Source organism: Chroicocephalus ridibundus, chromosome 6, assembly GCF_963924245.1.
Source record: "Chroicocephalus ridibundus chromosome 6, bChrRid1.1, whole genome shotgun sequence".
Lineage (NCBI taxonomy): Eukaryota > Metazoa > Chordata > Aves > Charadriiformes > Laridae > Chroicocephalus > Chroicocephalus ridibundus.
In genome coordinates, this window is record NC_086289.1 from 7,401,862 (window position 1) to 7,473,950 (window position 72,089).

Sequence of the window (72,089 nt, forward strand, 5' to 3'; positions counted from 1 at the left end):
ATGGCATAAGAAGGAAATTAATCTGAAGGTCTGCTTTATGTCCATGAGAAAGGTGTTTCTTTGTTCCTTCCATGCACAGCCAATCCCAGAAGCTGTGATCCATTGAGATATCCCTACTCAAAGCCATATTCTCTGTTATCCACCTTCATACCACTTAAACTCTTGCCCCTTTCTCATTCCCCCCATGGCTAAACTGTTTGTCCACAATTGGGTTGTGTCCTGATTTGGTGCCAGCAATTCCTTTCTCAGAAGTCTTGATACTGAGATTTAGTTCTCAACCTGTCAAATCATCACTCAAAATGCATCTTCTTACAAATTATTTCAATCACCAAAACTCCCATCTTTCAGACATGCTTCAGTGCTAGCGATGTCAGCCTTATCCCTTCCCCTTTTTCTTGCACTTTTTCTGTGTCTCTTTTCCTGATGCTTCTTATATGCAAGATGCTCTTGCTGAATCATATTCAGGCTGCTCCTAAATACTCGTTTCATCTGTCTCACCTATGAAAGCTGGAAGGACAAGAAGGTGTAAGAGAATCTTCCAAACAAACAAGAACTTTACTGAGTGCTCTGAATTGACTCACTGTTCACCTTTGAAGCACCTAGCACAGTGCTATCTGGCTCAGAATTCCCAATGAGTTTTCTAAGGGCTTTTCCACATTCCTGGAGCAGTTTAAGAAAAATGCAAGCTTTGATGCTGGAAGACAATCCACAACGAACAACCTCGCGACATCTGGGACTAGTGTTTTTGAAGTTTTCTCGTTACCACATGAATCCAAGACACTAGTGGGAACTTTAAGAGGATTTTTCCATCCTTGAAGAGTAAGGTTGCTGACCCCAGTCGTTCTGTCCCAGCATAAACACTTAGGCGTTGTATAAATTACAATGTTTACTTTTTGAATAGACGCCATACTCCTTTATGGCAACTAGGACTGCTGTAAAAACTTGTCACCTGCCTTTCTGTCAGAGCACTGCTGTTAATTCCGACAAAACCACCTCACTTGCACATGTTGGGCCGGCAGACCCTCCTGGAGCCCTCCCGGCTGCGAGGTGGTTGCTCTGGTCCCCCAGAGCGGCCCCACTGCGAGGAGGAGACCTTTGGCCCCACGCGAGAACCCCCTGCCCGGGAAGGCAACACCTCTACCCCCAGGGCCGGGCCCCGGCCCCGGCCCCGGCCCCGGCCCCGGCCCCGGCCCCGGCCCCGGCCCCGGCCCCGTCCGGCAGGGCCGCCAGCCCCGCCCGGTTGTCATGGAGACCAGAGAGGCCGGGCCTAAGGCAGCAAAGCGTCCGTTGATTGGCTGCGTGGCAGAGTCCAATCGGCGGGCGGGGTGTTCCGGCGGTGCCAAGATGGCGGCCAGGTAAACAGGGCCGGGGGGGACATTGGTGCCGGGGTTGTGGTGAGGGGAGGTGGGGGGTGTTTGGGCTGTTCGTGGGGATGCAGGGATGGAGGGCTGGGGGGTGCCGGCTGCCGGCTGCCTGCCCCGGCCCTGGTCCAGAGCTCTGTTCCGCTGCGCCCGGAGCGGGCTGCCCTCGCCTCGCCGGCCTGCCGCCTCCCCCGGGCGGGCGCTTCGTCCGTCCTGTCCCCGGGGGCCGGCGGAGCTCGGCCGTGCTCGGCGGCCGGCCGTTGCGCTGCCCCGGGAAGCCGTCGCCTGGCAGGGCTGGACGTGCTCCCCCGCTGCCCCTGGGAGAGCGGCCATATCGCCCTTAAACTGAAAGCAGTGGTAAACAAATGGGAAGTGGCAAAACTTTACGGAACAAGGAATAATAAAAAAAGAATTAATAGCTTCAGCCTGTGTACTTAAATCTTCTACTTCTCTCTGAAATAGTAAGTATTAGAAGCTTTGTAATGTGCTTGTCTAAAACATCTAATGACAGTTACTTTTCTCAAGAGAAACTAAAACATTTCTGATGATGTGTGTTGCTATTTTTGCTTCTCTCTTATGCAGGCTAATTATGTTTTTATCTCGGAATGGGTCAGCTCGCATAACTCTGGTGACTTTGCAGTGACTTGAAGTGGCTTGGGCCTGTTTAAACTGGAAGATGTGGAGTGGGCTTTTGCCTCCAGGACTGAGTGAAAGTGATGTTGACTTAAGTTCTGATGATGGAGATGAATCGCATGGTTCCTTATCAAAGGAAGATGCAAAAGAAGATATTGAAAGGGTGCAACTTTCTGAATTCCAGGAGAAGAGACCCGAAAGCGATGCCATCAGTGAATCCACTGCGATACCAGTGAGAGGTGGAGAAAACGAATCTCAAACATGCCCTTCTGGAATTTCTGTAAATATGTGGAATGTGGGTATTGTTACAGGTCTTCAAATGTCCAGAGCATAAACACAGCATACTCAAGGTCGAATGGCTAATTTTTGAATTAGAATAACTCAATGTTGAATATTAAGTATACAAATATGAAATGAAATTAAATATGATCAAAGTGCAGTCACTGTAATATACCTTAGATTCTTCCAAGCAGGAATTCAGATAGGAAGTGAATGTAAGTTCCCCCTCCCTGTGCAGTGGTGATCGAAAGCCAGCAGGGAGATGTTTGGATAACTGTACAGTTGTATAAGAACTTGTGTTTCGGTAGTGTATGGGCTCTGAGTTTCTTTGTAACTGCTTTCTGCATTAGTAAGGATTTACAGCTAAATATATCAGCCACTGTACTGGTGATGCCTATCTGCAAAGTACGGGTGTAGCCTTCTGCTTTCTGTAGGGCTTAATTGCAGGCTCATAGTTGCTTATAACCTCTTGAGTTTCCTCTTGCATGTAAAGAGTGGAAAAAAAAAATATAAACAAAGCAATCTGTGTTGTAGGCTTTTTAGCCAAAATAAGAATTGGCAAAATGTAGTTACTCTTGTCCATCTATTGATCCTGCTGTGCAAGGACTACGCTGTCAGAAATACTTGGATTACAGACTACCAGCTAGGCAGTAACAATCACGGAATCAGGAGTGCACAACCAGCATAACTATATCTATTGTCACATCCCATGAGAAATCTGTCGGGTTTGAATAGTCCTGGGATTTAAGGAGGGCAAAAGTCAGACAGAGGTGATGGAAAGATTAGAGCCAGTTCCAGTTTAACACCACCATCAGAGTTAGATGTTCTCAATTCATAAATTTTAATGTCATAGCTATAACAAGGTATTGTGGATAAATATTGTGACAACATTTCTCAGCATATTAGGCAATTTTTTAAAAAATGGTGGGGCAAAAAAAGTTAAAAATACTGATTTGCCTTTTCTTAATCTTGTAGAAATTTTTGGAGCTTCAGAAGAAAAACCGTGAAATGAAAACCCAAGCAAATCAGGGAAACAAAAGCCGAAAAAGAAAGCGCCACAGAAAAGGTGTTTTATGTAATTACAGAATTTATTTTCTCAAAATGGAATTAGTGTCAATTACATTGGAAATGGGATTTGCTGGGCTTGGTATGGGTTTTTTGTTGCTTGTCTTTTGGTTTTTTTTTGTGAGTAGGTTGTTTCGTTTTGATTGCTTTGTTTGTTTTGGTTTTGTTTTTTAAATTCAAAGAATTGAATGCCTGAGTACATGTAGATAGTAGTAGATGGTTGTAAATTGCTACGTAAAGTTCAAGTAGTACATTTGTCCCCTTTTTAAAAAGGAGGTGGAACTTACTCAGTTAATACTGATTTATAATTGCTAAGTTTATTTCAGTAATTCTATAAAACATACTTTTGTGTATTCTGGCTAAAGCTTTTTTACAGATATTGTAGGAGTTTCTTTGTATGAAAAGTCTTACAGCTGAATGGTTTAAATTCACATGATCATTGGGTAAAAATCCTACTGTGTTATTTTTTCAAAGGAAATGTGACCAATTAGAGTTCTGTTAAGTTCATTGGATGCTGTAAGGTATTACTGTGTAATGTGGATTTTTATTTTTTTTTTTTCCCCCTAGAAAAACAGAAAAACAAAGATGAAGTGACTAAGAGGTATAACCAGGTCAATGTAATTATTTAAGCTCTGTTTAAAATGTAAAAAGCTTGACCGCACGCATGGCCAAAGCCTGGCCTTGAACATCATGTCAAATATCTGCTGAAGTTGTTCAGTGTCTCTGTTGGGCAGGCTGAATTTGATACCAGTGATTGCTTGATGGGATTTATTGCTTGATTTTAAAAATCCACACAAATGTATTATTTAATGTAACTTAAAGTGGAATTAATGTTATTCCCAATGATGTTTTGCATATGATTGCATACAAGCTGCTGTTCAGCCTGCTCCTCCTCTTCTTTTTCCTCTTTGGAAGTGTTATGATTACGTCTGGACTCAATGACCTTAAAGGTCTTGTCCAACCTAAATGTTTCTATGATTCTATAAGTTTGATTTCAAGATTGTGGAATTTCACTTACAGAGGGGAAAGAACAATTAATTTCACTTCCATTAAAAACTGTGAATGGGTGAAAAGAGCATGTCTGCCAAATGGAAGAATTTCTTTTAGCTTTGAAAAGAATATTACAATTTGTGGAAAGGGAACTGGTTGTATTAATGACTTTTGTTTGTTTGTCTTTAGTTGTCAACAGTTGGAAAATGAAGATAAATGGAAAGAACTTACACAGTACTTTGGAATCAATGATAGATTTGAATCACCTGTAGCTAGCAGGGCTCCACAAAAGGTGACTGTTGCTACAAAAGCAATGTCAGCTTGTACTTGGCAGTAAAAGAACCCAGCCTTAACTGAGATAGGAATAAAACTCAAACTATTTGAAAGTGAGTAAATGATCAAGTCACTCTGAGGAAGGATTTTTAATTAATTTCCTTTTAGATATCACATGAATTGTACTGGGATTGAAAGGTTGCCGTGCTTTCTTTTGAGACAGTATCCATGCCTGTTTCCTGTCTGGTTTTGTTTTCTATTATTATGAGAGACAGAACATTTCATATGCATTGTTTGACTTTTTCTTTTCATTTTTTTTTAGTTATGTTTTAACTTTAAAATGTGTCACATGAATCCTGTAGTTGACACCAGTGGCTATAGGAATTAGAGGGCCAAACCTGTCCTGCAGTTTTAGTGGATTTATAATGCATTCTGTTCATAAATACTATTGTGTAACTAGTCGTATTTGAAATAACTGGTACAACATGATGGGAAATTTGAGAAACTCGTAATATAATGAGTTCCTCGTAGCATGGTTTGTTTTGTTGTTTTTCTAGTAAAGGCCCGTATATGACATCATGTTCTATGACATCAAATGTTCAGTTAGCCTTCTTCATGATAAATTTCGTAGTTTTCATTTGCCTAAAGTGAGCTTCTGCATGCAAGTCATGAGACATTGTTCGTGTTCTTACTTTAGGTGGGTATTTAGTTGTCATTAAATTGCTCAGGATAGGTCTGGAATGAGGCCCAAAGTGTTAAAATGCAGATGCTTTCCATGTAAGTTCAGAGACTTTATCACTAGTGGAACATCTCATTAATTTCAGAAAAGACATCCAACAGAATTGGCTATCACTGCAACTTCCAGTTGTGCACTTTTTTCTCTTTTCGATTTCCACCTGAATAATTCAAGCTTTTCTCAAGAATTCTATTTGCTATTTTGCTTTTATTTTTTAAAAAAGTACATATTATGAAACTGTCAAATGTGTTTTCTGTAGCATTACTAATATTTAAAACTAGTGAGGCTGTAAATTGTCCCTTGTTATGAAAGAGTGAGTTTTTTGTGAAATTCTGAAGTCGGTGCCTACTGCTGTGCTACCCTTCTGTAGTCCTTCAGAAGCTTCCAACTATAATTTCCAGTAAATATTTACTTCTCGTTGTTACATTATTGGTAAATGTTGTTGTTAAACGAGTTATGTTATATTGATCGTAAAAGTCATTTTGGTATTTTTAGAGGTTAAATTCTGAAGCTTTTTCATTGTTCCCCATAGGACTGCTAGAATTTTTAATTTATTAGCACAGTGGAGTGGCACCGTGCCAGAACTCAGTTTTTGGATAAAGATAAGATCTTAGAACTGTAACGATACAGTGGTAATTGCCATTCTTCATGTTACCTGACACATATATTTCACATTTTGTTTAGAAAGCTCCAGGGATGGAGGAGATAAGCCAGATCTTCAGATGAAATTTTGTTGTGACAGGCATAAACTAGTCCGTGTAATTTTTTTAACCTACAGTATTATCCTGCACATAAGGTGGAACTAATGCAATGATTTGTGCTCAGGCAGCCTTTCAGTGAATTCTTAATTATACTGTCCATTACAATACATAGACAAAGTGATTTGTGTTACATAGAAATTACAGGTTTATGCAGTGTCTTAAAATAAAGAGTTTTATGAAAGAAGTATTTTTAGAAAGGAGATGCTTCCTTTAAACATGTTATTTCTTTTTGTCCTCAAGATATTTGCTTTTCTTTTTCTAGTCTGGCCTTGAACTTAGCATAGAGAAGTCTGTGGCTGAAGGTGACATTGATAAGGCTGAGGAGCTGAGTGATAGATTAGCCATTCGCGAGGTAAGTGGGATATTAATAAAAGCTCTTAGGAAATATTTATTCCTTGTACATCTGTACAAAAAGTGTCTTAAATAACATTCAAGACTGTTTGGGGCATCTTTCCTGTTTTCTAAGCAGATTTCTTTCAGTGATTGAAAGATTTTGCTTCTGATCTAGTAATGCTTGGACAGCTGTATAAGAATTGAAAATATGACCATGAACGATCCCAAGTAACCTGGCTTTAAAGCCTTCATGCTGACTCCACGAGTCAGATGAGTCAGTAACTAGTCCTCTATGTTGAGCTGTTGATTTTTCTGCATGTTCCGAGCCAAGAAAACAGGAGTAGGATGCTCCCTGTGCCTCAGATTTTTCTTTGCATTCCCTTACAGGCCTGAAGAAAGGTTTAGAGCAAAACATGCCCAAATACAGACAGATATACTCACACTTGTGCATTAGTGCTTCTTTCCTATGTATTCCTGTGATAATGAGTTGATAGCTGGAAGAATTCTGAAGAAGAATGGGAGTAGATGGATGTCAAACATGTTACTGTGGCCTTAGAATGATGTTTATAGAATTAATGGATTTTGTTTCTTCTCCTTGTCGTCATTTTCAGTATATAAATGCATATCTAAAAAAAAAAAAATTCAGGTGAGAAACGCCATTTTTCAAGATGTCATCATGTTAGTTGGTGTATCTGAGTAATTTTACGAAGGCTATGCTGCTTTTTGCTACAAAAAGTGGACCTTTTAAATATGTGTGTAGTGCTGAGTGAATATTTAAACTGATGAGGAATCTACCAGATACCTCTGGTAATTACAGTTTCATATAAGTAGTAGTTGGTAGGTATGTATAGTAGGTGGTAGGAGCTGAAGTGTGTAGCTGAAATCCATGAAGGCTGTTGTGCCCACTGCTGTTTGTGTGCAGGGGAGAAAACGCAAGGAAGAAAATTAGGATAAAAGGATAGTTAGAATAGTTTTGAAGCCAGGTAAAAAAAAAAAAAAACAAAACAAAAAAAAAACTAAATAAGTACTATTTGAGGTGAGTGGAGAAGCTCTCAATTTTAAGTCATCTGATTTATACAGTTGAAACTCTAAATATTCCAAACTTGTTTTAGAAATTAATTATACATTTTTGCTTTCATTCTTCTGTGTTGTATACTCTATCTTCACAGAGTTAATGGGAATTTTCTGTCCACTGTATATACCAGCAAAATTCAAAGGTATTAGAAAAGCATCAAGACAGACAAATTCTGAATACTTCTCATTCTCATACAAATATTTGAAATGTTTCCGAAGTATAGCATTTCAAGCTAAGCCAAAATCGCAGATTTAAATCTCTTTAATGCAGTATAATACAATATTGTGATGGCTTTAAAAACAGATGGCTTTTGAAATAGGAAATACAGTTCTTGAGGTTCTGTAAATAAGGTTAGGTAGAACTTAACTGTTCCTCAGCATGTGTTCTTATACAATCATTAAACTGCTACATTTAGTCACTCAGAGCAGGTTCTCATGACTGGACTTTTATCTACCTTTTCACCAGTGATCTCAAAACTTCAATCTACAAAGGTAACAGCTATGGACAGGGATTGGAATGTGTTCTGACTTCCCCTTTAAGCCTGACCAGCTTCTCACAGCGATGCTGTTGTATTACTTTCCATGGGTACAACATGTTGTACTTGCTGTTCTCCTTCACAAATGTCATTATCCCATCTACTCTAAAGTGGTTAGAGTATCATAATCAATAAAACATACTGAGGTTCTAGTGCAAATTGTTTGACTATAAAAACAAATTAATGTAAGAAGTTTTAAGGTTTTGTAATATTTATGATAAGCTGTTATCTGATTTCAGTAGCCATGGGATTGTACAACATCTAGCATATCCCAGGTGCTACAGCAATGTATTATTATTTGTGGAACATTAGCTCCAAATTGTTGACTTTCAAATATTAGCATGTTGTAATTCTGAAAACAAAATGCTTGAAACATTATTAGTATTCACAGCCTTGACTTGGTTTTGGTTAAGTGGGTTTATCTGAATAAATAGTATGTTGAAAGAAGGAAAACTCAAATGACTCTGGCTTGATCTCATGAGGAGCTCTGTCGAGGCAGAAGCCATGTGAATTCACTGGGGTTCTCTGCTGTTGTTAAGATGTGCTACTGCAAGATTCATTTTTCACATCCTTGTGATTTTAAGAAGCTGTATTTTTTTTTAAATGGGTCTTTTAAAACACTCTTTATTCTAAGGAAATCATTCTAACAGTGACTAATTCTGATTCAGTGAAGAACTATGGCAAAGGATTTGATTATGGAAGAGGTGGAGTCAAAAATCATTGTTTTGTATACAAGTACAATTAGTGTTCCTTTCTTATTGTACAGTTTTGTTCAATTGCTACTTTCTTTATCTTTGCAATTTAAAGAAATGTCCATTTTAAAACTCATTTTACATAATACATCTTAGAAGTGAGTTAGTTTTTAAAGTATGTGGCTATTTATATCCCTCTAACTTTCAAATGCAACACAAACCTGTGAGGAAGTCAGGCATGGCGCTATGCTATGACCGTATTGAAGTACGCCCCTTCTGAAGTCTAGTGAAATAAGTGGATGAATTATTGTTCTTTTATCTCGACTCCATCTTTTTATGTATAGTTTTCATTTTTCTTGAGCAGCGTTGCAGGGCTGGGGGCAGGGAGTGGGTGAGAAACAGCTGCCTTCTGTTTGGGGTACAGCCCCCCTTGCAGCCATGTGGAGAGTGTTCAGTGGGTAGGTGTTCTTTTTGAAATCAGGTGTATGGGGTTTTAATCGGCACCATTTTCTTTTGCAAGAAGCAGTGACTGGAACCTGCTGATAAAGCTTTTGCTTTGAGGCACAGATCCCAGAGTTCTTAAAGCCGTTTCCTGCCTTAATAAGTGAAACTAATTTTTGATGTATAACATTTATAAGCCTGTGAAACTGATAGGGCAGCTTCAGTATTTAGAAAAATGAAGCCAAAAATAAACAGATGATGAGAATAAGCGGTAAAAACATGTCCTAAAAAGCAAAGGAATGCCAAAATGATGCTGTCAATATGCTATCATGACACAGTGAGAAAAGGTTTTTAAAAACCAGATTCCTTAAAAATCAATGATGATTTAGGCAATATGCATAATCTAGCAGCTGTGAGTGGATCACTGAAATTTACATCCTAAAAGCCTAAATGATACTACTTCAAGGTTTTGGGTCTTTTGGCTTCCATGTGGTACTTGTTGCGGGTTCTTAAAGGAAAATGTTGTTGTACTGCTGGAAATGAGGCTTTGGGCAACATATTTGTTGCTTTCTTCTGCTCTGACAAATAAGCACAAATGCTGATTTTAAAACTTCTCAATCCAGAATTATTCCAGATTTTAGACTGAGAGAAGTTAGAACTTGGATACCTTGTGCGTGAGGCTCTGTATTTACTAGGGACTGCGTGTGTGCATTCCTGTGTAGCTTTTGAGACTAGCTAAAAGTGCTTTAATCTGTTTTTATTGTCAGTTGCATTTCTAGTAAAAAAAATTCATTGTATTTATGTGATGATGATGATATTCAGTCTAATCTCTTGGCCAACCTCACTATGAAGTATTACCCCTTGTATCCTGTTGTCATCCTAGTTTGTGGGCTAGAAAAGTGATTGCAGCTAGTTTGGGAATTACCAGGATGGCAGATCTCTAACTATGGCATCCTTGGCCATCCCCACAGCATGTTCTCTTCTGGGGTGTTCTGTTTCACTAAGAGTTCTCGTCATCCTGAAATTCTTGATTGCATTATTTTATACATTAGTGAAATTACTCCTGAAAGAATACGGGCATGCCTGCATTATGTTGTACAGAATAATTTAGGCCATCAGTAACGCTGCTTCTTCAGCTAGACTGCTCTAGAACCTTGTCTAGCTCGAGCATCTCCTTGCTGTGTTGCAGTTACAATATGTAAGATCAGCAGTCCTGTGGTGAATTTTTATTGAGCATCAACATAATGCAGGTGCCTCATACTGTTTAGTCTTAATTCACTGTGGATTTTTAAACACTCTATTAGACTGAATTACTACTGTAATATCAAGAACATAGTACTATTAGTATTAAATAACTAGCAATTCCTTGTGCTGGTATAATATGTGCAATTAAGGTTTATTGTTGTGATCCAGTTGCTGTCTTTGTTATAATATTCCAGGGCTTTCAGCATTGGCAGGGAGTCTGTCATGTTTTTAAGTTCTTCTTTTCAAATGTAGAATGGCTTGCTTACACCTATTGTTCGAATACTGCATTTAATGATGACTCGTTTAACTTGAGAGATGCCAACAGAAGTGTTACTATTAATGTGGGAGTTACCCCCAAAATTCCGATACTTTTAAGAGTGAAAGTTGTTTACACGGATGCTTAGCTGGGCTGAGATAAAACGGTTTTCTTGGTGATGCTCAAGATTAGGGTAGATGAGATTTAATGGTAGCAGGTACTTGGCGGTGTAGCTGGGAACAGACACTTGGAATTATGTCAACTTTTCTAATGACTTCGAAAAACCTTTCTGGAATAATATCTTGAAATGTGCTTTAATCGTTCCTACTGTGTTTGTGGGAATCTGCCTAGGTTTTTTATAATAATAAATGTTAATAAATTAGAGCACTGTGACTGTGCATAGTTGGAGGTGTTTATCCTTTTGAATAAGGATGGTATGTGGAGGTACCTGGTAACTTCACTTTGCTGTAGAATAGTTAGGGTTTGGAGTGGTACTTGTAAAAGTTCTTTTCCTAATTAAACCAAATAATTTTAAAAGATCCCTAATATATATAAACCTAAAAATACTTTCCAAGCTTTTTTCCCTTAGAGAAAGAATTTTTCGTAGTGCTTTTGTACGGAAATTGTGTGGTATCTCAGGAAGCAGAATGCAGATTTCTTATGGCTCTAATATTCAGAGACCTAATCTGGCTAAACCTCAAACTTCACATTATGCTTGTGGCTTTTGCCTTAACTGCCTGGTAGGTGGGTGCCACATTGTCTAAGAGTGTGTTAGCCTGAGGACTGTAACTTGAACACCATAAAACAATCTTGACCATATTAGACTTACCTGTCAAGAGGAACTTTTAAAATAGTTTGTAATTTAGTTTGCTAAATTACTTGAGTCGTTGTCAGTCTCTAAATAGCGCAGGCTTTTTGACAGCGCTGTTCCTAAGTGCTTAGCTTAGTGGCTTCTGGCATTTTGTGAAACATTTTTAAAAAGCTGCAATTTATAAGGAAACTATGGTATTATAATCAAGCTTAAATGAAAGATCTACATTGTAATCAATGAAATTAATTGGCTATTCATTGGGATATCATTCTCATGTTAGAGCAAGATCAGTCCTGCTGTTGTCTTCAAAATTTGTTGCATCACTCTTGATCATTTTCTAATGATCAAATTAGTATCTGTTGTCTTTAAGTAACTTCTAGTCACATAATTTAGAATGGGAAGTACACGAGCAAGGTTGTATGTCATACCATTGAGAACCATTCTGGAAGCTGTTTTCCATTAGAAAATCTGGGTAGGATATGATTGATCGCGAGGTCACACACACAGGACTGTTTCAGGTGGACGGGTTATAGTGCTTGATGGGTGCTATATGGTAAGAACTCCTTTTTTTTTTCTTTTTTTTATTGGCAAAATAGAGTTTCATTTCTAAATTCTGTGCAGCATTCACAATTGATCATAGTGCTTTGAGGTACCTGAAGAGATTGATGCAATTGTATGTGGAATCTAACTGAGCGCCAATTAACTGGGAAATCATGGCCATTGAAGGACCCGGGGCAGGGGGTTGGGGGAAAGAGTTTATTTTTTATCTCTGAAGGATTTTCTTTCTAACACTTAGCAGAGGTGCTTCCAAATATCTCTCTTCATTGAGGTTGTTTTCTTTTAACCTTTGGAACATGGCAGGGTTATCACCTAGAATTACATTCTTATGCTCCCTTAATTATGTATATCTTTTCCTTAACAAACCTTAAAAAAAGATTTCAGATGTTACAAGTCTAATTAAAGAGACAGACAAAGCACAGTTTATACTGTAGATTTTTTCTGCAGTTCAATTAATCAGCATGTTTTCTCTTTTAATTAAAACCATTTTAGTAAATTAAAGCCCACAGCAAAACACATATATAATTTGTTTGTAATTAGCTCTTAATTGGTGGTAGTTGAAGCTTAGCACCCTTGGTTTCTTTCTTCATGATTGCCATTTTATTAGCAGCCAGTCATTAATTAATCTTTTTTTCTAATTAGCTTATAAAACTGTTGATGGCACATTATTGTAAATGTGATTTTAAGTTCAAAGCTTGTTAATAAGCTTTCTTACTTAGAAGAACAGAGATAAAGAAATTGCTGAAAACAGTACTACAGTTCTTTTTTTAAAACTGCCTTTCTTATAAGGGGGCTGTGTAAAGCATCTAACAGCTTATAGTTAATTTTTTAATGCTGTGTTTTCTCATGAATGGAAGAAGTTACTTGCATTTAAATGTTTGAATCTGGCAAAGAGCTTAATATTAGAACAGTTTTCTGTCCTTGCTCCATTACTGTGTCATCCCAATATAATTTGATGTTGTAATACACAGCATAAAAATACAACAAAGATATTACAAAGTATTTTACAGTGGAAGTTGAGCACATCATTGAAAGGGGACAATTTTCACTGCAAAATCCGCTCGGTATTCTTGTTTGCTTTATATATTTTATATACGTCAGCAATGGATAACATTCCATAACATAAAAGGAGAAAATCATTGCTAAAGGCAAGCCTGAAATAACTAGATTCATATTTGATGAGAAACTGTAACACTGTATTAGAAGGCTGTTTGGCTTCTCTGGTATGATCATAGGATATTTCAGGACCTGTTTGAATATAGATGTTTCGTTAGAGCTTCTGTAGGTTTAGCATTTTTATGTATCGCACCTAATATTTCTGGAGCAGTTCTTGAATCTGTTGTCTCCTTACGTGTATTGTTCAGCACTGACATTGCACAGTGCGATCTTAATGAAGAGTCTTTGCTTTATGATATTTCATGTTAAACGTCTCGATTTTTCAAGGAAGTTTTCTGGAAGTTACAGTAAATTCTGTTGCAACTTAATAAAAATGTTTACTCTTCTGCCTGAACTTTACATACTATTTCAACTTCATCCATTTCTTTGCTTGTTTTAAAAGTGTTTTATGATGCTGTGCAAGAAACACTAGAAAGGGATAGCTGACAAGGAAAAAATTAAAAATTGGATAAAAAGTAAATGAATAATGTCATATTACTAAAAAGATGAGAGGCTAATTTGTGCCGACTTTTTGCTAATTTTGTTCAAGCCTCAAAATGAGGAGCTGTCACCCGTTCTGTGTAGCACTGATGACAGTGCCAATGATCCATGAAATAAGCTGCCGCTGGCTTTGTTCTGATAAGAATGAACAAATCTGCACAATGTACGGCTCCCAGAATCTCATTTTCATACTTGCATGCAGGCTAAAAGAAATAAGCTGTTTGCAGGCTTGATTAATCAGACATTTGAGGGTTTTTTGTCTCTTTGATCTCTTTCGTCTCCTAGGTAACTTGCTTGACATTAATGTTGAGCTTGAGTAAAGACAATCAGGAATTGTAGACCAAACTGATATAAAAATTAAAGACCTTAACACTTTAAGTACTCCAGTAATGGTTCCGCTTTACTTCAGAAAACATCTGTTTTCATTTAATTAAAGAACAAAAGAGAATGGCATAAATATTTTTCATAGAGACCTGTTATTCCATAAAAAGTTAAAGTATGATAATTGGTATTTTTAAATAAATGCCTTGAAACTGTTCAAAAAGAAGCAAAGCTTCAGAAATCTGTTACAAGGTAACAATTTCAGATGAGCAGAAAATTTATGAAAAATAACGGCTAAGGAGTTTTCATTTTTGCTACATTAAACATCCAGAGTAAGATATTTGACATGATTAGTGGTCAACTTCAAAATGGAAAGGTCTTTGCCCTGCAGAAACTAAGTTGTTTTTTTAAGTTTGTCTTAAAAATATATATATTGTGTTACAAGGATGAACCATTATATCAGCTGTACTACCCAATATGATTTACACACTTTAAACCTGTAAAATTGAAAGGAATTTAAAAAAAAAAAATGTCGCAGTGCGTTTGCTTGAGGTTATGCAGACGCTTTTACAAATCTTCCAAGTGGCTGTAAAGATGAATGCCTCAAGGGTCTAGCCAGGGCCCTGCTTTTCCAACCAGCTAAAGCCCTTATCTTAAATCCAAGCAAAGTACCATTAATCTTTTTGAAAGACCTTTTATGGCTTTTAATATATCCCAAATTAGAACATTTTACACCCTTGGTTCCTGAAATATGGTGATAAAAAGCCTTTAGAGCTTAATTTTCCTTACTGCGTGCTCTGACCAATTTGCAGTTCTTTGTGATAATGTTTAGACACCTTAATTAAAATGCAGCAAAATATTGGATGTTCTATATGGAAAATGCTGATACTTTGACTACACAAGAAATTGTTGTATATATTTTTATTCATGCTTTCTTACTTCTTTTAAGATTGTATTTTATTGAGTTATCTGATGACCTGAAATGGTTTTTTTAAAATGTAAAACCCATTGACCAAGCTTTTATGGATTTCTTTGGGGGTGGAGAGGGGGGGAGTGAAGATGGATGTCTGGGTGTGGGTGGGAGCAGACAATTCTTAATCTGACTAAAATGTCTGTGTGTTTGTTTATATGCGACATATTTGTTTTCAAGTCTTGAAAATTTGACTCTAGCCTAGAAATGGTAACATTAATGCTGCAATATGTTTCTCCTTTTAATTCTACATACATTGCAAAGGATCTTATTATCCCGTTTTTTCCGTACTTTTCAAAGATGGAAGAATTCATTCTGTCTTCCAAGAAATACAGATCAAAAGATTTTGTTCTGCAGCACTCGTGTAGACTTCACTTGTGTATATTTGTATGTGTGTTAAGTGTTCAATAGGCCACTAGAGTATATTTTAAGGAGATACTGTTATTCATCACATCATAGGAGTTTAATTTTGATGTATGTTAGGAGGTAAAATACAATTCAGAAATAAAGGCATGGTTCTGCAGATTGACTTCATCCATCAGATTGCTCTATTTTTTAAGCTAATTAGTCCTGTTTCGATTAACGAATAAGCATTTTTTTTAATAGGTGAGTTTTATCAAGTATTTTTGTATTGCAAGTATATTACAGTTAATAGCTGTCCTTAAATATTAAGTGACCATGCAAATAAGAGAATGTTATGTTCTAGTCTTTGACTTGAGATTTGGCAGTTCAGATGTTGGTATTGAATTTCTGATTACGTAAAATGTTAACGCTCATGGGAAAAATGATGTAGCTCATAATATAAAAGTTCTGAAATATATGGTCACATGGATTATTTTGTACCTCAGGCTGATTCCATAGGTACATATTAATGACCTTACAACATGTGTGAATAGCAGATGAAAAAGTTGTTCAGCACTTTTTTTTTGCGCGTTGTCTTTTTAAAATATTGTGCTTGCTTCTCAATTGTTTGTGTTGCCAGTGTTTAGAGCCTCAAATAAAGCACAAATTGAGGTTGTGCCTACTGCCTACTTGAATGGAGACTCCAGGCCTTCTGCAGAAAGGCTGCTTTCTTGATTCTTGTACCCTGAAAGGACCCTAAGGTAGAATAGCTGGTAGTGATGCTGTTTTGTTTCGCTTTGTTAAAACAATCAGGGTATCAGCCTTCCCACGGGGTAGGTGTCTGATGGGAGAGTTGTAGAAGATGTGTCAGTGCCTCTACGCCTGAACACACATCTTGAGTTCTGTCTCATCTTACCTGGATAAAATGTCTCTTAGGGTAAATAAGAATTGCCTGTATAGATGACGCAGATTATTGAAGCGTATTACCATTAATAATGGAACTTTAACCAAAGTGTTAAGGAGTGTTGTTTTACTTGGGTCTCCCATGCCTCTCTTGTGTGATGCTCCCATGACATTTTGGGAAAATTTAGAATATCCAGTCAGAAACATGTTATCTAACTTGAGTAGCTTTGGGCTGGGTAGGAGGAAAACCTTCTTGTCTGCATCACAGTTTGTAGCAGTTTAGGCTAAATGAATTGCTTGTTTGTCTTGGAGAAAAGTAGTAACCAAATTCTTCCATAATTCATAATTTAGTTGCAGATAATGCCAAATCACAACAGCAATCACAAAATGTAACTACAGTGAACAAGTTATGAATTCTGATTAAGGAAAATAATCTGGTTGTAGTTCACAGTACATTCTGCTATCTTTTATGCTTTATTCGCGCCCCCCCCCCCCCCCCCCGCCTCTGACATTCACTAAAGTGAACTTAATTCTCACAGTGTGAATAAGTTTGTGGAAGTAAAGAAGTATTCACCTATAGCCTATTACAACCCTATTTGAAAAGCATGCTTATTATCACACTAATAATCTAAAAGCTGGTAATGCGAAGACTGAATTCCAGATGGACTCGGAGGACGCTGCTTTATTTACTTCCTGGCAGTCTGATTAAAACATGACTACTGGTACGACTGGAGAATGTGTGGTAGTAGCAGCTCTTCCAGTACAAAACTGTCTTTTTGGGTGTTTTTTTGTATTAGCAAGACCTGATACTATTGTGTTAGCACAGCTGAGGTCACAGGCTGGGCTTAGTAATGGAAGCTGTGTGTGTATATCCGTGTCTATATATTAATTTAAAAAACAAACAAACAAAAGGATCTAGTGGGCTATTGCCCTTTGCTTTTATTCTTGAAAAATGAAGGATTTGGTGAAAAGGATTGCTTGCCTCAGGATCCTACTCCTCTGTATTTCTCTCAAGAGACATTCTTGCTTTTCTGATCTAATAGTACAGCATCAGCCTAATATTTGAAAGATGTTTTAATATCTGTTGACTTTTGAGAAACAATATCAGACCAAGTAATTTGTGAGGCTTAAATTTCATGTGAGCCATTTGCATCTATTCAGTTTTCCTTTGTTCCTTTTTATGTCTTAGCTTGGTGTGAAAATTGCCAAAGCTGCTGCTTGCCGCAACTTTGTTAAAGCCAAGCAAGAAGCAGAGGCTGCCCAAGAAGCTCGAAAGAAAAAGAAGCTTGCTTGGGGGTAAGTCATTTGAGTATGGAATTAAACATTTGTGGTTTCATTGGCACTAACTGTATACAATACAATCTCAGTTAAATTTTTTTTTTTTAGTTGAAATAGGCTTATGGTAATCTTATTTGTTTAGTTTAACCTTGTTGGGTTTGGAGTGGGTTTTTTGTAGTTTTTTTTTTTTAGCTGTGTATGAGACTTAAGTACAGAATTAAAGTATTGATTATATGGCTACATTTGCTTTCATGTCTTTATCACAGTATTAAAAATAAGTTTTTATTTTTGTTGTTGTTAAGAATAGTATGCTTGAATACCTGAAACACATATGCTTATGATTCTTAACATGGTTTTTGTGCTCTATTTCAGATTTGAAGCCAAGAAAAGATGGGAAACAAAGAGCAATATGGGATACATGTAATGCATCCTGTTTTCCTCAGGAGTCAAATACCTGATTTTGCCTGGAGGATCTTTGTTAGCGGCTTCTTAAATCTGAATACAAAATAAACCTCAAAACAAAACACAACAGACCAAATTCCTTCTGTTTCTCTTCATGCTGTTAGGTTACAATATTTTGTTTTGGCATGCATATAATGTAGCAAAAGTACTACGTAAACATCAATATTATGTTAAATATAGTATTTTTCTCCAAAATATTAAAATCTAAGATAATGCATTTGGAGTCTGGTAGAGAACTTTCTGAAGTTGGAATAAAGTACTTTGTCCAAATGTGTTCTATGCTGCACTGCAGTTATGTGTGGGTATAAGGAGAGGGAGAAGCTTTCTTCCTAAGGTTATACAGTGCCACTTCTTGGATTGCTTGAAAGTTTGGGAAGGCACTAAATTAAGAAAAGCAAAACCACTCTACCTGTTTAAAAACATTATTATTTATGTATTTAAGGGCTTAGTAAATATACACGGAAGAAAAATTGGCCAAAAAAAGTCCGTCCTCCCTTTCCTGGGAGGAGCTGGTACTATTCATCATGTCCTGGTGCCATGTGCTTCAGAATATTTCAAATTCCCATTTTCCTTTCCTTCCCAAGAACTCAAGTTTTTTAAGTGTCCTGGTTTCTTTGAGCAGATGCAGTATAGAAATATGTATCTCAAAAAATATCTGAAATGTGTGATGTTGTGCAGTTAGCTGCACCCAAGAAGCAAATGCAGATTTTACTCCCAAGTCAAGTGTTTTACAGATCAATTAGGATTTGAATGTTTATGTTATAAGATTATAACAAGAATTGATGATGATGTTTCTTCAAAATTGTTCTCAGTGAAAAGTAAGGACACATTCAGAACTAATAACTTTTCTCCCTGAAGCTCTTGCATGTATGTTTAGTCACCACAATGCCTGAATTGAATTGGTAATGTAAATGTCAGTTATTGTTAACCAAGATTAATATGTTTCAGGCCAAAGGTATGGTATTAGCGTAATGGTGATTTACTGTGTAAGTACTTGAGGCTAAAACAACTTGCCAACAAATAGCAATTTGAAGTTTTACGGCACCAATTCGAAGAGTTTAGGTTTGCAGTCCAACATGGAATAGTGCATTTTTGTTCATTAGCCCTCAGGATGTTTGATTCTTTTTCTTTTTTAGCAGAGCATCGTATTTCTTTCGCAAAGATGAGAGTTTGCAATATGGTAATCTGCAGTTAGCTGTAATTAGTTACGATGACAGAGTTGAATACAATTGCCAGGATTGTAAATCAGGGGCTAAACAGGTTTCTGCAGTATAACATCATAAATCTCACACTACGGTTTACAAACTATATTAGCTTTAGAAACTTTGGTGTGGAAGGAAACAAATGATCTCTCTTTGTGATTAGAAAGGTAAATTGCATGTTTACTTGGATAAACAAACAGATTACACCATGAACCTTCATCAAGATTTTTCTCAGTTCCAAATGTTCCTGTCCAAAACTTCCAGGTTCTCTGCCCATAATTTCTGGGGTTTTTTAAGCCGCTGGCAGATGAGGGTTAGACACAGTTGACCTTTCTGCCTGCTACGTACTGAAAAGCAGAATGATGCTGATAACTTTGTGCTGAAAACAGCAGCAGTATTCCATTAAATATTTAAAAGTAGTGTATGTTAAACAGATGTATACATTTTCTTGTAATAGTTGCTCTTAATAGTAACGGTATTTATTAGTCAAATAAAGATCTTTATCTAATTGTAAGGCTCTGTGCTGTTTGATATGAAAATGTGCTTTAAAAGAAATCCCAAACCCTTAAAAAGCAGCTATTGTCTGACAGCTTGCCACATCTTGTCACAGCAGTGCATACCCAGCCACCTGTAGTAATTCTCACTTAAAATAACCAATTAGTTTAATGTTAGGCCATTAATAATGTAACTATTTAGGAAGTATGCAGAATACTGGGCATTGGGTTACTTGTGCCATGAACTTAAAAATGATCACATTTCAGGTATTTTGATCAACCTAAAGTATTCACTTAGAATATTAGTTAATTCCCTGAATTAGACCATGTTCAAAAAAAACCCCACCTGCTTAACAGGGAAAATACAAAAGCCCAATACAGCTTCATAGAGATCATCTGAATACGTAATAAAATGAATGCCTAACTGTACCTTTAATAAACATCCTTCTAAGTTGCTGATCTGATTCTAAGAGGTCTTGCATTCCTGACACTTTTTTTTTTTTTTTTTGTAAAGTAGTTTTTCTTCTGTGCTGTGAATTTTGGCCAAACAAGTAAAACTGCATTCTGAGATTTAACTTTGCCTGTTTTTTAGCAGTTAGAACAATCCGAATGCCTGTTTCAGTTAACTGAAACCTTTTTAATCAGCTTAAATATATAATCTCTTATACTGAACTAAATTTGAGATGTAGTAATAATTCTTTTAGCAAATGAAGAGTTGGTACTATCTCCTCGTCTGACTGAAATTACGTATCTAGAGGAATGTACTTAAATTATTAATTTCAGTGCAAATCTGTTGTGAAGCCAAATATTTACTAGGAGCTTATTTGATGGTTGGGCAACAGTGAAAAGGCAGCCTTGTCTAATCGCCTCCCTGCCCCTCAGAAGCCTTGAAAAACCTAAATGCATGCACTAGTTTTGCCCCAATTTTTTCTCCACCACAATTTCATGTTTCTTCCTACTTATAGCCGTGGTACTCTCTTGGATATCCTCAGTAGTCTTAAGTCATTTGAGGAAAAAAAAGTCATACCTTCCCAAGTGCAGTTCTCTGGAGTAAATAGAAAAACTAAATTTGAAAAGGGGAATGTCCTCTCAGAATTATCCATCGTTCTTTGAACAAGGGTTGTATCTTGGGCTACCTGGCCCCATCACCGCTAGAGCTGTTACGGGCTGTTGTGTAAGGCCTCTTCACGAAGTTTATTACTCAGGCACTCCAACAGAGTGAGGTGGCTAGACTGGGCTAGATCGGGTTTGGTTTTACAATAGACTTGGTGGATGTCAAGTTGCTGGCTCTGTTTGACTAAGCAGTGTAGGCACTCCTCGTTGTAGGCTTCTCCCTCACGTCGGTGTCATACTTTTCCATTTTTGCTCCCCTCTGGGGATCGTCCAGACTTGTGTTTTTGCAATTCTATTGTGTTCTAAGGCCTACACAATCAATAAATAAATTGTTTATCAACTCCTGTGATAAAATACAGCCAGTTTGAAGTTTGACAACAGCGTACTAATACAATTACTAGTATTTCTTAATACCGCATTCCTGAGCTCCTAAACCAGAGAGTGGCTGCAGGGACCGTTTGACAGATAAAAACATATATATAGTTGTTAGAGTTTTAATAGTTTTTTGCCTGCAACCATAATCTGTATCATTATTTTTTTTAGTTTAATTCTGTTGGACAAGTTTCAAAGATAAGTATGGTGTGTAATAAGCCTTTGCAACCTCTAATTTGTGAAGGAGTGTCTGTCCAGTTAATACTTGCTCATTGAAGCAAGGGGTTTTGAAATAGCTGAAGTACGAACTGTAATTACTGATGTCTGTTTCCTATTCACCGATGGCTCCTGGCATTTGATCAAAAAATGTAATGTATTGCTTAATCTCAGAGCATTCCCCACTTTCAAAAATATTTACTTCATGAGAAGTGTACAGCACTAAATGACCTTAGCAAAACCCGAGTAGATTTTTATTTGGCATTGATCATGTGTAGTTAATCCACCAACAGGTATTTTTCCTGTCTTTTTTGAATGTTGGTAATTTAGGTATGCATGTATTTATAACGTACATCTGGTGTTAGCTCAAAGCATTTTAAAAAGTTTTAAATATATTAATAGAGTGGGGTTTTTACTTCTCAAATGGGGTGGCTAAAAAGAGGAATACAAAGGTGGAGCAAGTTATGCGAGGGCAAACTGCAACCTGGCAGCAAAGTGGCAAATGGAACCTCCTGGTTTGTGTGCAGTTTGTCATTGCTGGAAATGACATGGTGAAAGAAGTTGTGAACAAGTGCGAGGCAGGTGCCTAAATCTCTTTGAAAGCCATTGGGGATTGGGTACCTCATTACCATCTGTCCTGCTGAGAGGGTAAAAAACTGGGATATTGAATGCAGATGTTCCAAACATCACAAGAGTAAAGTGGAAGCCCTAATTTCATTTGAGAAAAGTTGTCATCTTTCTTGTTGAAAAATGTCTGCATTGCTTTGATCTGCCTCCAGCTGTGTTTATTATACCATCAAATCTTGTCTTCCCAGTTTCCTTGGGACTGTGTGTAACAGAGTTGAGAGTTTTTCTATTTCTTTGCTTAGAATCAGACCTGGAATTTAACATTTTCTCCTCAAAAAAGTATGAGTTAAATAGATACTAAGAAGCACAAACAGCCAACTTAGTATATAAAATGAGCTCTACAGATTTTGCACGTGATGGTTCTTATCGTGCTCATTCTTTTGGTTACGTTCATACATATGATGGGCATAATCTGAGGGAGGAGGAAGGTATTTGGAGTGAAAAGACAGGATCATGCCAAGATTCTGCTTGAGTTACAAATCAGAGAAGCATGTCAGTTCTTAAATCATCATCCTAACTTAAATAGTACATTCGTTTCTCTTGGACTTCCCCAGGTATGCCGACTGCTCGGCTCATACAGATGAAGTGACTTATGGTCAATATAAAATGACCACAGACTGAAATGAGCAGTTGTATTTCTTTGTTATCTACCTCAGAGTGAACTATCCTTGCGTAGCTTTTTTGCTGTAACTGAGTGCAAATTCATGTGATGTAAGAGGAGAAGATAGATATGGAAATAAGGATTATTACTCAAATGAGAACTAACTGCTTTCTATCTGATAGCAAAAGAGGGAGGAATTTCATTCATCCTTTTTGGCAACCTATCTGAAATGACCGGTATATCCATATACCCCAAACGGCAAATCTAGATACTGAATGAAGTGTAATGCTGCCTGTGGAATCTCTTATCTAGATAATATCCATGGTATTTTAAAGCTTTCTGTGTAGAGTCCTTGTGTGACTTTCCATAATACTGAAATGTTAGTTGGCCCCTACTGGTAGAGACCATTCGTTCTGAACTAGTAGCGCCCTGAATTTACCAGAATTGCTCAAGGAGACAAGGAAAAATCATCGCATCCTTTTGTTAACTGAAATGATTCCCAACATATTTGGGGTGGGGGGATTGAGGTGCTTTTCTTTCTTTAAACATTGATTCCTCATCCGTAGAATTTATTAAAATACCTTTCCCACAATTATATTCTAAGTATGTCACCAGCTCCCCCAACTACTCTCAGCAATAGCAGAGCTTTCTAAGAAAGCCCTAAATAAAACTAGGTATAATATTCTGGTACTATAAACACCCAAAGAACATTGGAGCACTGGCGCGTTGCATGATTCAGCTTCTCATTGCCATCAAAGAATGTAGCATGGAGCTTTTATTTTTCCCGGAGTTAATGAAGAGACCGTTGCGAGCAGCCTGCTAGCAAGAGCTGCCCCCTCCGTTATCTGCTGAAGGAGTACACAAGCTGCAAAGGCTGGGGAGGGGGGGGGTGCGTCAGCCAAACGGGCATTTCCAATTTGAATACTTTTCTCTTTATAGAAATATGTTTATAAAATGTCCTCCAGTCTCACCACAGCAATGCCAAGGGCCTTTCCTGTAGAAATACCAACATCGCAGAATACTCTTTGTTAAGAATTATTTCCTTTTCTTTCCTCGTTATGTTTTTGTTTGTTTGTTTGTTTATTCTAACAAATATAATTTTAAAATAAGCTTTGCTTTAGGTCACTAATATTTAAAGAACAGCCCAGAGAAGGGATTTAGGTGCACTTTGTCAAGCAACAGCACATTTTTCCGAGCTCCACGGGGCTCCTGTTTGACGTCGTACCTTTAGCAGGCTTTTTAAAGACCTGCGTCCCATCTCACAGCCTGGCCTGGACTGCCTGCCTTTGGGATCAGGACTTCAGGTTTCCCATCTCTGGTGTGTTTGAGCAGTTGCTCCTTCCTTTCCCATCTCTTCTTCCTAAAGGAAAAAGTGTTTTATTTTTGAAGCAGTTCCTTTCACTGACCCAGTTTAAAGTGCAACTCCACGGGTGGTTGTGTAGGGCTAGCTGGGGGAGTGGCAGAACGGGGTAGGGAGGTGGGAGCAAAAAGGAGGATGAGGTTCCTTCCTATACAAGAGGAAGGAGAGAGGGAATAAACCCCTTCTACTGACATTATCTCAGGTCATACTGTACTCAAGGGCCCCGCACTCAGTTTTAGTCTGACAGCGCTCCCATTGGAATCAGCCTTCATCGATTTTCATAGCTGGTGTTAATGCTGGACGTTGTTGTTGTTAAATATAATTACGGATTTGAAGCACAGAATTATTTGAAGTAATTAATTTTCTTTTTTCCTGATTAGTTCAAAAAGCACATGCTCTAGGAATATGTTCCCAGACTCTTTCATCGTGAAAGTAGCACAATTTAGCCACAGACTGATCTCTGGGGATCATATTCTGCTGCTCTCAATCAAGAAGAGCCTTTACTCCAAAACTGGTTGCACTGAAACCAATAAGGATGACAAAATGTGTACGAAAACAAACTAGACTGGAGACATGGACCTGCATTTACTGAGGGAATGGATATTAGCTTCCGTTTCAGTGCTGAATGGAGAAGGGTGTATAAATCCTTACACTCTGAAGGCAACTGTTAGGTGGAGAAGACGAAGCAGGTACTGCTGTGTTTGGTGCTGCTAAACATAATCTAGCACTTAAACGCTGGCACAGCCTGTACAGAAGGAGCTCTTCTACGTCTTAACTGTGTTGCAGGTGCCTGAGCTCTGTTCTTAGGCATTAATATTCATTGGTCCTAGCACCTGCATGTTGACAGAGTTCTATCAGATATTTACAGATCGTCCTCAAAACGTGATTCCTAGTGGATTTAATGGGCTCCATCAAAAGGTCTGCTCCTTAGCTCTGAGGTTTCTGGAATATTGTCTTTCTCGCAGTCTTGAGTAAAGTGAAGTGGAACAGATTGTGGAGGAGTTTTTAACTAATAGCCACAAGGGAGTCTTGTGAGATGTCCAGCCTTCAGACCCTACTTCTTTGATACAAGGAAAAGGGTATATTGAAGCTGGGGAAAAAAAGGAACCTTAGGAAAGGAACTGAGAGCAGAAGAGGCTGGAGAAACAGAGAAAAGGGAAGGCAAATGGATGGTGGAAACTCTTCCATCTCCACTGATGTCAATGGTGAGATAGCTTCTGTCTATTAAAAACCAGATGGCTGGTTTACGCAAGTTGAAGTGCGTGACTTGCTGTTATTTAGGTACAGGGAGGTGCTAAACAACTCGCTCAAGGCTGCCTGGATGTTTATATTTCGGCATGTGAGCTCTGTAAAATTCAACACAACTGCTGCTGTAACAACAGAAAAAACCTTCCCACAAATGTTTTTGTATTGTTCAGTGTGAGTTTATCACAACTGGCACATCCGTTTCATTACCCTGACATAGATAACCAGACAGCTGCTGCCAGAGGTGTATGAATCATCATGGCTAATGCTGTAGACAGACTGGTAAGAACTGGAAAAACTATCAAATAGACCTTATACAACACATTTTTGGTGCCAGTTGGGAGTGTGCACACCTTCATCAACCAAGTTGCTTAGTTTAGAAGGAGGAAGTTCATGGATTATACAAACTGATCGGGTCATCAGTCAGTATAATCTAGTGAGACTGTTTCTGTAACCCCGAATGTCTTCTGAAAATGTCTCCCTGTGGTCATGCGATGTGGAAAATAAAGCTGTAGCGTAACCTCTGCTTGTCGTGTCTGAGCTCCCTCTGGTGTAGACAGAACATGTTGTGCTTGAACAGATGTGAACAAAATACTGCTTGAGTTGTGTTGCCCCTTAGTCAAACGCTATTCATTTCTATCGCACAGACTGTGCACACAGCTCAGAGTTAGGACTGCAGATTCACAAGGGCCCAAGTGTAAGGGTAAATATACTCATTTTTTCCCCCAACAAGAGCACAGGCAGGTTAGGAAAGTTGGCCGAGGCTGTGGAGAATATGACTCACAGGATACAAAGACCTGATCTCACATTAATCTTAACCAAGCACAGGCAACCTGACATTTGACTTTTATACAGTGGGAACCTGGCAGCGACCTTTGTGATTCACAATCTGTTATAAGCACCTATTTTCCACTGCTCATAACCCTTAGGTCTTACATATTTTACCTTTGTCCCAGATTGAATATTTTCAATTAACTTAATTATTGTCAACATTAACTAGGTATTTATGAGCCATAATCAGATCTAGGATGCAAATTTTTGTTGAAATAGTTTTTGGGGAATAATGGTTAGAAATTCACAATTCTCCCTGTGTTATTTATTTATTGTGGAATTCATCCGTTTTCATGACAGCTGTGTAGTCCCTGTTGCACTAATTTGCTAGTGCAATATGCCACGGACAAAAGATTTTCTGTACCAAGACTGAACAGAAGCTTTGTTTCAAACCTTTTTTTATAGCCCAGTGTTTCAGGTTTAGCATAATGGTGTTGCAAACGTTAATGTACCTCAGTTGATATTTACAGCACTGCTCAGCAATGCAATTCACCATATAAGCACAGAATTTTGCTTCTAGAAAAAATAAGTGGAAGTGCTTAGATCACATAGACTCCATTAGAAATAGGATGTCCATCTAGTAATAGAAAAAATGTGTGAATTCATCCTGAGGATAAATGGGTACAGATCTATTGAAGCAAGCGGTCTTTTATATAAGTGGAGTTGCACATGTTTTCTCCAGGGATCGGTTCAGTCCACTTTGCCTTTGTAGTCTGTGCTGAAATTCTTCAAGATAGGAAAAACTTCCAGAGTATTTGCATGTACTAAGTGCCTGGCATAGATCAGAGTCTTTACTTTTCACTTTTGCTAGCAGTACAATCATTTAAAATTAAAGAAAAAATAAAACAAGTAATTAATCCTGTATGAATGTTCAAACATTCTGTTACTAAGAGTTATTTTCTCCCCCTAGACCTCGGACTTCCTCTGTGTGTGATCCAAGAAGGCAAGTAAAAGTCCTTTCTAGGAAAATACAATTTTCAAGTACCCTGATTGTGCTATGATACTTGCTCTACCTGAATCTTTTTAGATAACAGGCATCATGCTGTCTTTGGTTTATTTATCTCTGATCGAAGAGCAGGGGAACACAGAAGTGGCAGTCAAGGAACATATTAGGGGCGTATACACAGTTTGTGATAGTAAGATCAAGCGGAACTTGTGAGAGGGAGAATTTGCTTCATCTAGAAATTCAGCTGTGTTTATAATAAGATCCATCCTCACAAAGAAAAAAGAACAATCTGGAAAAATCTTTCTCCACCACCCCCTTGAAAGGACGGTCTGATCTTGTTTTTAAGGTATGGATTGGGACTCTGGATATTTTTCCATGGTCTTTTGCAGGCCAGTCTAAGATCATCCTGTCCTCAATCCAAGCTGGCTAGCAACCAGCCAGCTCCAGTCCCAAATCTATGCAGCTCTATTAGTGCGGTGCTGTGTCCACTCTGTTAAACCTTCTGAGAGTCCCTAAGCCTTGTTTGCAAAAATCTGGATAGACATTCCTCAGAAGATCATAGTTCAATATCCAGCACTGGCACCATTTCACTGTGAGACCCTGGAAAAAGTGCTCCGAGCCAGATTTTTAAACATGCAGAGCCATCCCAGAGCCCACTGTTAAAACGCTACTGATCTTTTAAAAGACACTGCTCAGTTGCAGTCTCTGGTTTTGCCAGAGGGTATATATATAAAGCCACTCAAAATTTGACACTGCCTCACAGGGAGGCTGTGAATGAACTTGTGCATTAACCCCTAAGTACAGGCACTCTCTTTTTGATCCAGTGGAAATTTAATTATTGATTCAAACCAACGTGACGCTTTTAGGGAGGGTCAGTCGGCCCTGGGATACACGATGCCTCGGTGGCTGGGATATTTCCTCAGCTGTGAGAAGGGTGTCCTCCAGACTCTACTCCAAATTTGATAGAAAAAATAACATTAAAATCTTTAACTACTCTGATGACTACTTGGGTGAAAAGCTAGTCCCTGATGAGAGGGTGGTTGATATCTGTCCATCTTACAGCAGACGGGATGTGCAAAGCTCAGCTGCTACCTACAGGGAGAACCCTGACAGCTAAGGACCTCCTGTCTGGTCTGAGGGAAGTGCCTGGTTTTAGGCTTATTTATATGATCTCAAGCTGCTGCCTCCCCAGTTCAGCTGTCAGGTCCTCCTTAAGCCATGGTGGGTGGGAAGCATGGGCACTATGGCAGGGAGAGGGTGTCCCTGCGCAGAGCAATCTCATCCTTCCAGGCTCAACCTTTGACATCACAATACCTGAATTCTTTAGGGGATACAGCCATGATGTTCTCACTCTTGTTTTCTAATCAGGAAAAAAAGAATATTTCTGTTCTGTAACCCCTTGATTGTGTTATCCGCTCATAGTTAAGTTCTTTGCTGTGTTTGCTACTCTTTTGAGATCAGATAATAAATAGAAATCTGATCTTGACGGTGCCCTGTACTGCAGAGGGGAACAGCTTTCCTTTGTCATTGCTGCAGGGGAGAGAAAAGGAACAGGACTTCACACGGGTATGCGGGTGGTGGCTGATCCTGTGAAGGACTCTATGGAGGAGCCTCCACGGGCTGCAGGTTATCTTTGAGAATACCACAGCTCTAACCAATGCCTAAGCTCTCAACTCTTTCTGACCAAAAGTACTCCTGCTCAGAGCTCTCTGTTGTTAGAAGAATAAAGGCTTTCACCATCTGCCCATAGTTGCTTCTACCTCCTCCCACTCTACGATTCTTTTAGAGATTTTGTTGTTTGCTTTTTTTCCAGAATGGCTCTTTGGTGCTTTAAATCCAAACCATACAGCGCAGTTCCTTTGGCAAACCATTTCTGTTTTATTGGTGCTTGTTACTGCTTTCTTTTCCCAGGACAGTAAGTGTTCTTCATCTTCTTTCTTTCAGGTTTTTCAAATAGTGGGTCAGCCTCACTTGTGTTTAGCATTCTGAAAACAACTACAAGGGGCTATAAGGCCAAAAGGGTAAAGAAACATGGCTAATTTTGCCATGATTTATATCAAGAAAGGAGGACATAATCTGTTTTACATGAGCAGGTAAGTAATGGTACATGAAAAACCCAACTTCCAAATCCTTTTTAAATGAGATCTAAGAAGACTACTTCTAAAAATCTGTCTTTTTATACCCTAACTTGCTAATTAGCATGAATTAAATTTTGGCTTTCCTCTTGTGGGAAGAATGAAGGTAAGGGTAAAGAGCAATTCAGTAACTTCTTGCATATCATCATGCAAGAAGTACCTCTGAAGAGGGCTGCAGCCAGTTCAAAAGAGGCATGCACTTGAGAGCTCGTGGGACATACTTCCAGTTTGTATTATGAGCTGGGTTTGAATTTTGTCCTAAGACAGGAAGACCAACAAGACAGAGACAATTGCAGGAGATATTTAGAAATATTTATCTGATCTCTTTATGCCTCTTTAGCAATAGATAGGCTTAAGGGATTGAAGAAGCCTGTGAAATGACCTGCTTTTGTGGAAGAAAGGAAATGCTACAATTTGGCTTTTCTTCCCCAGGGTGGCCATTGTCCTTTCTGAAGAACTCAACATTGCACAGTCAATAGCAGAGAGGTGTATGTATTACAGGCAGGGTGGGTGGGATGCAGAAGCAGCCAAATTTTTGCTTCAGCATAGCCTGGAAAGCTGCTATGAAATGAGAAACAAAGACTGTGGCTGGCCACACCTTTAGAGGATGGCAGCACCCACAGCAGCCATGGCAAGCTCCAGCTCTCCCTCCTCCCTGCTCCCGTACCAGCGCGGAGAATGGCTTGCCTGGCTTCCCCCAGCTCGCCGCAGCTCCGATATTGTAATTCTGCTGCAGTCGTGCATGCCATCTGAATTCATTTGTCATATTCTATGAACTAGAATCCATCAAAGCGTATTCACTGGCCTTTTAATTAGTGTTAGATTAGCATTTTAAGATATGGGTAAATTCCCAAGTCTAACTTTGTTTAAAGGTGCATATTCAATACAGTAGCCAGGAAATCATGTATTCTCATGTACTTATTACCTTAGTAATGTAATGCTGTGAGGGAAAAAGGCAGATAATACTTCCGACAAATATTAAATGTTATTTGTATAGCTACTGTCTGTGAATTTAAACAGAAAATCATTCCTCACGCCTTGCCATGAAACACACACAAATTTCTTTTGTGGCTTTCATGTTTCATTAAAGCTTTGTATGTGGAGGAGAGGAAAATCTAAATTGCTACTTAATTAAAGGGATACTGTCAGATTAAATATATTTTGAAGAAATGAACTTTGCTTTTTACCTGGGTTGTCAGTAACACCTAGGATTATTAAAAATGAAATATTTTTTAACATCTAATATACTTCTCACCATTTATCAAGCTGGGTCTTTTCTTCTTCTTGGCTGGTGAAACTGAAACAGTCTCCTGCTTTTCCCTGTAGTCAGCTTCATTGTCTGGATCCTATTAACTAACCCAATATTGGAGGGCTTTAGGTTGTAAATACCAGGAGGTGAAGCTTACATCTAAACCAAAAAAAAGAAAATGTATGGCTCTTTCTTTATTCCATTAAAATATTTCTCTAAAGCTGGACATAATGTAATATATGCTCCTTTAATCATGTTTTCATCGCCACACAGCATGTGCAGTGCGGGTTAAATCCTGGAAAGTGCTGAGTTGGTTGTGTGTGCACCTTCCCCTCTTACCGATGGCCGAAGATGCTAAGGTTGCTCAATAGCAGGGAAAGGGCTCAGAGAGCCGTGCTGCAGTGCGCAGAAAGCAGAGCCCAGTCCCACCCAGCGAGCTCATTGCTGGTGTCCTTACAGGGAGCAGTAAAGATTGAAGTTAGGACCAGGGCAGTGTTTCAAAGTATGTGGGCATATCTGACAAGTGAAAATGAGAATTGTTTTTGAGCCCCTCCAGCACCTTCGCTTTCCCACAACGGCTGCATGGTCCTGCCTAGAAGGGAAGACAAAATCTTACCGAGGCAGGTGCCAGATGCAGCTGTAGAGAAGACTGGATTCTGCATGAGTGTGGATTTTTTTGTTGTTGATTTTACAGGAGCTGCAGAAAGAGGATAGAGAGGGTGGTTATTATGGGTTAATATTATTATACTTGGAAATAAGAATATGGTCAGCAATCCCAGAACTCTGCAATATCAGAAAGGGCATTATTTACAAAATGGCCCTATCTACGTACACCAGTGAAAGCTGGTTTTGGAGTTTCATATTAATGCACATTAGCATCCTGAGGAATCTATCTGATAATACTTATACAAGGAGACTTAAGCTCCTTAAGCAATGTTCACACCTCCATGAAAAATAATACAGTTAAGTTCTTCCTTTAAATAAACTTTCTGAGCAAGTCTATTAACAGTTATCTGCTATCTGCCACAAGGGGAAACATGTAGACAGTTCTGTAGTGTCTTATAAATCTTGGGCTGCTGAGTATTAGGTAGTAAATTAAATGAGAAGTGAGAGCTCCTTTCACTGGATCCTTCTACTTCATTTTACCACATGGGAATGTTTAAGTTGAGTCCTAAGGAAACAATCTGCATCCCCAAGGGATGTGTTCCTGTGTTCTGAAAAATAAGCCTCCTATGTAAAAGGCGTTTTAGAATGCCCTTGTGGTAAAGATTTACCATGGCCTAGAAGTATAAAAGCCTGCCCTGGTGTCGTACAGTGTTGTATCATTTTAACACGGGTATGTGTATAGTGAGACCGCTCATAAAATCTGACTTCAAATATCTGGAGATGTCCACAGGCTCCCACAGCAAACAATAGCCTGTGGTTTGGCTCCTGCTAGAGAGAGTTGAGCAACTGGAACTCAATTCCCAGGTCGGCTGTTTCCTCTGACTGTGAGCAATTCACTTAATCATTCTCTGCTTCACAGTCCCCTCACGGAAGGGGTGGCGAGGGGAGTGAAGGAATACATTCCCACCCTTGCGATGGCAGGGGTGACCAGGGATCTCTGCGTTGGAAACCATATGAGTCACTTGGACAGACGTTCCGGACAGGGCCGTGGAAGCTGATGGGAAATTCTGTCTGCTATGAAATACTATCAGATCATTGTAAAAACAAACTCTAAAGAAGGGGTGTCATTGTAAATTAAATTCCATAGACTTTTTGTTTTGTGTTAGATATATTTGTGTGAAATCTTACTATTTTCATCCCATTTGTTCCTGCATGGATTTTCCACAATGGCAGTGGAATTTCATTTGAATAAAAAATACACCCTCCAAATATTGAGGATTTGGATTCTAACCATAAAAATTAAGCTAGCTGGATTTATAATATGCCATAATCAGGTAAAAATACATAAACAGGGAATCAGACATGTACAGGCAACACGGAACATAGATAATTCCTTTTAGGATTAAGCATATGGCCAGCAGCTGGCAGATCTCGGCAGATCTCTGTGAAACTAAATGATAACGTAGACATCCTTTGCTGCATGTTCCTGGGTGACAATAACTGGTAGGAAGAAAAAGACTGGCCATTCATAATCTTTATTTTATTTAGTGAGACTTTTATTTCTGTTTTGAAAAGGTGAAGGACGACATGTAAAGGCAGAAGCTTCCTGGAAAGTATAAGCCTGTATAAATGGCAGCAATGGGGAAAATAGGCTTTTATTTTCTTTCAAAGACATTAAATTAAACAGAATTTTCCAGCATATGTTAGTATTCATAGCTCTTGCAGATCATGCATCAGAACAGAATTGTGATGATTATTAGTCCTTTGTATTGCGGTAGGTCCTAGAGATCAGGGTGCTGTTATGCTAGTTGTTCATAATTAGAGATTGTGTACTCCCTGGAGTAGTGACTATCTCAATAAACAAGACAAAGGATGAGAAAAAGGAAGTAGTATTGTTCTTATTGTACAAACAGTGCACTGAGAAACTGGCAAATTATTTGCCCAAGTTCATGCAAGAAGTCTTTGTCAGAATTTGGTAGACAAAGCTTCTTGTTTTGTTTGCCTTCCAGGAAAATGACTACAATGTAGGTATTTAATAGATTGATCCCCCTCCAAAAATAGAAAGAAAATAGTGTTTTGAATGTCAAAATAATTTCAGATTTTAAAAATAAATTATATTTGTCACACAAAATGCACATGGATGTCAGGTTTTTATTTTTGAAAATTTTGGTTTTCTTTTCAGTTTCCCCAGTTTATTTCCATACAACTTCCCATTTAAAAGTAGGCCAGTAGGAAAATTAGGAAAGAGTTGAGAGACCTGGTAAAGAAAAACAATAAGCCAAAATTTTCATAAAAAACAACACAATCTCCCCACAGTTTCCAACTTCACTTAAAAAAAAAAAATCTGAAAATTTGTCAATATGAAAAAAAAGAGCTCCTTTTCAAGAGAGGCACAATTCATTTACTCTCTTATTTTCTCCTCTTTTACCACACACATTCAAGTCCCCAAACCCAGAGTGAGATGAAGCCAGCAGAGATACCTGGCCGTACACCCGTGAGGCTGCGTGGGGAAGTCAGCCCAGGACACCCTGCCTGTTTCCATTACCGACAGTTCCTACTCATTTGGGCTGAACTCCAGTGCTCCCCTGACCAAACTGTCAAGGTGGGACAAGTGCTGGAGCCAGGATGAAGCTGTAGCTCATCATTTGGAAATGGGAGAGGCTGTGCTATGGAACAGGTTTAGGGTCAGGGGTAAGGTTAAGGAACCAAGGGCCTTCAGAGCTGGAACTTGCAGCACTGGGGACATTTCAGGAGGGCTGTTGTGAATAGCTTGTGACAATCTGTGATCCTGAGCTCTTGTCCATTATGGGGTTTTAAGCCCATAATTCTGTCTCTTCCCAACCTGTAGCACAGGACCTCAAACAGGCTTCTTGGAACAATTTTCTGCCCTATCTGCACCAGTCTAAACCTGCCCTTTGGTTACAGAGCTTATTTCGCTCTTCCAGTTCTTCATGTGGTGTCAAGGGTCCATAATACCAGTAAAGATCCTGTTCTTGATGCTTTTCAAAATGAACACATGAACAAGAGATGTTGCATGCACAACAGAAAGGTCCCTCCTTCCATCCCTTGATCTATCCTGTCTCGCCTTTAGTACATTGGAGGTAAATATGTAGTTTGCTTCTTTTTGTCCTTGTTTCAGTGCTAGGAACACTGTGGAATGACTCCTGCACTCATACTGAGGCCAGGGTGTTCCCCCTAAAGGCAGGGATGGGGGTCCTTGGACATCATCCTGGAACGTCTTGCAACATAAACAAGTTTTAAATACATTCTAAGACCTCCAGTCATTTGAATGATAATGATGTAACATTTTTATGACACTAAACAACTTCAAAACTTGAAGGAAAAGCAACCAAATTAACAAAACAAAGCCCATTGCTAAAACTTAATACTTTTTAGAACACTAAGTTGCCATAACAACTTGATGCAAAAGTCTTTGGTGGCAACTTTGTACTCGGTCCTATTGAGGCTAAAATAACCTTACTCTTGTGTTAATACTTAGCCAGCATAGTAAATACTATTGGTTACAGAAAATTAAAACTTTTAAATAGTGAAACTACTTTTACTGAAGTAAAAGAAACCTCTTAAATCTAAGTGTTTTTCTTCTTTTAAAAAAAGCATAATTTGTCAGACATTAAAATAACAAAAGGTCTTTGAAAAAGGATTATGGTTTCTGATGTTTCACTACTAGAATGGATTTACTTTATATCCTACTGATGTTGTAATCTTGAATTCTGAGGTAATGTTTTAGCCCTTTCTTTTCACATAAATAAAGATTTCAATGATAGCACTTCATTTCTTCTGTAGAACTTTCCTTTATTTTTCAAACTACTCATTTTCTCTCGCTTAAACCATTTCATCAGAATAACATACAAATTGGATGCAGTGCTTATTAGGAGGAGGGGAACAGTTAGAAAGGCAAGGCATTTCAAATCAACACACTGCTGACTGCAAGGTAGATTTTAAATGTAGAATTTCCATATAGCTTATGTTTTCCTCCACGATGTACTTTAAAAAAAAAAAAAGTCTTACTTTTAAGATTTCCCTGTAAAACAAAAATGCATATTCTTTAGTATATCCTGGGTTTTTTTTTGTATTTTAAAGTCACTTGAACCCATTGCTATATGATGCACAAACAATTGTTTTCCACCAGTGCCAAGGATTATATTTTAAGAATCAAAAAGCATATTTTAATGTGGTAATAAATCACTTGCTAATCTGACTGACTTCATCCCTCTTTGAGAAAGAGTGCCATATATCTCTTTGGGTTGCATAGATTTTAATTAACACTAAGTGTCTTTAAAAAGTCACAAATTCCCACCTTCTCTGAAATTAAATCCACTCTTTACACTCATTTGGGCTGCTTTTGGGGTTGTTTTTTGTAACCTGTAGGAGTGTGAGTGGTGGGGAGAGAGGAGCATCTTTAAAGGTTTATTGTTTACAACCAAGGGAACAAAGAGTGCTCTGCGTCCTTCCAGCTCAGGGAGACTCCACAAGAGATTTCCCTCCAGCAACTTCGCCATTATTAGCCTGCTTGCCAAATAGGAACCATTCTCCTGACTCTCACCCTACACCCTGCCTTTGAAAGTATAGAAAAAGTGGTGTTTATCAACCAGATTTTTTTTTCGTTTTCTTTATTATGTATAGTGAAGTGCAGGCCAAAGCCTTTTCTGCTTCAGCAGAACCAGCAGGGAGGAAATACATGTAGTAATTACCTTAAACAAGGGGGCTATAAAGGCTGCCGCCTCTCAAGCCGTGCGGTTTAAGGACACGATGAAAGGTGGAGGTGTCAGCACTCATGGTACAGGACAACCGGCTGGGGACCTGGGGCGTCCCCATGCTCCTCGGCCTTCTCCTGTGGGCAGGGAGCGGAACCGGGGCCCGGGGCCCGGGGCCCGGGGAGGGCTGTGCTGAGGTGAACTCTCCCTCCGACAGAAAGGGCCTCCTCAAGTGAGGGAAATCGCTTATAAGAGGGACTTGGAGATATCCAAAGCATCGAGGAGGTTTCCCACTTGCAAACTAACAAGAGAGAAGACCAGGCCCAGAGCCCTTCTGGACAGGCGCCTTCTGGTGTCTCGTGAGGACCTGCATGGACGCCGCTGAGGCCGCTGCAGGTGAGATGGGGCTGTGCTGGAGGGGACAGGGACGGAGGCAGGCCGCTCCATGGGGCCTGGCCAGGCCTGGCCATCATGACGGGGCCATCGTGGCAACCATTGCGATTGCCGTCATGGACCAGAGGCGGTGCAGGCCTGCGGCCCCTGAGGAGGCTCCGGAGTGTCCCAGGCAGGTGCCCTGCTCCAGCCTGCCATGGCAGGGCTGTCCCGCTGACAGGATTTGCCTTCCAGGCTCCCACCCCGCACAGCCAGATCTTCATTGCCCTCTTGAGATGTGGTGGCAGATTTATTTCTACTAATTTTTAAGTACCGAGTGTATCTAGTGTACTTATTACTCCTAATTAATGTGAGAATAAAGAATCAAAGAGGGTATTCCTCCAATGAGTTGTTTTTGAAGAGTGACAAATTAATCCCCTTGGATATGGCTGAAGCCAGGGAAGATCTTTTTGTTCCTCTAACAAACTGCAGCAATTAGATGTTCAAAACTCTGCTCGTGATAAATAGATTTTAATAGCTATTTGTCTCTTTGTGTACGCCGGAATCCCAAGGCTTACGTCCTTCAGCCAAACATTCTCCCAGGTAACGGCAGACGAAGGAATGTGCTCTCGGCCGTCGGACCTGTGTGCACACACATGCGGGAGAAGCCGGCATCCATTTACCCACTCAATTTGTTAGACTTTTTCTTATGCTTTTGTGAGCTTCGGACCAAATCCTCAACGGCCCAATTTGCTTGCACGGTTACCTGCATTCACTTCCCATGAAAGTACATTTTGAGCAGGATAAGGAAAAATTTTATAGCTGAATTTTTTTGTATGGTTCTCCCTGTAAATGCATCATGACATTTCAAGGGGACACTTGTAATCTGCTTTAATAGGGATCAGGTGGCGTTTACCAGAACTCCCTCCGACTTCCCGGGTACAACTTTAAATCTTCACCTGCTCACGGAGTCTCAGGGCTTTGACAGCACTCGGGGGTGATAAACCAGAGATTAGATTTTGACCGCCCCCTTTCCCGATGGGTTCTGGAGATAAGTGACTGGGAGATTTCCAGTCTGAATTGTGTCTCCAGCTCCTGATGCTGGGCGAGGAACAAGGGCGACGGGGAAGGCGTGGAAGCCACCTTTGTGCTGAAGTGATCAAAGCGGGGGGGCTGAAGGCCACTTCAATGCTATCAGCCTCTAACAGGCCCCCCCGAGACTCCTGCACCTGCCGGCTGCCCCTCCTTTATCCTTGTGCTGCATCCTGCCTGATGGTCCCCTTACCCCGGGGTGACACAGAACCAACTGCGCCAGAGGGTCTTCTCTCACAAGAGGGTAATCCTCCCCTGTTTATTCAGGCGGCTCAGGGGGGGCAGCAGCTGCTGGTTTGCTGCGGAGGTGGGGAGGAGGCCAGGGGAAAGGATGGGCGGCTGTAGGCAGCCAGGCTCCAGCCGAGCGGGGCTGGAAGGTGGGTTTTCCCCCTCTGCACTGTTTCTGCTGCGGGCCTCACACAAAGCTCATGTCGCTGGATGAGGTATACGGAGCAAATGGAGCTTTCAATGTTTAAAAGTCTTTTCAGCAGTGCTGTAGAAGACCCCTGTGTTGCCCTAAAATTTGCAGTTAGCGAAATATAGTAAGCTTACAAAGTGTGGTATCCAAGGCAAAGTATGGCTCTTGCACACTCCAAGCAAGGAAGATGACGCTTCTATTTCACTGCAGCTATTCAAGATGAAATAAAATATAGTAAAATCCTTCTGCAGTGTTCTACTTCAGAAAAAGTAATGTTTTCACAGGCTTTTTTTTCTTTGATATCAGACCTTTTTCAAATGGAAGCAGGCTGTAAATAGCTGTGAAAATCATTTTTATGAAGCAGAGTTTATGCCACAGGATGCCACATGAATGCAGACAAAGACATATAAGTTTGATGATTTTTATCTCACTAATACACTTCAAATGTCTTTTTTGGTACCCTCAATTAACAAGAAGTTGTAAAACTGAATTCCATAATGAAATTGTAGAGCTAGAACAGTTGTGATAGTTTAAGTTGAAGGTGTATCATACTCAGTGCTGTTTGAAAGCTATCGGGCCAAACCTGAGCTATTCAGCCCAGGAAACCATGGTAAATTTTGAGGCCAGGCTGGTGTGGTCATGGTTCTTTGAGTGTGAGGCTCACAAGCAATGTACTGCGCAAATGGGAACTTGAAAGGCCAGAAGGGAAGGAAACTGGTTTTCAAACCAATGAATTGGTGAGGCACAGATGGAAGGTCTAGTGGTGTGTGTTACTGGGGGAGGAGTGAGAGAGACAGTGGGGACAGCCAGATGGTGAGACGCACACCAGAGACACACACATAAGCCCTTGTTCCATATTTAAAGAAAATAATTTGCAAGACTTTTGGAAGCAGATTTTTAAGTGAAACACCAAAATAACCAAACGTGCCATGCAGTCATGGAAGCAGAGAATGCTATGGTCCCTGGATCCAAGACCAAATGGAGCCAACTGTCATCTCCTCTTTGATTTCTCACTCTCGCTCGATTTTCACCCAGGTATTATATAGAGAGGGTCGCACAAATCAAGATATTTCTTTGCTTCTCTCTACTTCTTCCCACCTGTGGCTGCTGTAGTTCACACTGGCCTTGCCTTTCCCTCAGCACAAAATCTTGCTGCTGAAGAACATGGCTAGACTGCAGCGCAGACACTTATCACTTTATTTTCTCCTATGAGCAAGGAGTGGGAATGTCTCATCTGGTGTGTTGAACTCAGATCTAAGTGCTAAAATGTTTACTGCTTTCAATCCGCCCAGCAGGATACTCTGAGCAAAAGTGACGGTTGGCAGCCTACTGCTGATGGTACCATCCAACACCCAGGGCTTACAGCAAAACTCACGCAGAATCTCAAACATACGGCTTCTAATTATTTCAGGGGACTTGTTCCACAAGTACTTCAGATGGCTTTCTATTAACATTTGACAACATCTCAGCAATTGAAATATGTTTAGTGAGATTACAGCATTTAGATTGTGGTCTCAGAACTTCTGATCAAATTCTGCTTTCCCTAATTAATGCATTCTGGTACCTACTTAATAGCATTCATAGCAACAAATAATTTCTGTTGTTCTCTAATGATACGCACCATACTTTGGCACTAGAGTGCGGATAAATACATATATGTTTTTGTTATTTTAGAAGAAAAATCCATGTGCTGTGGTTAATGAACTGAAGGTTAAGTGACAATTTTTCTTTACAACCACTCATGTCTTACAGTCTGTGAACTGAAAACTGGATTAACCTTTAATTACCCCCCGTGATCTCTCAACCCTGAAACAACATTACCACTCCTCCTAGTGTTATTTGCATACAGCATTTAATGAGAGAAACATCTGTTTGCATATTTGATATCATTAATATTATGCAGATGAGCTGAGTTTTCATGTTGCAATGGGCAATTGTGCGGAAGTCTCCTTTTCTCTCATTTTTGGTCTATTTCCCTCCTCCTAACAGTTTGCTCTGACTTGTATTAATTAGAAAAAGAGCTCTCTGGTGCCACTAGCCTTGCATATGTAATGCACAGCTGCTATGTGATGTGAATGGCAGCACAGTAATATCCAGATGAATTTACAAAATACGGAATATCTGGCTTGATGCTATTAGGCAAACCTGTTGATATTTTCTGAGGCAAACATACTCTTTTAATGAAATACATTGCTTTGGATGAAAATTATAGGAATACAAGTAAGACTGCTAACAGATTTTTTTCACATGACTTTATTTATAAAAATTACTTCTGTCTAATAAGATAAAACATATTCATTAGGTACCTGAACCAGCAGCCATTTGAATGACTGGAGTTTAGGTTAGAGCTTGATAATCTGTATCTGTTCTCTGCAGCAACCTGAAATGTTTCATATGGTCCTACAATGAAATCTTTACTCTGTACGGTGCCACGGCCATTTAAAACTGATGGGCCTCTGCTTTTAGTGAGTGCATAAACCTGAGGTCTGGCAGAAGCTGCTTCTTTTTCTTGAGAAATAAGGAGAATTTTCCCTTTTGTTTAGCTTGAAACCTGTTTTCCTGAAGGTGTTCCTTAGAAGAGCCTAAGCCATTGCTGACATTAAAAAAAAAAAAAAAGAAAGAAAAAAAAAGAGGTGGGGGGATTGAACTGTGGAGAAGAATTGTAGGGGGAAACTGAATATTGATTTCTAGTTTGTTAGTTAAAATTCCTTAAGTTCCAGACGTCACCATTTGCTGAATGTTTAGTCAGCTTAAGATATGTATAATGTCCTAGATGTGTTCCCAGTAAACAAGGTCAAGTATCTTTAAAATCGGGATTTTAGAAGAGAAGCTGAGGATTTAGTTGGACATTGTTCCTGTGCTATTTTTGCCATTTTCTGAGGGAATTTCCGCTAATTCAAAGGTGGAAAATATTTTTCAAAGGTTGTAAAATATTTACAGAGAGATCTGCAGCATGCTTTCCATAGATTCTAAATTCATCTAACTCCTCACAAATTGCTTCAGTTTGCCCTTTTGTGCTTGAGTTGAACCGCTGAGCCAATGTCAGTGACCGCTGAAAGTTTGCAAAACTTCAAGTGATACTTTTTCTAGACTTCCATCTGGATGAAGATGAATCTGGAGCAGCAAAAAACCCTGAAACTGCCATGTGCTGCTGCTGCCCATCTGAGTCCCTGATTCTTAGCTGCCGCTTGTCAGCATCACCCCTCCTTCCTCCGAGCTGTCGGGGACCTGCCTGGTTTAGCAAAAGACAAATCAGGTTGACTTTTTCTATACGGAGACAACTGATGGTCCAAATTGGCAAAGGCTGGCTAACTTTCAGTGACGAATAAAACAGAAACTTGAAAAACCTATCGGTTTATCTGTATACCAAAAAGTCAGTCTGTTATGGATAGATGGGATTGTTCTGTAAGATGGGTGTTTATATCAGGATGGCTTCCAAAGAATTTGTGGTGATCCAGGCCTCAGTAGTCCAGGATTAGCTGTGCCCACCTATTCCTAAAATAGAAGAGATACCATAGATAATACATGGCCTGTGACTAAATGAAGGTTAAAAAAAAAAAAAAAAAAGGATCAGTGTAATTTTTTTTTTTTACTGATTCTGCTGCAAATTAATAATATGCCTCACTTCAAATTCATGACATAAATTTTATAAGAGAAATTTGTGGAGTGTTGTGTTTTGTGATGTGAATTATATTCATGATCAGTTACACATTTTGTGAGAACATGTGTTCCTCTAAAGCAGATTTTCGTAGTTTAAGAGCTGCTTTTTAGAAGTCAAGCTTGTTTATCTAAAGGTCTGACTTGCAGGTAGGATTACTGTGCTTTTGTACACAAGTCATTGCTTTGGCATCTACCAAACCTTTTATGCAAAAAAATTCCTTAATGTATGCAAACTGTCGTGCATGCAAATTATAGTCCTGTGTGTGGAATTTAGGCATGCGAGTGAGCACAATACTTCCCACATGTAATTGCCCGATTCCTCTGCAAATCGTCTGACTCCTGAGTACCTGCAGTGGATTGGCCAGTTTATGAAGCCAAGCATCACTTTGGAATTTGGATTTCTTTGGGTAAACAGATTGTGTTAATGGCGATCGAGATTTATGTTGGCATAACACTTTATTTCCTAAGTCCTTTCATTTCAGGAACTACTCTGTATAAGGAAGGGTATCTCCAGTGGTCAGACAGAGACCCGGAGAGGTGAAGGAAAACTGGGGCAAGGTCATATGAAATCTTGACAGAGTTTGAGAATGAGAGTATTGCTATTCCAAAGCTGTGTTTTGTATTTCAGCTACATAAACAAATTCTATTGCCAAAAATTTTGGGATAAAAAAGATTTGATCCTATCATGGCAAGCTTTGTTTATGTGATGTTTTTTAGATATTTTAGATATAAAGCAGATGGTCTTAATTCATGACAGTGTGGATTTTATGGGTGAGGACTGTCTTTGGGACCTTGGAGATGATTTAGGAAAGCAAAGCAGCCTTTTTTTCATTTGCCACAAACTCCTTATGCATCCCAAGATTCTGACACTTCCAAGGCAGGGTTTCCTCTTACCACTGAATGCAATCCAGTGGCTTCTCAAGTGAAGTTAAAGTTGTTGGTTGAGCTAGTTAAGAAATAATCTCCTTGATTATTCAAGGGCTTTTGTCAACACAAGATCAAATAAATTTTTGTTGGCATGGCTGTATTTTTACACATTGTGACCAAGAAAACCAAAACCCGTAAAAGGTGCGGTGCTCAGCACTGGCCAAACTATTGTTGCTAAAATCAGTGGCTTTTGTGCCAGAATTAACTGAATACTGGGTACTTTTAGTGGATTTTTCTTTGTTGGCATTTGATACATGGGTGCACTTTCCTGCCAGTTTATGAACGCAGTTTCCCTGTTTGTCCTTGGAGCAGTGATATCACATGCATATCAGTTCTTTAATGTGAATGAGATTATTTTAGAATCAGTGAAACACTTCACCAATGAAACACGTTTTTTACTTTACCATTCAACTGTTTGTCTGAAAAGCTTGCCTCCATGAAGTAGCTCTGCGTGCTCTGTTTGCTTGTGTTGAGAAAGTCACTAAACAAGAAAAACAAGAATAATATCAGTTTCGTAACTGAGTTTAAATGCACTGCAATTTGTGTTAATAGTGGTTTTTATAGGCACTATTATATAGTAAATTAAGTTATATCTTTATTCTTGTATCTAAGTTAAACAGTAAGTATGCAATATATCAGTAATAGAAAACACTTGCATTTAAGAAAGAATTGTGCTTTAATGTAAGGACGTTTTCATACCTCAGTAATAAATTAACATTTCAAAAGTACTTTAGCCTGCTGAGATGGATCATTCTATGAGTATGGGTAACACCATGGACTCCAATAATTAGTGTAAATTGCCTTTGAATAATACAGAGCTGGGAACAACTTTCAGTGCTTAATGCCCCTTGCAGTACATGATGAAGAGTCCTTAATGGAGCTTGGAAAAACAAGTAATACCTATAAATCAAAGAAGAAAGGCCGTTTTTGATGCATTTGTCTGAGAGTGTGAGTTTTAAACCAAATTGTTAACACTCCTCCCTGCTGAGGGTCATGGATTAGCTAGGGTGGGAGTTTCTTATAGGATCTTTCACACTAACCAGCAGAGGTAGGGGGTTTCAAATACAAGTGTTTTCTTAACCCTAATCCCTGCCTCCCTGACCAGTAGAGCTCTGAATTTCTCTCTAATTAGGTGGAGAATTAGTAGGTGGATAAATGTGTTAGTGGATGAGGATGAAGTGATTAACTTGCCCCAGACTATGATAGTGAGTTCAAGGCGCTACTGAATTCATTTTGTTTCTAATAACTTTCTCTCCATATTCTAGCGGCACCATGGCAGAGTACTTGAATTTATATCTCTGTAATCTTACAGTAGTATATTCTGTTGCCTCTTTCCCGTGGCTTTATCTGCTATATTTAAGCAGCAGTGCAGTGTATTTCCCAATGTGCCAGTTCACATTTATGTATACTATTTAATTATCTGAACAGCCTTGTAACCTAATCGAGATATATTGATGTTACGGTAAGACTGTATATATGAGGGAAACACAAATTTTATTACAAGATAACGAGACAGGAATACTTTCTCCAAGTATTTGGTAGCTGTGCTTTAAAAACAAACAAATATCTGCTGCTTTGCTGTTGCTGCCTGCTTGCTGCTCTTTGTTCGGTGTGGGGCTCTGCTGTCCTAGAGGAAATGCAGTTTCACAGCACTGTAGCCGCTCTGAGTAGTGGTGGCATTTTCTGTCTCCTTGCTGACGTGTCCCTGTTGGCCAGGTAGGGAAGGATTTGTCGTGGCAGACGGCAGGATCTGCTCCCTGCCATCTCACCCTTGGCAGCCTCTGGCACAGGACAGGCTCTGACTTCACCTTGGGAACTCGGTGGGAACCTCTGCCCTTTCACAGAGAAGCTGAACCATTCCCAGTCACTGCCAGAACATTTTTTATTCTTACTCATGCCCACAGCAGTGTCTCAGCTACCCCTGCACGTTGCTGTCCCTGTAGTCTCTCAGCCTGCTCAGACTTGTGAATTCATTTGGCCCCAAAGACTGAAGTGTGCTACTTGCAAAACAGGCAGACCCAGCAGCAAAGGGACAAGTTTCCCAAGCTGGCTCAGTGCTGTGACTCGGACAAGCTGGGGTACCGAGAAGACCTTGCCTGGAATAAAAGTCAATGAGTTTTTCAGGTGTATTCAGAACAAGGGAGGATGCAGATCATAAATGTACAATTGCTGAGAAAAAAGACTGACATCTACAACTCATGACACTGGATACCGATCTTAACTAATTACTAAAATTATTTTCTTTCAGAAAAAGATCTGGTGTTCGTCAGCTTTACATGTTGAAGGGAAGTAAAAATGCCTTGTGGAAATGCCAACCACTGTTGTTGGTTTACTAATCAGAAGAAGAGGCTGTAGGACACAAGAAGGCAATAAAGCCTCATCTGAAGTAGCATCTTCAGAGACATGTTGAAAACTTCAAAAAAGGTGGAGAGGGAGAAAAGGAGCCTAAATCATCAGGAATCCAGAAAAAATGACTGTAGAAATAATGTTGAAGAAAAGGGAAAGGTTCTGGTTAGCCTGTGTTAGAAGGCAAATATGGCTACTTATGTGAGCATGAATGTGAAATGCAGAGGTATGTGCGTGTAAGGAGATAGCTAGTAACTTATCCTCCAGGACCATAGCGCATATGACAAGGATATTTCAGATAAACCAGGGAAGATTTAGTTTAGAGAGTAACTGAAACTTGCTAATAATAGGAGGATAATTAAGTATTGGACTAATATGCCTATCTAGGATGGAAAGACGAAAAAAAAAAGAGACTTTCAAACTGACAGTGGTTTAAAGTCTCATGTGACATTTTAGATGATGGTTATTCTCTTTGAAAGCCTGGAGTGAGCTCTACCATTGCAAACCACACTCTGTCAGAAGGCAGGTCAGGCTGCTGCGCCAGGCTCTGCGGGTCAGCCTGGGTAGCTCGGCTTGCATGGTCGAGTCATTAGACCAGGTATTGTGTGCGTATCCAATAACTCAGGCAGGCAGGAAATTTAAAGGGAAGTATATTTTCTATGCAGCGCAATCAAAGTCGATTTTGTCCTTATCTCAGCTGTTTGCTTCAGTGAGCATCAAATGCCTGAGGAGAGCATGGTTGCTGGGAGATCTGTGGTCTAAAGGGGACATGGGGGTGGTGCCAGGGTTAGCAAAAACTAGCCCTGGTGGCTGCCAGGTACAGTCCTATCCCTGTGGCTGGTGAGTGCCGGTTCCTTGGTAAGTCAAAGAATCTGGGCACTGCACAGACACTGTAAGGTTGACCTTTAGAGTGAGAACTCAGTTATCTCAATCCCAGGTGCCTGCAGACTCCCTGGACTGCGTAACACCCGGGGTATGTCAAAAGCAGCATTAGCTTCAGAGAACATTAGCAACAAATCTTGTCTTGAATGGGCTGCTCTTCTTTCGTGCTTCTCTTTCCTCCTGTCCTTTTTGCCTTTAGAAGTCTCTGCCTATGTGTCTGACTAATAAAACTCAAACTGACACATTTAGGAAGTGAAACCTTTTGTTTTGATGTGTTCATGACAGTGCTTTGCAAATGGTGCTGTGAGAGTTTTGAGTAGTGGACAATGATGGGAGCTGTAAGATGCCAACACACAGCTCCCTGGGACAGGGTCTCCTTTCAGGCAATGACTGGAAGGCTCAACAGGCTCATTAGGCAAAACCTGCGTATCCCATTTAGGTGCAGGGTTAGCCCTCAAGAGGGTACTTCCCCTGGCCAAGCTTCCCCAGGTGGAAGGATTGTCTTTCGAATGTTCAGCTGCATCCCAGACAGTATAGAAAAAGTCACTCTTCATTAGCCAGGATTATGTTGTCTTTTGATCTCATCAGGTTTTGCTCTGCAAGCTACGAAAGAATGTAGCCTGATGTATGCAACAAGCCAGGTATCTCTGCTGGATGTAAGTGTTTCACTGGCTAAAATCTCTCTGAAGTGACTATCTAAGGAATTTATCTTCAGTTTTTAACAGAGGTGCAGCTTCATTAAAGCATTGGGAGTCAGAATTTTGCTGGAAAGATGAGTTTTTCCTCATTTAAAAATGGAAGTGGAAGTCAGAGAATGATCTTGTTTTCTTTTTCTAACTGGCTACCCTACCCCTTGAAATAGTTTTATATATTTAAATGGACAAGGATGTAAATTGTACTTCCAAACTATTAAAGCCAATAGCACACATTATAATATGCTGTGAAAAGAAGATAGCTTCGGCCAGTAACTCTTAAGCCTAAATGAGTTTCTCCTAAGAGGAGAACAGCTGCTTAAAGTACATATATTTAAAATTAAATTTCTTTATTACAAGTTACTTAGCGTATTTTGGACTTATATGTTCTCCAGCTTAAATCTTTTTTTTTTATTGCACAAAGCTGTGGAAAATAATCAGAAGCTCAGTTAGCATTACAAATTGAAAATCAGAAATTATACGAATGTTTTTTTCAGGTTCTCAAGCTACATAGGTGTATTAACCCTCATTAGTCATTTTGTGGCAGTGAGAGATTTGAAAACAGAATTCCATTACAGTATTTATGGTCAAAATCTGATATGATCAAATAATAGGTTTCCCAATAGAAATGTCTATGTGCCATGTAGTAAACTTGATAATTGTAAGAATACATTTAATGCAGTAGAACTGAATACCGAACCAGGAGATTAACATTTCTGTTATATAATTACAAGTTCAAGGAGTTCAGCTTCTTATCATACTACAGTAAGTATAGAAAGTAGAAGTGATCCTCTTTAATTTGTAATTATTTAACTGAAATAGAATGTCTCCCAGTCTTATTCTTACTCTTCTACACTGAAGACATTGGTATGCAGAAACCATGCACCAAGGAATAGTACACTATCAGAGTAGGACATGTTTGAGTATTCTTTAAAACCAACTAAGAGAAGTTAATCTCATTGAACTTCTTTTTATTCAAGAGTTAGATGTTTCCAAGTCTAATGTGACTATAATGTTCATTAAATGGACTTCTTTACACCTTTAAATGGATTAACTGTACATCTTCACAGTCTAATTATTATACATGTCGCTCACAAATCACACATCTAATTCAAAGCCCTGTAAAAGCTCTGTTTATGAGCATTAGAAAAGGAGATACAGTGAGAACTGAGTGTGATTTTTATCAGGGTCATAAAAAAGAATAAGCATCGTCCACATTAAAGTACAGAAATGCATGTACCTTCACTTGTTGAATTTTCCTTCAACTTGGCTCATGTGATAGCCTTCTTTGAAAAGTTAAGCCACAGACTACTTTGGCATCTCCACTCCCTCATTTGTCCATAAACTAAGATGATCCCTGACTAAAATATCCTCCCTGCAGCTGAGCTGTTAATAATTTCCAAACGATAGTTGTCAGTTGGACAAAGGATGAAATACATTTTTGCTGTTGTAGCCTGGATATCTGGGAATAACTGTGATTTAGTTTGTTGTCTCAAGTTAGGTTTGCTTGTCAGAAGATACTGACAGTGGTTGTACTGGTCAGATTTTTAAAGGCTGCTAGGTGCTTAACTCCCTGGTGCAATTAATGTCTAAGCCCTTTAAAAAAAAGTCCTGCTCTATGTTTTTGACACATGTGAATGGTTGGCAGTCCATAGAAGTCCGTCAAGATATACCAGGTTATGTTGGCTTGGAGATCAGGGTAGCAAGTTGGCTGTAAAACAAGATTCATTCTTCCTTTGGGCAGGAAGAGCTTATCAAAAGGTTTGAGTACCTGTTATGACAATATGGTCTTCAGTGAAGATAGCCACCTGTGTAGTATGAACTAAAGAAATACAGTGTTTGCCCAAAATTTCTCATGCTTTCAGCTGTAGAAGAAAAAGGGCTTCAAAATACTACCGAAGATGTTTGCAGGATGACCTTAGGGCTTTTACTATGAGGAGCTATGATAACAACAGCTACAGGTATTATGCAACTCAAAGAGGGTAGATTTCAATTAGGTATTAGGAAGAAATTCTTTATTCTGAGAGTGGTGAGCCCCTGGCCCAGGTTGCCCAGAGAAGCTGTGGCTGCCCCATCCCTGGAGGTGTTCAAGGCCAGGCTGGACGGGGCTTTGAGCAACCTGTTGTGGTGGGAGGTGTCCCTGCCCAGGGCAGGGGGGTGGAACGAGATGATCTTTAAGGTCCCTTCCAGCTCATTCTATAAATGTGTTATGTATGAGATATCTTTCCACTGAATCCTGACAGGGGAAAAATATCCTCATTGCTTACAGAGACGTGTGCTGGAAGCAGTTGCAAGTCACTTTGTGTTTATAATGTAATACCAGAAGTATTTCCCTTTTCTCTTAGTTACAAAGGCTCTAGATATTCCTGCCACATTCTCTTATGAAAAGTAACAGATTTCTTCTGTAGATGACAGTTTGGGTAATTTCGCAAGTTGAAAACGACCATGATAATGCGAGTTCCCTGGTGAGGCTCACAGAGCCTTTCAGCCAGCAGTGGCCCAAGTATCCCAGCTCCCCGCCCAAAAGTGGTGTATCTGCAAGAAGTACAATGTAGCTTCTTTTTTTTTTTGTGAGGAAGGATATTACTGTGCAAAAAGTGTGGTATGACAAGGCGGAAGGTGAGGAACCTTGGGGTGTGTGTGTGTCTGACTTTTCTCATGTGTTTGGAGAACACAAATCTGATCTCGCTGTATCATCTAGAAGCTGCTGTGAAACAAATTACAGAAATCTATAATGCAGCCCCAGCAGCGTGACTGTGCATTCCCGATGTATGCTGATTGCAACTACGAACCACAGTGTTTAGGTATTGGGACTTAAATGAATGACTTTGAAATGGGGGATTTTGGACATAGGGCGCAGTTGTTTATCCCTTACACGTGTACCTAGGATAGCCACAGCCAACTGACTGAAATGGATCGTTATATTTCAATCTGAAACTAATGATTGGAAATAAGGCTTTTGGATTCTTGCCTTGCCAGACCACCTGCTTCTATTCCATTCTCTCCTGTGCAAAAGCATTTTAGTTCATAAAATAAATAACTACCTTCAGGTCTCTGCACCATAGGCTCCCCTGCCCCCAGATATTTTCATGTTTTCTGTAATGATTTTAAATAAATGTTTGCTTGGCTTTCCGCATGTGCCTCTGTGTCCCGAGCGCCGGTGGCAGGTATGTTAGGTGGTATGAAAACCAGGTGTTCCCCCCAAATTATTTACTTATTGGCAGACATGATGGCTGCAACATCCGCTGCAGCAATTTGACAGTGATTTACCTGCTGCTGCCATCTGCTCTCTGCTTGTGGGGGCTGAGCTTCTCAGACTCCTGGGGGCCAGCAGTAGAGTATCTTGACTTGATACCAGACCGTTTGGAGGCCCTGCTCTGCAATTTCAGTGAGAACCAGCCAGCTGTAGGCTTCTTTCAGCAAACGCTGTGCCTAAATCTACTGCAACAACTTAGCTGGTGGGGTCTCCAAGAGGTTTGCTTGCCTGTGGTCTGAAGATGCAACTTCAAAAGCTTTCATGCTTCCGTAGACTTAGACCAGAAGGGTTCATCTCAGCATGAGGCACTTGTCTGATCAAGGTACCGCAACATGGTTGTGGGGATTTTTTTACTCCAGTAAAAAGGTGCTCCCACAGGTAAATTGTGTGAATTTGTGTAGTAGCGTATTATCTCTTTAAAAGTTTTAGTGTTTTAATGGCATCAAGATAAAATATCACAAAAGCTTTGTGAGCTGGATCTTGGTGAAGGGTGGAAATATTTTTAATTTCACTACTGTATATCTGCGCAAATAGCTGGATACAATTCCAACCTGCTGGCTGTTCCCTTGTCACCTTAACTGAGGGAAATCCATTTCTTGCTCACTATGCTCTTACAGATGCATGGTGCGTGGCTGGGGACTGGTGTAATTGCAGTGGATTGGATTTGAAATGCATGGGGTTTTGGCACAAGGCACAGAAAGCAGGGAAGCAAGTGGCACAAGGAATTAATTTTTTAGTGCTCCTGTTCTGTTTCACTCTGCCATGTTTTTTGACTGTACCCACTTTGCAGCAAGTGGGTTTGATTCAGTTTTGTTCATATTTTTTTAAGGATTCCCTTTTTAAAAAAACAAAACCACGACACATACAGCAAAGTTTCCTATCAGGGTGAACCAATGTAGGTAAAAATGACCTATATTTCTCAGTCTGCAGCCTAATTTTCTTACTTTTTTTCATGTGATACACTTTTACTTACACAGCTTCTGGTTTTGCGCATGTGGCAAAATCATTTTGGACAGAAACAAAATCCCTTTTCCAGTAAATCCTCAGTGATTCAGTCCCTGGAGCTTTGTACTCTAAATTACTTAGACTGTCATCCTCATCACTTTCCTCTTCCAAAGACCTCCAACCTGCCCAGATCTAGCCAGGGTCCAGGTCTCTTTCTTGGGGGGAAGACACAATTTGCTCAGCTGGTAGAAGATACTCAAAGATGTTTCTTTGCTCTTCATACTCCTTATTCTTTTAATGAGTCAAATTAGGGTAAGTTTAAGATTAAATGTTGACCGTGTAACACGCTTATCGCTATAAAGCAAGACTGATTCTGGAACAATGTTTGGTCATAGTCTGTTTTCTCCCCTGTACAAATAATGCCTTAAAAATATAAGTCCCATGTCACTTCTGCTGTACACGATTCTGGCTCTGCCTCTGGCCCTGTTAACCCAGCATGTGTCTTTATGATCAAAATTCAAATACAGTTGCACAAACTGTTAAATAACTTGAATCCTACATGTGTAACTGATCTCAACAGAGATGTCAATTCAATTAATATTACATTAGGCTACCCACAAGACTATGCTAGTACAGAGCTGATGCTCCAAGTCGAGTCTGGGCTTGTCGTCCGCTACCTGAAAAAGCTGAAAAAAGATGAATACTAAATGCAAGGTAACTCCATTAACTCTTTCTTTCCCTGAAGGCATGTTCAAATAGTTTGAATGCCGGGAGGCCTAGAAATCTCAGTGAATATTTCATTTGGTCTCATCAACCGGTGCTTCAAAAATAGGTAGGAGTTTGGGGAGCACTTAGAGACATTCGAAGTCACTGGCCATTTTGGGAAATTTTGATCTTAACTCATGCAGAATTTTCATATATTCCTCCCGAAGTTTCCTACATCACTGAAAGTGAGGGGAAAAAAGGAAACTAATTTTCTACTGGGAACTTTAATACTGACTGAAAAAAATAAAGTTTCTTAGAACTGTGGAGGTGGAGAACAGGCAGAGTGTCAAGGACAATTGGAGGGAGAAGAGCACTTCTTCCTCTGTGGCACTTAAAGTAGGTCTCAAAGGATGTGGCATTTCTGAGCCACCTGCTCCTGGTGGGGCTTACTCCAGGAAGTTTTTTTCATCCACTGTACTGATTGCATGGGAACAACCTAATGGAAGCAACAAAATAGAGAACGCTTTCTTCTGTTGTCTGACAAGCAAAAGAACAACGAGTTCTCCCTTAGTAAATAACAGACCGTGGATCTCAAATAAATTTTTCTTTCTTGATGGCAAGCCCTGCGATCTCTGGGTTTTTCTTACAGCTGCTAATCTGTGTGACATCAGTTCTCGTATTTGCCTGCATGGTAGAAGAAAAAGCTGGAAAAGGGTGTGAACATTTCTGATTTAGAGAACAGGCAGGAAACAAGGAAATCTTGATTATTGTTTCCTTTAATTTGAATTTATTGCCCACTGACATAATTTCTTGGGAGGGGCTTATGTTTAAGTGTTTGAAAGATGTGGATTGGCTTAAGTTACCAATGCTGCTTAAACGTGGCATTAAATATGAAAATGTTAAGGAATGGACAGAAATTGGGAACTGTTATCATGGTTTATATCCAAGATAATCTGGTTCCTATCACTCTTGATTTTTGTTTTGCAACTCTGACTGAGGAGCATCCAAAATCCCGAAGATCTTGGCCTCTGTGGTCTCTCTCCAACACAGTGACTGGTTGGATACAAATCATTGGGTTTTGGTTTTGGGTTTTTTTCTTAAATTTTCAGTATTATGATGAGCTGCCTTCTAGCTGTTTTGTCAACAGTGCATTTTTCAATAGGGATTTGCATATTGAGATGCTAAATGCATTGATGAAATGTTTTATAATTTGGAGTCCACTACAAAATGGCAGAAGAGGTCTCTCTCCTTCTGTCAGAGAACTCCTGTGCAAGACAAAAAATTCTCTTCAGATGAGAAGAGTTGACAAAGTCCGAGGGCAATTAATTATAAAAAAGCATTTCTTTTGGCTCCTGATTTTTTTTTAATAAAGCAGTACAAAGTTCTACTGCCTGCTGGAGCAATGCCATAATGGTTTGAATGGCAGATGGACAACGGATCTGGAAATCAGTTAGTTAATTTTAGCGTGATTCTTTGAAAAGCCCCGTGTGACTGACAGGCACAGTTGCAAGGAATCCGATTTTGAAGTTATTTAAAGTATCTGGGTGAAAACTTTGATTTATTTACTTGTAAGTTACTTTCCTGGTTTGTGTTGAGCATGAAACAGAGTTGGTGCAAATCTAGTGACTCGTGGATGCCTTAAAAAAGTTTAGTTTCAGTGTTGTATAGCAGCTTGCCCTGAGTCTGTGCTTGACGACTTGTTGGAGTTTCATGAGTCTTTGGAAAGGACTCAGAATATTTCAGACTCCCCCGGAAGTGCGCAGTATATTTTTCTAAAGAACCTATTGGTACCTCTAGGTTTTCAAAGACCTTTGCAAACCTGTCTTCTAAGCTCCCTCTGCCAGGACATCAAGAAGTTGCATCAGGTCTGTCTGTGGTATGTCCAGCTGCTGTCTAACCATAGTGGAAAGCCAGGGATAGAGGTTGTATCTTAAGGAATAAAATCAAGGTTTTGTTCGTGTACCATGTGATGTTACACCTACTCTTAGTACTTTGAGCTTCAAAAGCAAGAAGAATATTCTACTTCTTTTCCTGATTCTGTGAAACACATGCCTATTTTTGAAAAGGTAGCATTATTGGCGGGATATGGTAGCATTTAGAGGCTCTAGAAATTATGGCTCATTTAGCAGGTGCTGAGTATACTATCTATGCCCTGAAGATGTTAATCTAATTAAAAAAAAAGAAAGTTTTATCTCTATTCTAGTAACTGAGGCACAAAGAGATGAGGTAATATGGCCAAGATCTGCAGCAGAACTGACATTCCTCTAGTCTGCCACTTTAGCCAAAAGAGCATCTTTCTTACTGTAGACTAACATTGCTCTGAGATTCCCATATGAGCTGGCTAACCCACATGGATATAGGTTGTCCGTGTTCAGAGTAAACACACAGAGATATGGTATAAGGGGGTGCACAGTAGCACTGCTTGATGAAAAAGAAAAACCTTCAGCCTCTGCTAAATGGCAGATCCAAATGGTGCACAGAAAATTATGGAGCACATTCACTAACAGCCAGGAAATTGGTCTTGCTGGGGGCTCACCATTTGATTTATGGTGACCCTAACTGAGTCAGGATTCCTAATTGTTACTGAAACAGCCTCTGAGATGGACTGGGGGTGGGGGAACTGCACTTGAGAGCAAGAGGCGCGAGGAGGATGGCAGCGGGAACACCTGGGGGGACCCTTGGCCAGCCCGAAGCATGCCCTCTCTCCCCTAGAGCTGCTGGGCAGACAGCAAGCACAGCATGTCCTGCTGCGACCCAGAGGAATGAATGGCACAAGAAAGGATACAGCACTGGAAGGACTAAAAAGAAAGTTGATGTTTCTCAAGTTTTGATCCATTAAGGTAATCCTACACTCTGCAACTGAAGCTATGGGTCAATGAAAACAAATTACAGTTCATTCCCCAAACAGAAAGATTAAGACACAGGAAGCTGCCGAATGCTGTAGGCACTGGCCTTGACTTCACAACCTAGCCAATTTGTGCTGCCTGTGGGGCTGTACAGCTGTCAGTGAGAAAACAAATCTTCTCCTACAGAAACTCCTCTTTTATATCATATTCCTTTCTTTTCTTTTTTTTCCCCAGACATTAGCCTTTGTTTCTAAAGAAAAGCCAAAAAGTATTTTCCATATCCAAAATGCAAACTCATGCTCCTTATGAAACTGTTTCAGTTAGGAACAATTGCAAAAAAATGAATTTGTGAATGCTGACGGAACTCCAGGGCAAAACCATCTGAAATGGGGAGGTCAGAAAAATACTGAATATTTCCGATGGTAGGTGATAGACCCAAATAAGCTCACTACAGCCTAGACCACCTAACGTCAGCCTTTCTTCTTTGCCAGAGAAAGCACCCTCACTTTATCGGTGACTGACACTAGCAGACTGATAGGTGCAGGATTTTCAAAGGGAAAATCTAATTTGTAGACAATCAACATCTTAACAAGTTACAAAGAGCTGTCTGGACTTCTAGCAGATTTGCTGATGCTTGAAGGGCTAAAAATCGCAATGTTTTCCTAAAACCTCCTTCATTAATGTGTGGCCTGGTATTCATTAGGACAACAAGCCTCGGGGGGCTGCTTACAGCTTAGCTCCCCCCTCCCCATCAGGTTGCAAGCCCAGGTTCTGCTGATCTTGTGGATGGGCATGCAGCTTTGGAAATTCAGTTTTAGATATATCCCCATCACATGGAGCTGGGTATGACGACCCACAAGGAAAACAAACAGAAATAAGGGCACCAAAAATACATGGTTGGTTCCCCCCACACTAAACAACGGGTCATTTATCATGAGTGCTTCTAGGAGCTCTTGTCATTAAGGAGATTCCACAGTGATGCTTCTGCCCCATCCATGTGGGAAATCAAGGAAGACAAGACAAGACTCGCTCTAACCTAGAGAGAATTTATGGAATGGCCAGACCGGTCCCAGTAAGCAAGAGCAATAGCTACACCCAGTACGGGAAATATAGACTGGTCCTCAGAGTAGAAGAAGATAATGAAGTAATTGGGTAGAGAGCAATAAGCACCCGTGACACTGATTAACACAAGCCCATTTCAGGCATGACTTTGAGAGTGGCGGCACGTATTTTGAAGTTGCACGAGGTTGGTTGCAAAGCACTGTGAGAGAGGTCCAACATGCTTTAAACCTCCCCCAAAAGGTTGATTTAGTAAATTACAGAGTAAGAGGAGGCAATTCTGTTTGTGCATGCTGAGAGAAAGGAAAAGAAAAAAAAAAAAGACGGGAGAGAAATATGGGATGGTTTGTTTTTCCAGCCTGCCTTAGGTAAACAGAAGTTTTCTCAATTAGATTTCTTCTTTCCAATCCATTAGGGTTAATGCAGTTTTAATTAGCACTTGATTTGCAGGCTGTGAGGTACGGTTTAATGTGCCTTTTAGAGATTCCAAGCCAAAGTACTGCAAGGAATTGAACACAAATGAGCAAATTAAAGTGTTTTCATACCCATTTTTGTTTGTAGATGATTTTCCCACCAGCTTTCCTTTGTGTAAAGGTGATCCTAAAATAGAGATCTCGGTTTCTTTGTGGAAGAGACATTGAATACAAAACACTCCATAAAAACCTTGCTTTTGTCTCTGGTCTCATACACTAGCCCTGTCTTCAGCTCCCATTAGCAGGTGCACTTCTTGGTCTTATTGCTAAAGCCACTTATCTTGCCCTGTTGGTGTTGAAGATAGCCAGATCTGCAGCGGTGACCTTGCACTTGTGTTGAATAATTCCTTTCCCTAGCTATGCCATAATTATCAACTTTGCAACTGAATACTGGATTACGGCCCAAGAGTTCCTCCTGAATGCAAAACACAAGGAATTCAGCATTTGCAATGAGTAAGTCTGAAGTAATCTATGCAGGTGGTTCTTATATTGCACCTGTCATCGTGGTATCTGAGCTCCTGCAAAGGTCTGTGATCGCATTGGTGTTTCCAGTTCGCATAAACAGAGACTGACTCCTGCATTCCTTTTGGACTTCTGAAATGTGTGGAAATAACAGTATCTGGGGGGAGCATTTAAAATAAAGCCAAAACAAAAGCAGCTGGGGAGCAAGGACACTCTGTCCTGAGTGCTTTTATCTAATTTATTTTTAACAGAAGCAGTTTCTTAGACCAAAATTAACATAGTAAAAATAATATAAAAACTAAAATGAGGAATTCTGGCCCGAACCCAGAAAACCACTGCCCTCAGGGCAAAAGGCGAGTTGAATGCTGTATGTTGAAGTGTCAACATTAAGTCTGAAGTCCTGCAGCCTCTGTCACTACATGGGATTTGTAGCTAGCTAAGGTCTTTGAAACCTCGGCACATGCCATAAGGCCTGTTCTGCTGATCTACGCTTGTAACCCCTGTTCTCATCCACAGGTTATGTCTCCCGTTGGAAGGAAACTCTCTCCCTCCAGTATGTTCTTGGCACGGGAGCACATCATGCAGGTGGACGACTGAATGCTTCACTCTGGCCAGATGGCCACTCAGCTTTAATGTTGATTAGACTTTATTATGGATTACTGATGCAATGCTGCTAGTAGCTCTGCACAGCAGAACCTCATTAACGTCAGTGGAGCTCCACTTGAGCCCAAGGGTCTATCCACAGGGCTCCAGCTAGCTGCAAGATCAGGGCCTATATTTGTAAATAGTGGGATAAGATGAATGAGACTAAACGTGATGGGGGATGGCTTCAGGCAAGTGGTTTAGCCGAGTACTTGGCTGGATGTGTCTTAGTCTGACAGGAAAACAATGTGTTGGTTTAGGAGAGAGTCCTAGTGGGTTGAAAAATATACTGAATTAGTCTGAAAATGCTGCACACTCGTGTTCCCAGCAGATATATGAGTCTTGAGGTCCACACGAGTATAGTGACTAGCCCATCAGCCCTCAGAGTTGGTATATTATGGCTGAGTGTTGCCATCGGTCAACAGACAGGAGCTGCTCATGACCACCCAGCCCAGCTTTCTCCATTCCTTTTGCACAGGACCTACCGAAGCATCTTGACTCTGGGTCTGGGATCTAGGAAGGTCGATTCACAAGCAGAGTAAACCAGAATTTGGGAGCCTTCTTGTCAAATTATTGCTCAAGTAAAACTTAGCTGCAATAGCAATTTAGCTAACTGGCTAGCATTGTTTCTCATGTCACTTGTTCCTTTCCCAATATAAAAAGATTTGCAGTGAAAACAAAAGAAGAGTGTTAGCTTAATAAATCTTCGGGCTTTCTGCATGAAATGCTGGCACCGAGACACCGAACATCCTACAGCCATCCTCGGGAGTGAGCCCTTCCTTGCTGGACACAGGACAGACACTTTGCTCTGTGCCTTCCGTTCTTGTTACAGATACCTGCGTTCATAAAGGAGCGGCTCTGGGGAGTTGCTCGTCCCCAGATGGGGGTGTGAGGGGACAACCCAGCCTCCGGTGCCGGCGGTTTTAAGCAGGACTTTCCTCCGGGTACTGCGGGCCGGCCCGCGGCAGGACAAGGACGAGGAGATTCCGGCTCGGGAGCGGCGGGCCCGGCCTGCGGGAGCCGGGGCAGGAGGAGGGGGCTGCGGGCGGCCCCCCCGGGGCTCGGGGCCGGGGCCGCGCAGGCTGCGCGCTTGCACTCTGCCTCGCCACCACTAGATGGTATTTGACAACCACTTCTGTTCGCCGCCCTTAAAAAGCCTTTTCCCGGCTAAAAAACGAGCCCGACGATTTCTCCCTGCTTCTAATAAAACTCTTTCAGTAATTTTTTAATCATATTTTTACAGTGATAACATGCAGGTGAACAAAGGGGCTTTTGTTCTAGCCAGCTAAAACAAAGCAAAGGATTTTGGAGGATTTGGATGCTGCAGTTCTTGACCTTGTGAGCTGGCACCACTCGCTCCTGGAAGAGCACCGAGCGCTTTCCCCTCAGCGTTGCTGGTACCGTGCCATACTTTCCCACCAAGATATTTTTGGAGCGTTCTTTCCCTTCCAAGATGGAAAGCCCAGTCATACCATCTTTTGATGGTGTAAGGCTTCCAGCACTTCTGAATATTCAATGCCTTGATGTTTTAAAAAGCCGCTGCGGCTGTGAGCGTAGCTCAGCAACTGAGGGGCACGTGCAGGAAAGCACACGGTCCTGCCCCACCGGGAGGACGTCAGGGGGGATTTAGTGGGTTACCCAAATGGGACAGCCCTGATGCTGTGAGCAAAATGATAAACGATTCAGGCCAGGCCACCTCTGCGAATCCATGTAGACATTGCAAATGTAGACATTGCAAACTACAGCTTTTAGGATCTAGCTCTCCACGCTTAGTACTTCAGTTTCAAATAAGCATTTTGCTTTTTTTTTTTTTTTTTTGGTTGTTGTCACTATAAAAGATGGACAGGACTCTGCCTCGAGCAGTCAGACTCTGATCTTTCCTGCTTTAATTGGGTGGTTAGTTGTATCTTTTCTTTCCCAAATTATTTGCAAGAAATTGCGATTTAATCCATTCTGCACTTAAGAAATTTAATCAATCATTAGAAATAACTGCCAATGATAGGAAAATATGGTAATTCATGTTATTTTTGCAGACAAAGCACTGATATAAACAAAACATAATTAAACATGCCCTCTTTATACACTTCATAAAAAGCCACAGTCCTTGGGTATTATAAATCTAAACTTATTTCTCTGATCTCAGGGCATAAAATGTCTTCTGTGAATTGTGTTACTTCTTGTAGGAAAACACTGATAATATTTGCCTTGCAGGCAGCATAAAACACAAAAATGTAAAATAAAAATAAGTTATTAATCAGACTAACGGGCAACTTAAATGGAAAGCTGTCTTCTATGTCACATTAAAAATGATAATGAGCAACATTTCACAAGGCAATATTATTAAAAAAAATAAAAAAAAATTTCCATGTTACGCACAGACTTCTCAACCCGTATCTGTGCTGTAGTCTCCAGGAAGCAAACAAGAAGGACAAGTTTTGTAGTTGGTTACCATGGGTATGTTGCCTGAGGAATACCTGCATTTCAACATGGCCATACCTAAAACAGGTGTTGCTTTTTTATCTTCACCTAACCCAGCCTGAGGCAACAGTGATCTTGTTTTTCCAAATTTGCATCTTAGTAGAAACAAAGTTTTAGCTCAATTAAATACCTGTCACAGAGGGGAGGAAAGAGTAGGAATATGTTGTGACGCATAAGAATATGTTGTGGTTTTGAAAACGGTCTGGTAAGAGCTATTTTTTTTTAATGATCTGTGACAAAAACAATGCAAAAAGAAAAACCCTGCCCCAAGGGCCAGCATGTTGCTCTTTGCTTCTCCTTTGGAAAGTAAGAAACAGAATTTTTGATTGAAGTTCATTATATAAAAATATGGCCTGTTGCCTAGTTCATCTCATAGGCACCTGCAGGTTGCTTTTGCTGTTTTATGAAAGACATGGGACAAATTCTTCCTCCCTTTCCAGCATAATTTGAGTTAAACGCTAGTTTATGGGCAATATTCTTATTCTAGGAAAGTTATTAAGGCTTGTGCTTTTCTCGCCCACTAAAAATGGGTCGACTCAGAGTGACCCTCTGTGTCTGTGTGTGTCACAGGAGCAGTCCCATGCCCAAAGGCTGCCTTTGCCATACGTTGTTTGCTCACAGCAACACCCTTGGGGCTGCCTTTGGTGGCAGCAGTCAGTATTTCCAAGGGGTGGATAATTCTTGTGCTTTCAAATGTCGTTAAGTGTAGTATGTAGGACAGACTAGCCCCAGCATTCTCCACCTATCCCAGAAATCTTTGTCTGCCTCCTCTGCCCTTGCTGTGACATCAAATAGACTATGCTGGGCAGACAGAACCACCAACCTTCTTCTTACAAAGACCCAGTGTCACCCGTGCAGGAGCAGATGGGATTTGCAGGGCAGACTGACCTGGAACCAGAGTTCAAAGACCACATGGATACCGTTGCTGACTCTCAGGTGACCCTAGACTTGGGCCTGCCCTCTGGACAGGGGAGCTGGTGTACGGCGTAGATCTGGCAATTTATTTTCTGTTGTATTTTTAGCCTTTTGAGACTTTTGTCACAAATCTAATGGGCAATCACTCTGAGGCTGCTCTGGTACTGCACACAGGTGTCTCCCTGACAGTGGCAATACATCACGTCTACGTTGCCTCCATATTTCTGCTGACTGGCTTATTGTCTGCGTGTCCATTGTAGTCTGGTTTCAGGGCTGTGACTGGAAGGAGGTAAGAGGTCTCTTTTTATAAAAAAATCTTAGCAAATATGCTTGTAGGTGTATTCAGAGGCTCACCCACTACTGGAGGTTTGCTTATGCTTCCCGTATGTAAACCACGTAGCAAGGCTTTGTTTTTCTATCTATCTATCTTGCGTGTTTTTGCAAGGAGTTTTGCAAGTCAGGTGTTGCTTGGTGTGTAGTTCTTATCATGAGAGGATCCAGCTGTCAGGTGAGCTTTACAGAAGTAGTAATTATATGATCGCCAAAACAACGCTTAGAGACATAGTATTTTTCTCTAGCCAGACAAGAATCCTCTCTTCCCAGCTCACCCCGGAGATCTCGGTAAAATCCTAACGCTGATGCTTTCTGGAGTGTTCTCCAAATCTCTCTGTGTGACAGCCCAACTATTCAGGTGCTTTTTCAGCTGTAACTGCACTTGTATTCAAAAGCCAGTGAAGATCAACAGGGCTTACTGCTTCAGAGTGAATGCTCATGCTGAATGCTAGATCTTCTGTGTGGCAGGGGATAGAACTCACTCTGACATGCCTTATTCTCCCCATTTAGCTCTGTGTTTAGTTTTTATTTATTTGCATTCTCATCCCATTTCTTTCCAAGCTCAGCTTGTCATATATAACAGTTTATGTATGTATCCCCACCGGAGGGAATGAGTAGCATCTCTAGCAGTGGAATTCTGGGGGCATGTCTTCTACATACTGGCACATAACTGAGATGCAGTGCCGAAAATTCAGGCTGAGTTCTGGGAAGCAAGCTAATATCAATGTACCAGGCTGTGGAAAATGATGCAAGTCCCATACATGAAAATCAAGAGTATTGCTGTGCTACTGGATGAACAACTAGAAATGTGTCAGGAGAACGCTCTTGCAAAGATGCACTTGGATTCTGAAATGCCTCTCAGCACTGCTGTGTTACCTCTGCAGGCCCCTGCTATCTTAGTATTGCCATACCATCTGAGGTTTCTCGGACAACAGTGAATACATCCAGCCCAAAAGTTGGCCCATGCATAGTAAGGGGTGCCATTGTATGGGGGGTTTATTGATCATAGGTAGCTAGCTGTGGTAGGGACATGGAAAGGTACTCTGTGTCTTGGGAGAAGCAGGACTGCAGTGAGCAGAAGCCATCTGTGCGGGCAACCTGAGACATGAATATGAGCTAGGAACAGATGTGTATGTGTGCCATGGTCCTAGATCTTCCAGGTATCTGCAGCTTAGTCAAAACTGCTATTCTCCCAGGCTGCCCTGCAGTCCAGAAAACGTAGGAAAACTTATTTTTACCAGGGGAAAAAAAAATGGAGTGAAAACAGGAAAAATAAAACTAGTTTTGGGGAAATCTGATTATATTTTAGTTCTGTCATGGACTTCAATGGGCTGATATGTCGTCTCTGCCTCACGGCTAAGAAAATGGGCACGAAGGGGTATCCCTTTTCATGTAAGGCAATGAGTTTGTCTAGAAGCTTTAAGGTATGTAACAGGAGACATGTGCTTACCAGGTCCTACTCTTCTAGGAAGGGGGTGACAGTGAGGAGATGGCAGCATTTCTCCAGCCCTGGCAGCAGAGGAACCTGCCGCGTACAACTTGTGACAGCTCTTCCTCTGCGAGCAGTGCCGTATGTGACTGTCCCCCACAACTGCTTACATTAATGACTTACAGAAGAGGAGGGGGCTGGCTGGTCCCTCAAGGAAGACAGAACTTGGTCATGGGGCTGCAAGGGAGAGACTGAAGGTTCCTTGTGTGGTGGTGTTGGGGCCGGTAAATGTGGAGTCTTTAATGTTTGTGAAATGACCAATTCTATACACCTCTCCTATGAGGACAGGCTGAGAGAATTAGGATTGTTCAGCCTGGAGAAGAGAAGACTCCAGGGAGACCTTATAGCAACCTTCCAGTATCTAAAGGGGGCCTGCAGGAAAGATGGGGACAAACTTTTTAGCAGGGCCTGTTGCAACAGGACAGGTAATGGTAAAGGTAATGGTTTTAAACTAAAAGAGGGTAGATTTAGACCAGATATAAAGACATTTTTTACAATGAGGGTAGTGAAATACTGGCCCAGGTTGCCCAGAGAGGTGGTCGATGCCCTGTCCCTGGAAACATTCAAGGTCAGGTTGGGCAGGGCTCTGAGCAACCTGATCTAGTTGGAGATGTCCCTGCTCATTGCAGGGGGATTGGACTAGATGGCCTTTAAATGTCCCTTCCAACACAAACTATTCTATGATTCTATTACAGTGCCTGGGAGGGAGACCGGATCCGTCTCTGCCTCCGCTCATCAACTAAACAGCCTCCACCAGTACGTTGTAGTGGGTATTATATATCACACAAGCTACTGAAAGAGCTAGTTATCTTTTGGAAGAAAGTATGTGTAGAGGATGAGAGTAGCTATTTGGGTGCTAGGTCTGTAAGTGAATGTTATGGCAGGTATAAATTAAGCGTCTCAGGGTGAGTGTTGATTTACACAGTCCTTGAAGGGAATTGCTCTGGACCCAGCTTGTAAAGAGACATGCCACAAATCTATATGCTATTTTGTGTTTCGTAGAGAAGGAGAAATTCTTTGTTTTGTCTCTGGTTAAATAGCCAGGTGGGACTAGGACTGATAAAAATGTGTCCACTGAAATGTTCTTTTTAATTAGAATATAGCTTAATGATCCTGTTTTTTTATTTCACTAAAATTATGCATATTTTAATTAAAAAAAAAAAGAAAAAAGCGTTGCCTAATTCCCCTTCCCCTTTTAAAATGTGTTTTTAGTTGGGAGATTTGAAACACGGACTTTCTATATATATACATATGCGCATGGCACAGAACATTGTGAACTAAAAATATTTTGAGGGATGAGGTGCTGAAAGTGTTCAGTTTGCATTTTTAGTAGTCCCTCCCCAAAGAGCAGTCATCTCGGGGGGAATGTCCTCCCTGTATCTTTTTCATGAGTTTTCTCGAAGAACAACTTGTGTTTTCCAGGCAAGTGTAGTAGAAGCTGGTTCTGATCCTGGCTTCTATCTAGGGCAACTCTGAAATCAGCTGAGCCCTTCAGTATAAACGAGATGAAAGTGGCCCACAATAGGAGTTTTCAAGGATTATATATATTCAAATACTTCCTTCAATTTTAGTGGGTAGTCCCTTCATACATGTAATGTTGTCGAGTGTGATAAAGCAGAGGGGAAAGTGGTAGCTCCTGGTCCCATTAAGACTAAGTCAGCAGGAGCTAGACAGACAGAATATTCATGTTTTTCTCAAAATAAGTAAAATTAGCAGCATGGTCTGCATCAGAGAAAGAAGACTTGTATATAGGACTGTAAATTTTCAATCATCTCTTGCTGTATCTTTCTCCTTGCTTAACAAACACCCCTTATTACAGGTTTTAAGCAATCCTTGGTTCATATCATGTTTTGCTTTTCATTTTTGTTTTTCTCAATGGTGATATTGCAGGACTGTCTAGGTTTGTTTTCTTTTAGTGCTTTTTGTTCCAGGTCAGAAAAAGCAAATTAAAAATAGCTAAAGAGAAATGAGTAATGATGGTCTGGCTTTAAAAGGAAAAGGGAAAAGAGAAAGAAGAATGTGAGGTATAAATGAAACATAGACTCCACAAATGATGCACCTAATAAAAGGCTCAGGCCTGACTGATCCACAGCTGCAGAAATATGCTTCTTGAGGATGAAAGAACTGAAGAAATGGGAAGGACTTAAGTCCTCGATTAGTTTAGTGATTAAGATGTTCATGTAAGTCACAAGAACTCTGTGGCAATGTAACATCAATAATTTTGAAGCAGTATGTAGAATTAATGTAGTTCATGTTTTACTGCATCTCTTCCCAGGCACTGAATATACAGGGGCCCTCTTCTTTACTGCTTATGCGTGAAAATAGCTTGTACTCCTAAGAATAATCTTTTGTGTTTAATAAAAAGCAAAACCAGATCATCTAAACCCAGGAAAAGCAGGAAATCTGAACAATGTGCTTCCTATTCTTGGGGCTGTTTATGGAAAGCTGCATTTGTATGACAAAAAGCATAATTTTTTATTATATCAAACTTTTCACATCAAATACTACTAATGCATTTCAGTTCCTCCTCCTTTTCTGTCTAACTATTACCAGCTCATTTACCACTTGCTGAACTGGAGGACGGGCCAAAGCTTTTATCTGTGCTTTCTTTTTTTCATTACTAGAGTGTAGGTGTGGAGTGGAAGTGATCATGGCGAGAGCTCCATCCTGTGCAGAGCCTGGTACCCCACTCTGGCTGCACAGGCAGTCGTCTCCGTTACTGAGATCTTGTTGCAGTTTATCAGCTAGGTAAATTGGTTTTATTCCTTCTGGAGCATTAATAAGCCTTTTACTGCCAGACCAGGTATCTGTTTTTCAACTAAAGGCTTAGAGATCTGTTTTGTCTCTCAGATGAAAGAATCCTGAAGGGTTTTTCCTGAAGGAAAAAGCTTGCTATAGAAATGTTGTCTTGGGTGCTGCTGCTTTCTAAGTGTGATTTATGGATCATCTGTACTGTAAGGAGGTTGTTGCTCGAGATGTGAGACTAACTGGTGTGTCAAGAGACCCAAGACTAAAGACTAGATCTTGAGAAGAAACAAAGGAAAAAAAAAGAACAAGGAAATGGAATTTATTTCCAGAAATGAAGCAATCCACGAACCAGTCAGAACCTAGTGAAACATGATTTTGTGTCTCCCACTATAAAAGACTATGAGTGCCCTAGTGCGATGTGTAGATCACTCTGTGAGTGCTGCTTTCACACGTCAATATTCTGCACAGTTGTGCTGACATATAGTAGTTAGTTCCTGCATGGATGGATTCTTCAGCATTAGTGGGAAAATTTATTCTTGTTATCCTCTTGAAAAGCTTTGTCTTTCCTAAAACAGCTTAGGTGTCTTGGATAGTCATGACTTCCAGAAGGTCTCACCAGCTTGAGTGCTTTCTGCATACCCTGCTCTCGTGGAGGGAACTGCCCCTCTCTGTATTGATATGGGAGCTTTCCCCGGCGTGAAACACAACAGCATCGGTAGTAGCTACAGCACAGTAACTCATAGCATTTAATCCCATGGTAAAGAGGAGTAGGACTGGAGGCAGGGGGGAAAGAAGAAATTAGGTAAATTAGATATAATCCTTCAGGATAGAATTTTGCCAGGAATCACTATTTCCTGTAGTTCTTGACCTTGCAAAAAGTAGAAGAGTATCTCAGAGACCACAATTATCTACAAATTTGTGGATGTATCCTGTTTTAATCCAACAGAAATTTAGAGAAATTAGAGTTTATTACCATCCATACCACAATTTCATCGCCTCGTTTTCAACAGTGTATTTTGCAAGGCCTGTACATCTACAGCTGAACAAAGAACAAGACATTTCATACTTAGATATTGTGATTAATGGAATTCAACCACAATGATGAAAACAGCTGAAATTTCATGGGTCTTTGTAGAGATTTTGAATTTTCTACTTTTGGAATCCCAACCAATTAAGAACAAAGTAGGTTTATGACAGCAAAATGGTAGTAGTTTTGAATTTTGGAGCGTGAGTTTTCTTGCAAGTTATTTCTGAACAGTGGAGAAAGTTGTCTCGATCCTTCACAAGTAGAGGAGGATAAAACCCAAAACTTATAAAGGTTCCTGTCTTACAGGAGGCAGCTCTTCTAGCTCTAAAAGGCATTCTGAGAAATGAAAAGTAATTGTCTGAGTTGCTGCAATTAAGGAAATCACCAGTGTTGGTTCTGTACTGAATAAATGTTCCTGCAATGGGCATGCTTGCTCAGGGTTTACTGGTGTAATCCCCATTTTCCCTCTGGGAAACCAGAAGGATTTTTGAAAACACAGAAGAAATCTTTCAAGCAAAGCTACTTCACATCATACTGGAATAAAAAGCTCTCTTATCATACAAAAGGTAATATTGTTGTATTGTGCTTTGGAGAGTCAAATAGCTTAAGGATATAGGGCTTCTTTCTTCTTCCCTTGCTGGTGTAATTCTATTGGCGTGTATGATTTCTTCTGCTTTCCACCAGATTTGTTTGCACGGAGTCATTTTTGTCTCCCCTGTTTGTCAGTATGGGGCTGAGGAAAAGACCTTCCTTGTGTAGTTAATGGTTTCAAGGAGGAGCTGTCTGCAGCTCTGCACAGGTCCACTGGAGCTGGACCCAAAGTAGGGGGAACCCTTCCCTTGGACACAGCTCTTCTGATACACCGTGGTCCCCACTGTCAGTCGTCTCCCCGGCTCTCCTGAGCAAGACTGCAGCAGCCATACTTTTTTGGGGCATGCTGGATGGGAAAGGGCCAGCACCCTACAGTAAGTCCGCAGCAGTGCACAGCCACCACCTCCCTTGTCCTAGACCAAGTCCTAGAGACAGGAGCGGTGTCACAGCCAGCAGCTCCCACAGCTACGTGCCATTGAACAATAAAGGGCTGCGTACTCTAATGATGATTAATTGCATTTTCTCATATCTTTCTATCAATTAACTGGAAATGTTTCTTTGTTTAAATAATTGTCTTTTGGTAAATAAATGCGTAAACACCACTTAAAGCATTTTGGGGTCTAATTATACTTATCTGAAAGTTAACAGATTCAAGATGTGATTTGTGTTTTAATTGTTCTAATTTATGGTAAAACATGGTGTTGGGTACTGATTTTCTGAACAGGCTGATCTCTGTTGTGAGAAAATGAGGAACTACCAATGATTCTCTCTCAAACTGAGCTACTTGATGAGCAAAGTTCTGTGCCCGAGCCTGCGTTTGTACTGGCATTTGTTTGCTTGTCAACCTGGTCAAACCAACAGCACATTGAGCTAAACCGCTCAGCCAAATTTTAAAAACAGCTTAAAGTTGCCAGGGCCTGGCTGCGGTGCCCAATGGAGTACGGCATCGCAGCCCTGATGTCCCTGCACTGTGATTCGGGCGCCGAGGGTGCAGAGCCAAACCGGTGGGGCTGGATGTGGCTTCCAGTCTGGTCCAGTCCCATTTGCAGTGACAGAGATCATGGATAACTCACGCGCCGTACCTGACCCTGGGGCAAGGGAGATCACAGCTAAATCCCTGTGATCTAAATGCATCAGGATTTTGGGCTCACTTACCTTATACTCTTTCATCTCTCTGCCCTCTCTAATAGCAGAGGAGCCCTGTGTCACTGTGGTTTGTTATTCTCATTAGCTTACATTAGCCGTAACACTGGGGGCCTCTGTCCGGTTCAGGCAGAGGCTGTGTCCAGCCCGAAAAAAGATAAGGTATGCCCTGAGGCTACGGTGAGGGGCAGTGGGTAGAACCACCCAGAGAAAAGTGAGATAACAGGGGGAAAAACAGTGTTAGTGGCAGAGCCAGCAGCACCCAGCAAATTCCCCGGTGTCCAGGGAGTGCCGTGGCAGAGGCGAGTGGCAAGGAGGGATCTGATGGAGGAGCACGTGGTGCCATGGTGCTCTCCTAGTGCTCCATAGTGGAGTGTGGATCCTCGCACGAGGAATGATGGAGACTGTTTGTTCACACAGCCACTGTGCTCTTGCCCTTCCGGGGGCTCAGCAGATTGAAGATCATTTATGATCCAAAAACACAGTGTGTCCATGGTCACGGACCTCTTACGTTATCGGCTCTCTGTCTTAATTTCCCTCTCTCTAAAACAAGGGTAATATTTCCGCAGTTCAGAATGGTGTTAGAAGGTTAAAATCGCAAATCTTGAGAGGGGATCAGGCAAGACAGGGTAAGGACAGCAATATAAATAAAGAAAACAGTTCTCTGCTATTTTTTCCTTACCCAAAACTTATTTGTGGGCTTTTCTCAGTTAGCCTTTTTTTCAAAATAAGGGGAAAAGAAGGAAGAAAAATCCTCCTACGCATTCAAAGAGAATTTGCATTTGACTGTATTAAAATTTTTCTTAAATTGCAATTAAGCAATAAATCTTCACCAGTTGCAAAAATAAAGAGAGTGGGGTGAAGGAAATTTATTAGATAATGTAATCTTTCAGGCATTTTTTAATTTCCTTCTAAGATCTAGAATATCAGTTGGAGTCCCAGGTAAAATAGGATTCGAGTTTTCGGCCACAAGTTGTGACTCAAAGTGCTTAGCTAAATTAAACAGAACAGATGTGAAAAATAAGATGAGAGCTATGCATATAGCTCTCAAACAGCTCTCCCACCCCCCAGCCCCATTGAAGAGCCCCGACTAATTCCCCTTTGTTGACTAAAGTCTGCAATTCGATCCTAAAAGCTTGTCAGAATTAAGTACAATGCTTAATATAAGTTTACATTTTAACTGTTTTTCTTTGATATTTGACAAGGACATGGGAAGTAGCTCCAGAACTTTCTCCTGGGCCAATTTGCTCAAGGTTGCTGTGAATCACGCTTCCCCTTGGGCTGCTTGCCCCAGGGAACGCACTTGAGACCTGGCACCTGTTAGCTGCCAGAGCAATTAATAATTAATTAAACAAATAACCCCTCTACATTGCACTGTGAAATCAAAGCTTCACCATAAAAAAGAATTTCACATTTTAGGTTTCCAGAAGTAACCTCTGCCCCAACACTTGTGCAGTATTTGGAGGAGCAGATTTTTGCTTTTTCTCAGAATAGTGACTTTTTACAACAGATTTGGGTATTTTTTTTTTAAAGAAAGGAAGGAAAGGTCAGCCTTGTTATATCCTTTCTAGTAAACACCACTCTGCTGCAATGACATCAGCCAGTATCTGAACATTTATCAGCTAAAGACAAAAAGAAATCCTACACATTTTTCTGAAAAGGGGGATCTCTGGAGCCTTTCAGCTTACATTGCTCTGTGCACCTTCTGAGACGGAGCACAGTTTGTCTTAGTGATGGTAGTTTGGTTTCAGAGATGACAAGTGTATCTTGGCCTTTTTTTTCCTTTTTTTTTCTTCTTTTTTTCCCCCCAAAAAGTATCTGCACATTAAGGAGATAAGTGAACTTCAAAGGGCTAAATACCAATCAGAAGATGGAAGATGGCCACACATAAAGCTATGCTGCTTCTGCAAACCCCTTTAGTAGCCAGACAAGGTCACTGATCAGGGTAATTTGCAGGAAAAGTCAATTTCTCAAGTACCCAAGGCAGGTGTTGTGCCATTCTGTGACAATTTACTGAAACTAAATTGAGGAAGTTGAAAAAAGCAAAGGTCATGAACCATGGGAGAAAGAAGGGAAGCAAAGTCTCTTTGACTGTATTTTTAACTCCTTTTCAACCAAAGCATATTTACAAATTACTACGCCTGTTTCCACTTTAAAAAAAAATCCCACTTGTGTAACGCAGACCTGTTTATGAAAAACTGGGCTAAAACCTGGTTGCACAATGAGGAACCGTAAAAGGTAGTTAAGGAAAACAGAGAGTGATTCATAGGCAACCCTTAGAAGAGTAAAAGAGGAAAAAAGCAGCCAGCTTTCTCACATTGAAATACTTCTCAGAGTCTTCATGACAACAAAAAGCTGGATGAAAGTAGAGAGGAGGGAAGTGAAAAGATAAAAACGCATCTGAGAAATTTGAAGCAAGTCACTGAAATGACTGCAGAAGATGAGAAAGGGAGTTGATGCTCAAAAAGCATCTGGCCATGTATCTGCTTCAATTGCATCCCAAAATGCACTTCTTAGACTTGGGGATTTGTTGGAACACATCCCAGCACCCTTCCTGCTTAGCCTGGGTTTCTTTCCAGATCCATATCTTGCCTTGACCTTTGGTTGGGATGCAGTCTGGACACGTCTGCCCTGAGAAGTGGACACCATTCCATGGGTGCGATGCTCCCACAGGCTCTTCCAGCCCCTGCGACCCTGTTTGCTTAGCTCTGCTGTTCCACAACGTGATCCTTCAGGAAAGGGCCTGGGATGGTCGCAGTGCCGACAGGAGTTACTGTTAATGATCAAGGCTACGAAATAGGAGGCACAAATAGGAATGAAGGAAATGTAGGCCCTGCCTCAGCAAACTTCCATGCCAAAACAGCTCCACAAGCGTTCTGGACCTAGTATGTGGAAGAGAGAAATCTAATTGGAATAAACTTCCCCAAATCCTTCCTTGCAGGGAATATTTCAAAAGGTAATAACCTTTCCACTATCAGGTCCTGATTTGAATACGTAGACAAGGAGGAAATAGTTGCTGACATATTCCTATTAGAGCTACACAGATTGAAAAGAGTGAAATTGGTTGGTAGAGTTTGTATGTGGACTTTCAGCAGCAGAGACTGACTTCCATGTGAATATGAGTGTTTAGAAAATGTTTTTGACTGGGACTTCAGTCCTGGCTACTTTTGATGTTTGCAGAGCACAAAGGGGAGCATCAGGTCTCTGGCTGGGGCTGCTGGCTCACGGTGCCCAGGCTACAAAAATTTGGGCTCTGGAGCTCATGTTTAGCCAACCTTGAGTCTGTGGTGTGTGGCTGAAAGGTGTAGTAACATCCTTCTGGCACACGGGGCTGGAGTAAGCCGTGGGCATAGGCACTGCCTCGCGGTCTGGAGTATGGGTATGGACTCAGTTCTTCACTGCCCTTAGCACAGGAAAGAGGAAGCAGAAGCATTTATACAATGATGCCTTTGTGGGATGCGCACAATCGGGGGAAACCATAGCAGAGGAGAAAAACCAATTCCACCAGAAATAACCCACGCAGGTGGACCTCAAATGCCAAAGCAAAAATCCACGTTTTAGGAAATCTTCCAATATTTCAGGAAACCAACATTTATTTGAATGGTTATATCCAGTTCTTTATAACAGGGAATACTAATAACCCCGCACTGTGGATAGCTGGTGAAGATGTGAATTTGTAACAGCCGTGGCAATAGCCATTGAATTTTGGGAGATGCCTGTGTCCTGCCAGACCCATAATCAAGTGTGGACAGAGAGCTAAGAAAGCGCTTTGAAAAATATTGGCACAGCTGATAGATGCAACACTTTGTCTGGAAATAAAAACCCTTGAGCAATCAAAAATGTAGCAATGACACTACAGTGGCTTCTGAAAGGGAACTTTTTTGTTCCAACTTCTGGTTTTTGAGTGGCTTTTGCCCCTTTTCCACCAAGCTCCAGCTGCACTGCTGTTCTGCATGTGAAATGAAATCCAGTAAAAGCCAACTTCTCTTCTCAGGTCTTCTCGGAAACAGTCTGTAGTTTGGGATGCATGGAGCGGGCAGTGACTGGCCCGTTTCCTTACTTTGTTTCTCTCCCACAGTACAGAAGGATCAGTAGAAAGATTCATTTAAATACGGAGAGGATATAATTAGCCTCCCAAATGACTCCAGCCCCACTGCTGCATCACTTCGGCTGACTAAAGATCTCTTTATGACACCAGGAGGTAACTGTTTTATGTGTTCGGGCTATTCCCAAGTGCTGCTGGTCATATCAGCTTCTCGGTCAGACCTTCTAGAAATACAATCTGTGAATTCCTTGTAAGTGCAGAACTATTTTTATTTAGCTATTTCAGGGCCCCATTGCCTGAAAACCAATCCAGTTGTTTAACTTTGAGGAAAAGAGCCCTAATCTCTCTTGCTTCTATCCCATGTCTTTTACATCCTGAGACTGGAAACAATCTATATCCTAAACACTCAAAGTTCCAGGAATGTTGAATCAGAAGGCTCTATCTGCAGTGGGCAAGAGGACATGAGTTAGTTAGCCAGGCAAATAAACAAACACAGTAAAACACACAAATAAAGCCACCACACCTGCAAGAATGTTAGATATGTTAAAAGGGGTTGCATCCCTAGGCGAGCTACACTGGTTCACTTTTCATCACCAGTGACCATGTTACACATGCAGCTGGTGACATTACTTAGCCTCCAGCAAGGTCAGAGCACACCGTGGAGTGAACAGAGGAAGAACTGTTCCCCTGTTTGTAGCAAAAACATGGTCAGAAGTGATTTGAACTCCAGCTGCAACTTGGCCTGCTTAATGATATCTAAGCAATACTGCTGCTAAGGGCTAGCCTCCCTTTCTTGTGGAAGCATCTCACTTCCACAAGGCCACCTTTAAAACAAAGATACGTTTAAAATATCTT

At 40.4% G+C, this 72,089-nt stretch overlaps 1 protein-coding gene across 2 annotated transcripts; it reads left to right on the plus strand.

Annotated features, from left to right (window-relative positions):
• The first annotated feature begins 1,242 nt into the window (after positions 1–1,242).
• FAM204A (family with sequence similarity 204 member A) lies at positions 1,243–19,698 on the plus strand. 2 transcript variants are annotated; one of them, XM_063338958.1, is made up of 8 exons: positions 1,243–1,355; positions 1,944–2,289; positions 3,249–3,339; positions 3,906–3,939; positions 4,518–4,620; positions 6,361–6,450; positions 17,426–17,532; positions 17,887–19,698. In XM_063338958.1, the coding sequence occupies exons 2-8, from the start codon at positions 2,038–2,040 to the stop codon at positions 17,936–17,938; spliced, it is 729 nt and encodes a 242-aa protein (XP_063195028.1). In that variant the 5' UTR covers positions 1,243–1,355; positions 1,944–2,037; the 3' UTR covers positions 17,939–19,698. The 2 variants fall into 2 exon arrangements, with proteins under 2 accessions (XP_063195028.1, XP_063195027.1); XM_063338957.1 differs by lacking the exon at positions 1,243–1,355 and adding an exon at positions 1,452–1,822.
• The last annotated feature ends 52,391 nt before the right edge of the window (positions 19,699–72,089 follow it).

Coding starts and splice junctions, on each gene's coding strand:
- FAM204A (XM_063338958.1), top strand. CDS start 2,038: ATGTGGAGTGGGCTTTTGCCTCCAGGACTGAGTGAAAGTGATGTTGAC. Junction 4,621..6,360: donor CTAGCAGGGCTCCACAAAAG/GTGACTGTTGCT, acceptor TTCTTTTTCTAG/TCTGGCCTTGAACTTAGCAT. Junction 6,451..17,425: donor ATAGATTAGCCATTCGCGAG/GTAAGTGGGATA, acceptor TTTATGTCTTAG/CTTGGTGTGAAAATTGCCAA.